This window comes from Salvelinus namaycush, chromosome 9 (genome assembly GCF_016432855.1).
Source record: "Salvelinus namaycush isolate Seneca chromosome 9, SaNama_1.0, whole genome shotgun sequence".
NCBI lineage: Eukaryota > Metazoa > Chordata > Actinopteri > Salmoniformes > Salmonidae > Salvelinus > Salvelinus namaycush.
In genome coordinates this window covers 52352770-52424858 of record NC_052315.1, presented here as the reverse complement: position 1 = coordinate 52424858, position 72089 = coordinate 52352770, and the positions used below count along the sequence as shown (strand labels likewise).

The 72089-nt window shown below is 42.9% G+C and overlaps 1 protein-coding gene and 1 pseudogene across 2 annotated transcripts; both read right to left on the bottom strand.

Annotated features, from left to right (window-relative positions):
• Positions 1 to 17684: 17684 nt before the first annotated feature.
• LOC120054173 (CCR4-NOT transcription complex subunit 4-like) lies at positions 17685 to 34022 on the bottom strand. 2 transcript variants are annotated; one of them, XM_039001614.1, is made up of 13 exons: positions 33810 to 34022; positions 32350 to 32568; positions 26914 to 27111; positions 25698 to 25784; positions 24399 to 24500; positions 23936 to 24061; positions 23358 to 23485; positions 22541 to 22765; positions 21904 to 21961; positions 20916 to 21177; positions 20110 to 20667; positions 19526 to 19771; positions 17685 to 19385 (listed from the first exon to the last, which is right to left on the bottom strand). In XM_039001614.1, the coding sequence occupies exons 2-13, from the start codon at positions 32521 to 32523 to the stop codon at positions 19003 to 19005; spliced, it is 2547 nt and encodes an 848-aa protein (XP_038857542.1). In that variant the 5' UTR covers positions 32524 to 32568; positions 33810 to 34022; the 3' UTR covers positions 17685 to 19002. The 2 variants fall into 2 exon arrangements, with proteins under 2 accessions (XP_038857542.1, XP_038857543.1); XM_039001615.1 differs by having other exon boundaries at positions 19003 to 19385; positions 19529 to 19771.
• A 5288-nt stretch (positions 34023 to 39310) lies between these two features.
• LOC120053317 lies at positions 39311 to 69101 on the bottom strand (annotated as a pseudogene).
• Positions 69102 to 72089: the final 2988 nt, after the last annotated feature.

Sequence of the window (72089 nt, the reverse complement as noted above, 5' to 3'; positions counted from 1 at the left end):
CAAAAAAGTACTACTTTAAAGTATTTTTGCACAAGTACTTTTCACCACAGCCAGCCACACATACACACAAAACAACTGTCTCACACCATGTAGCTGTGTGAGAGAGGGCTGTGTCATCCCTGTGTTGTGTTTGTGTGTGTGTTTAGTGTACAGTTTGTCCAAACCGGAGGTTGTAAAGAGACACTAATTCCATGGAGATACTGTACCTGGTATTTGGGATCACTGTTATCCGCAGTATCCATGCGAGCCTGCGAGGGGAACATTTAATTGAAACTGTGGTGGAAATCACTGTCTTGTCTCCATCTCTGTCTGTCTGCTGCAGCAATTGAGGAACTATCGGTCAAGTCAGTGGTACAACAATCAAACCTCCCCCAGTGTCCATCTCATCCCTCCCTCATGTTAATATCTTTAATGGTATGATATGAACAGTTGTCTGAAAACTGACTGTTGGTAATACACTAAATGGGAAATTAGTCCTGGCTCGCAGTCGGTGTTCCAATTGATCCCAAAGGGGTAGATGGGGTTGAGGTCAGGGCTCTGTGCAGGCAAGTCAAGTTCTTTCACACTGATCTCCACAAACCATTTCTGTATGGACCTCGCTTTGTGCACGGGGGCATTGTCTGCTGAAACAGGAAAGGGCCTTCCCCAAACTGTTGCCACAAAGTGTTGCTGGCGGAAAAGAGGCACTCGGAGCTGACTTTTAGTCCGACTCAGGAGGCGCGCACACCACCCACCGCTTCCGAGTATATTACTCACTAATGTACAGTTTCTGGACAATAAAGTTGACGAGCTCAGGGCAAGGATTTCCTTCCAGAGAGACATCAGGGATTGTAACATACTCTGTTTCACGGAAACATAGCTCTCTCGGGATATACTGTCTGAGTTCTTTCAGCCAGCTGGGTTCTCAGTTCATCGTGCAGACAGGAATAAATATCTCTCTGAGAAGAAGAAGGCTGGGGGTGTATGTTTCATGACTAACTACTCATGGTGTGATTGTGATAACATACAGGAACTCAAGTCCTTTTGTTCACCCGACCTAGAATACCTCACAATCAAATGCAGACTGTATTACCTCCCTCTCTTCGGTTATAGTCACAGCCGTGTATATTCCCCCTCAAGCCTATACCACAACGCCCCTCAAAGAACTTCACTGGACTTTATGCAAACAGGAAACCACCATATCCATATTTATTGTAGCTAGACATTTTAACAAAGCAAATTTGAGGAAAACGTTACCGAAGTTTTATCAACACATTGACTGTAGTACTCACTCTGCTAAAACACTAGACTACTGCTACTCCAACTTCCGGGATGCCTACAAGGCCCTCCCCAGCTCTCCCTTTGGCAAATCTGATCACGACACAATTTTGCTCCTCCCTTCCTATAGTCAGAAACTCAAAAAGGAAGTACCCGTGCTAAGGACTATTGAAGCTGGTCTGACCAATCGGAATCTGCGCTTCAAGATCGTTTTGATCACGTGGACAGGGATATGTTCCGGGTAGCCTCCAAGAACAACATAGACAAATATACTGATACGGTGACTGAGTTTATCAGGAAGTGTATAGGAGATGTTGTACCCACTGTGACTATTAAAACCTACCCTAACCAGAAACCGTGGATAGATGGCAGCATTTGCACAAAACTGAAACAGTAACCATGGCAAGTGACTGGGAATATGGCCAAATACAAACAGTGTAGTTATTCCCTCCGTAAGGCAATCAAACAGGCAAAACGTCAGTATAGAGACAAAGTGGAGTTGCAATTCAACAGCTCAGACACGAGACGTATGTGGCAGGGTCTACAGACAATCAAGGACTACAAAGAGAAAACCAGCCACGTCGCGGACACCGATGGCTTGCTTCCGGACAAGCCGATGCGGCCTGCTACAAAGGACTGTGGGCTATCCTTCTCTGTGGCCAACGTGAGTAAGACATTTATGTCAGGACCCGGTTACGAACTCGGGTCTCCGGTGTGAGAAACAGTCACTTAGTAAACTGAGCCACTAATAGTCGGCAGAACCCAGAAGATGAGGCAGACACAGCAGTACTTGAGACGGTGATTTAATCAAGTAAAAAGGAAAAGATCTCCAGGCAAAAATATAAATCCACAACGTCAAAAGTAATTCCAAGAGAAAACATGTATATCCTCCAAGACACAAGGAAAATCCACAAAGTGGTAAGAACAGCAGGGAAAAACAAACCTCAAAAGAATAATCAAAAATAAACAAGAACAAAACCAGAGTACCTCAAGAAAATCCAACTGGAGAAACAAATGTTCACAGCATGGCTGGGGCTGGGTGCTAACATACAAACACAGAGCAAAGAACTGAGGAACACTAAGGGTTTAAATACACTCAAGGGAAATGAGGCACAGGTGCAAATAATAACTGGAACAAGGGAAAAAACAAAAGGGTCAAAAAAGCACAATGGGGGCATCTAGTGACCAAAACCTGAACAATCCTGGCCAAATCCTGACAATTTAAGCGTGTTAACCCTCGCAAGGCTGCCGGCCCAGACAGCATCCCTAGCTGCGTCCTCAGAGCATGCGCAGTCCAGCTGGCTGGAGTGTTTACGGACATATTCAATCTCTCCCTATCCCAGTCTGTTGTCCCCACATGCTTCAAGATGTCCACCATTGTTCCTGTTCCATCAGGAGGCTGATGACATTTGGCTTGGCACCTAAAACCCTCCCAGATGCACAATTGAGAGCATCCTGTCGGGCTGTATCACTGCCTGGTACAGCAACTGCACCACCCACAACCGCACCACCCACAAATGCAGGGCTCTCTAGAGGGTGGTGCGGTCTACCCAACGCACAACCACTATCATCCAGAAGGCGTGGTCGGTACAGGTGCATCAAAACTGGGACCGAGAGACTGAAAAACAGCTTCTATCTCAAGGCCATCAGAATGTTAAAGAGGCATCACTAGCACATTAGAGGCTGCTGCCCTATACATAGACATTAATAACTGGAACACTAGTCAATTTAATAATGTTTACATATTTTGCATTACTCATCTCAAATGTATATACTGTATTCAGTCCTACTCTACTGTATCTAAGTCTATGTTGCTCTGACATTGCTTGTCCAAATATTTATGCATTTTTAATTCCATTCCTTTACTTTAGATTGTGTGTATTGTTAGATATTACTTGTTAGATATTACTGCACTGTTGGAGCTAGAAACACAAGCATTTCGCTACACCTGCAATAACATCTGCTAAACACGTGTATGTGACAAATAAAATTTGATTTGAAGTTGAAAGCACAGAATCGTCTAGAATGTCATTGTATGCTGTAGAGTTAATATTTCCCTTCACTGGAACTTTACACTGCTCCAGAGTCCAATGGCGGCGAGCTTTACACCACTCCAGCCGACACTTGGCATTGCGCATGGTGATCTTAGGCTTGTGTGCGGCTGCTCGGCCATGGAAACCCATTTCAAGAAGCTCCCGACGAACAGTTCTTGTGCTGACGTTGCTTACAGAGGCAGTTTGGAACTCGGTAGTGAGTGTTGCAACTGAGGATAGACAATTTTACTCGATACGCTCTTCAGCACTCAGCAGTCCCGTTCTGTGAACTTGTGTGGTCTACCACTTTGTGGCTGAGCTGTTTTAGCTCCTAGATGTTTCCCCTTCACACTAACAGCACTTACAGTTGACCGGGGCAGCTCTAGCAGGGCAGACATTTGACAGACTGACTTGTTGGAAAGGTGGCATCACTGAGCTCTTCAGTACAGGCCATTCTACTGCCAATGTTTGTCTATGGAGATTGTATGGCTGTGCGCTCAATTTTATACACCTGTCAGCAACGGGTGTGGCTGAAATAGCCGAATCCACTAATTTGAAGGGGTGTCCACATACTTTTAGCCATGTAGTAGTGTATCTGTTTTTAACACGCAGACACACACGCAGACACACACACACACACACTCACGCACGCACGCACGTACACACACACACACACACACACACACACACACACACACACACACACACACACACACACACACACACACACACACACACACACACACACACACACACACACACAGGCCTGCTGTTTTTCCTGAGTCAGGCTTCTGGCTTACTTGCTATTCCAGATCGATTTCAGTAAAGACAGGCACTCACCCCATGTTATTCCCACTTACATAATCTCTAAAGTTTCTGAAGCTGCATTTTGTGGTGGCCAGTATTTATGAAACCACAGAAATATTTGTGAGGTTTATAGAAATTCATAGACACAGACAGACTTCGCTAGCTTGATTTGTTTTCTGCATTCAAAAATGTTTATATTATATATAATTAGTGCACGTAACCCCTCTTGCATATCTCTAACAGTCCAATCAAGAGTTTACATGTACAAAATCTGCTTTGACAGCGATACTGTAGTACCTCCACTTCCTGTAGAATAGTGTATGGCCCTAATCCCACCCCGCTCACTCTTAGGCCTTTACCCCACCCAACCCCGAAGGAAGGATGTGTGTGTCTGTGTGTGTGAGTGTCTTTGTGTGTATGCGTGTGTGTGTGTATGTGTGTGTGCATGTGTACATACTTTTGTTTATGTGTATGTAACACCCCCACCCCTCCCCCCACATTCATTTCTACTGTGGCCCACTTCCTCGCTGCATTACCTCCATCAAAGAGAGAGGAGAGGCAGCCTGCAGTTGCTGTGCTGCTGACACACTTGCTTAATTATTAAGGACATATTTCCCCTACTTTGTCCTTGTGGAAATCGACGGGCCTGTCCCAAATGGCACCATATTCCCTATATAGTGCACTACTTTGTAGAGCTGTCAGGCTGGCACATTTGGGCCAATGAGCCGTGGTCAAAAGTAGTGCACTATATAATGAATAGGGTGGCATTTGAGACGCAGCAGTCCAAAATGGTTTTTGTTGGAAGTCAGGCAGGACGGTTAAATGTGCCTGCTCTTTACCTCACGCCACTGACAGCTCTACATCCCGGCAGTAATACAGCAAAGAAATAAATGAGAAATAGATGGGAGATTCAGGACAGACCAGGGAGAAAAGGAAAGCAAGATGAGGGATAGATTACTAGGCGCGGAGTGGCCTAGAACCACATCTTCATTGATTCATCCGTTCATCTGTTCATCAATTCATTCATCAATTCATTCATCCATATGTGACGACATACGTAAAAGGTCAAACGCTGCTAAAGTAAACAAACCATCTGTAACAGCGGCCATCTACGATTCAGCACCATTGAAGCAAACAGTGACTGAATCATAATTCTAAGGTTCAGCACGACATGACAGTGGACAGTGGCCATCTAAGGTGTAAATCTTCCACTCACCTACAGTAAAAGTCCTTCTGTTCCTCTGCATTATCTTGCCGGTTCTTAAAGCTAGATCCAGTCCAGTCTAGTCCAGTCTGTTCTTGTTGGGTCAGCAAACCAGTCTAGAATGTGTTCTTGTCGATACCAACCCAGGAGGAAGATCTCATCTTACAGTCCCTCTATACATCATGCAGTGTCAGCAGGCCTGTCTGGGGGAGAAAAGCTGAAAGTTAGCATCATCCAACCCAGGCATTTATATGAATTAACCGATTGGATTACAGCATCGCTGCACATAACACACTGCACCACAGCAGCACATAAGGGGTTAGCCAATAGAAACCACAGAGGAAAAGACAGTTTGAGTGCACAAATGAATGCTGATGTAGGCTGTACAATGTGTGCAGCCATACCATAGATGTACAGTACAGCAGAAAGCTTTGCAAACCCATTACAATCCCTCTAATTGGTCAAGGCACATCTAGACAAGGCCCACAGTTCTTGATTGTATGGCTAAGTCTAGTGCTTTGGATAAATCACTGGAGAAAAGGCTCATTATCCACAAGACCTTCTCACTCCCCTCCTTACCCCATCTCCGTCTCCGCCCCTTCCACCCTCTGCTCCTCCTCCCACCACTCATCCTCTCACCCTCCTCAACCCCTCCCCATACCCCCCCCCCCCCCCCTTCTCACTCCTCACCCATAGATCACATAGCAGGCAGTCCCATCAGCGCGGCTTGCTCTCTATCTGTCTGGACCGCAGTGTGAAAGTCATTCATCTAAGGTCTCCTCTCCCCCTCTATTGATTGTGTATCGCTTCACATACTTCTGTGGAAAACCTCCGCATTGGGCGACTTTTTCCCAGAGTCCTTGGTCTTGACCTCTGAGAGGGATAGCCACAGAATTAAATATAACACATTATCTTGTATCTCGATGGGAATATTCTCTCTGGGAATATCTTTGTTGTTATACCACAACTCTGGTGTTATGGGAGATAAATAGAGATGAATGGTAGTTGTAATCGGCCAAACGTGATGTGAGGGTCGAATGTTGTGATGTCCAAGATTGGCAATACAGTATGACTCACCTTATACAGGAAAACCCAGGAGAAAATAGCAAATTCAGGGAAACCGGATATGATTCCCTCTCTGTTACCAGGAACTGTAGGACAGGGCACTGAGTAAAGTGCGGTTAAACATAAACAACTTCCCATCGTGAGTCACAAACAGACCTATAGACTCATTATTACACAATGGATATATGCTGCCAGTGGGGCTGTGGGCCAACGGGAGCTGCATGACTGCAACGCACATTTACAGTAAACCCCTTCCACAGGATTATGAGTTGTGAGTTTGCAGCAACAGAGGACTAATCGCTCTCTTTCGCTGCTTTAGAGAGCCTGGACCTGGTCAAAAGTCATGCACTAAGTGAATAGGGTACTATTTGGGAAATAGTCTGTCAGGGCTGAGAAATGGGAAGAGTGCTTTCTTTTGCTGAGAGGCTGAGAGAGAGAGCTGTCTGTCCCAACAGGTTTTGCCACCTAGCACCCTGCACCAGGTAATTGTAATCTGGCCGTCATCATATGATCCTGAGATGGATTGTGTGTTAGCGATGCGCGGGTCAGCTGTTTGTTCACCTGCACCCGCCAGCAATTGAAATAATCCATCTGCAACCGCCTGACTGTATGTGATAAAGTGGAAAATCTGAGGCCTGCACCCGACTCTGCACCAAATATAGAATGTGCGCTGTAGTGTCAGAGATGGTGATTTTTTCTTTTCTTTCAAAACCCTATGTGTCTGCCTATAATGTCTGACATTTTGCTATGCTATTTGTTAGTCAGCTTGTCTATAATTAGACTAAATACATCCTTGCTTACCAGAATAATAGCATACATCGATAGAACGAATGCTTCAATCTAGTTGACATCGGTAAAGTCTGTTTTCCTCTTTCCTCTTTCATCTCTGCTTTTCTCGTGCAGCGAAGACGTTTAGGGACCGGGGAGAAAATGCTACAAATCTAAAAGAACGGGAAAGTTTTAGACCGTTTTAAGACAATTTAAAACTGTTAAAAACGACCCAACATGTTTTTGATTTCATTTTGGCTTGGATGTTTATTTGATCCTAGGTCTTTTTTCCACTATCAGCTTTTATGACGCTGATGAAGATAGCACCTTTACAGACTATCCCTAACCGAGCATTCGTTCTCTCATGATGCTGAAAGAAAGAAATCCTATTTCTCCACTCCTGTTCCCGGGTCAAAATGTAGCCTACATTTTGTGTATCATTTTATTGCAAGAAATGCTTAATTCTGCAGGAGTTAATATTATATTAGGCTATGAGAGAAGTTATAGACCTACAGCCAGTGTCTAGATTTCAGTTCCGACCACAGTGGTCCTCTGTAGCTCAGTTGGTAGAGCATGGTGCTTGCAACACCAAGATAGTGGGTTTGATTCCACCCATACATAAAACGTATGCATGACTGTAAGTTGCTTAGGGGAAAAGCAACTGCTAAATGGCATATACTGTACAGTATTGGGACAGTGACAAGCTTTTGTTGTTGTTTTGGCTCTATACTCCAGCACTTTGGATTTGAAATGATACAATGACTGACTATGAGGTCAAAGTGCAGACTGTCGGTTTTAATTTGAGAGTATTTTCATCCATATCGGGTGAAACAGCACTTTTTGTACATAGTCCCCTTATTTTAGGGGACCAAAAGTATTGGGACAAATTCATTTATAATGTGTATTCAAGTAGAAAGAAAAAAAATATTTGGTCCCATATTCATAGCAAGCAATGACTACTTCAAAATGGTGACTACAAATTTGTTGGATGCATTTGCTGTTTGTGTTGGTGGATTTTGTGCCCAATAGAAATAAATGGTAAATCATGTATTGTGTCATTTTGGAGTCACTTTTATTATAATAATAGAATATGTTTCTAAACACTTCTACATTAATGTCAATGCTACCATGATGCCGGATGATCCTGAATGAATCGTGAAAATAATGAGTGAGAAAGTGACAGAGGCACAAATATCATATCCCCCAAAAATGCTGACCTTCCCTGTTCTCGTAATGGTGAGAGGTGAGCATGTCTTGGGGCTATGATATTTATGAGAGTCTCACCTTTCCACAGAAGCGTCATATTAGTGTGCAGCCCAAACTGTTCGGATGCTACAGACAGAAGTTGGCAGCTGTATCTACTTCAGACGAGTCCCAAGACGCTTGTGAGGGTCGTAGAGCAAAGCGGAGCACACCATCGTGTAGGTATATACAGTAATATATGGTCGTTTGTAGGCCAAAACGTTCGGACGCTACAGACGATTTTGTGAGAAGACCGATTTTCTGGAATGTCTCATGGTCTGACAAACACCGCTCTAGCTCTGTCACCATTCCCCGCAGATGCGGAAGTGTGACATCGGCGGATGTGGTGGATTGAGACGCATCCATTGCAGATATCTCTAGCTTAAATTGACAGATTGTTATGGGGATTTTTGTATTATGCTAATTGGATTTCCGCAAGGGGCGGACATCGACTCTAGGGGTTAACCTGTGGGTGTGGGATTCTGAGATGGATTGTGTGTATGTACTGTATGCGTGTGTGTTGGTGTGCGTGCAATGTTCTGTCGGTGTGTTCCTGTGATGGATTATGGTACCCTCCCCCAGGTACAGAGGAGCATTCAAGGACAGCACAGACATAAGGCACAGCAGCTAGAGAGAATACCCTACACATTTTGCAGCAAGCAGTCCCTCTAGGAGGCAGGAAAACCTGGATGTCAGACCTGTAAGTGACTGCTCTGTGGTTGTGTGTGTGTGTGTGTGTGTGTGTGTGTGTGTGTGTGTGTGTGTGTGTGTGTGTGTGTGTGTGTGTGTGTGTGTGTGTGTGTGTGTGTGTGTGTGTGTGTGTTGTGGTGTGGTGTGGTGTGTGTGTGTGTGGTGTGTGTGTGTGTGTGTGTGACTGCTACTCAACTCCCAGAGCAGAAGCTGCAGCAAAAACAGTACAAATGAGCGCATTACTACAGAGTATGACTCATCACCATGTCCATTACTGTCTCCCTGTTCTCACATAGCAATAAGCACTACAGTAACTAGCATGAATACACCATTGCAGCAAAAATAAGGCAATCAATAAGTTAATCAATCATTTTTTTATTTGTTTGAGATTTCTTTCCTGGCCCTGCCAAAGACAGAGCTAACCAGAGGAATCTGACTGGCCAACCAGCCCACTCACGCACACAAGCTATTAAAAAACAGTATTGGATTTCCTACAGTGACTTTCCCAGTCATGTAGCCCACAGCCTATATGTTCTCTTTTCCACTACAGATTCCAAACTTCAGGCAATACTTGATCTCTACAAAGAATTTCTTACAAAAAATTATATATATAAAACTATTTATTATTCCAAAATACATATCAGGCCTCAATTGTGCAAAATCACTTCAGCTGTGAATGTGTGAGGTGCTTGTTGTGTGAAAGCACTCTGCTCTCCTGTGTGTGTGTGTGTGTGTGTGTGTGTGTGTGTGTGTGTGTGTGTGTGTGTGTGTGTGTGTGTGTGTGTGTGTGTGTGTGTCCCCGACCAGGAACACTGAGCAGAGAGAGAGAGAGAGAGAGCAGTGCCTCCCCCTCTACTGCCTCTGTGTTGCTGACTCATTGTCACTGCCCCAGAATATGCTGGCTGACTGCATTATTCACATCCTCTGTTAGCTGTTAGTGCCTCCTCAGCACCTGGACGGCCATGGGGCTGCTTGGCCGTGGGGGCTGTGCTGGCCCAGGGGGACTGGGGCCTGGGCTGGGATGAACTCAAAAGGCAATGCTGGAGCGACCGGACTCAGAGGGCTGGGTCACGTCTCTGATAAAACGTCAGATTATGTTTAAATTATGGATCTACAATAAACATCATTTTTATATTGTAGAGTGTCCCGCCTCACGCTGGGCCAGCTGTAGGGCAGTGGGGGCAAGTCTCAGAGGTCGGCTTCAGCCTCCAGTCACCCCAACCTTTTTGGACGACGAGGGTTCTTTGTACGGCAAATTCTACCTAAAACCCTTTTCATCATAAGAAAAGTTTTTGGAAGAAAGGGTTCTTTGATGACTTTGGAAGGCAAGAAGGATTCTTTGGAAGGCAAGGTAAAGCCTCACCTTCTTTGCTAGGTAAAGCCACACCTTATCTCAGCTCACTGGTCACCATAGCAGCACCCCCCCGTAGCACGCGCTCCAGCAGGTATATTTCACTGGTCACACCCAAAGCCTATTCCCACTTTGGCCGCCTTTCCTTCCAGTTCTCTGATACCAATGACTGGAACAAATTGCAAAAATCACTGAAGCTGGAGACTCATATCTCCCTCACTAACTTTAAGCATCTGCTGTCAGAGCAGCTCACAGATCATTGCACATGTACATAGCCCATCTGTAAATAGCCCATCCAACTACCTCATCCCCATGTTATTCTTTTTTGCTCCTTTGCACCCCAGTATCTCTACTTGCACATTCATCTTCTGAACATCTATCACTCCAGTGTTTAATTGTTCAATTGTAATTACTTCGCCACTATGGCCTATTTATTACCGTACCTCCCTAATCTTAACTCATTTGCACACACTGCATATAGATTTTTTCTATTGTGTTATTGACTGTACGTTTGTTTATTCCATGTGTAACTCTATGTTGTTGTTTATGTTGCACTGCTTTGCTTTATCTTGGTCAGGTCGCAGTTGTAAATGAGAACTTGTCCTCAACTGGCCTACCTGGATAAATAAAGGTGAAATAAAATGTAAAAAAAGAATGGTTCTATATAGAACCTTTCTAAATCGGAATAAACTTTATATTTTTTCCCTTTCTTTTAAATAGTGCGTTGAGCATGAGTGTTTACCTCAGTGTTTAAACTTGAACCCTCGAGAGTTTAAAAAGATAGGTTGCAAGAATGTTTTAAACTGTACCTATATGAGAATATTTCTGCCCAGCAAATTGGCCAGTGATACCAAGTGTTGGTTTTTCAGTGTAACAAAGAGGTACATTAACACTCAGTGGTGTAAAAAAAAACTATGTTGGTGAACTATGACACATTCACCAACACTGTTTTTTTTACACCACTGAGTGTTAATTTACCTCTTTGTTACACTGAAAAACCAACACTTGGTATCACTGGCCAATTTACTCTATGTAAGGTAAAACACTCAAAACCACACACATTGTCACATTTCCCAGCATGCTCTATAGCAGGTTGATTTTTAAAATTGTTTATAATACATTTCCCAAACGAATCTAATCTGTTAGTAGACGGACTTATTGCACTCGTTACTGAGATGGCTAATCCATTTTATTTTATCCATTTTATTTGTATTTCACCTTTATTTAACCAGGTAGGCCAGTTGAGAAAAAGTTCTCATTTACAACTGCGACCTGGCCAAGATGAAGCAAAGCAGTGCGACAAAAAACAACACAGTTACACAAACAAACGTACGGTCAATAACACGATAGAAAGATCTACAGTAATCTCGATTATAAACCTTTCCTACCATGGCAGTCATTCTGAACGCAGGTTGAAGGCGAGTAAAAATTCAAATTGTTAATCCTCTGGCTGGATTGCAATAGGAATTAAGCATCACTTTGCACACCAGCATAATGTGACCTGTAAACCAGGTGTTTCTTAGGGTATGACTATGCCCTCAAAAAGGCTTTATGATATACACAGAGTCTACAAAACATGTTTTTTCAATGACATATACTATCAAATCAAACATTATTTGTCACGTGCCGAATACAACAAGTGTAGACTTTACTGTGAAATGCTTACTTACAAGTCCTTAACAGAGCACTTCAAGAAGAGTTAGCATATCTAGTTGATAACTATGATCCTTATTGATGTCACATGTTAAATCCACTTCACATACACAATTCAGTGTAGATCAAGGGGAGGAGACGGACATGGATTGTGTGTGTGTGCCATTCAGAGGATGAAAAAATATATATACACTGCTCAAAAAAATAAAGGGAACACTTAAACAACACAATGTAACTCCAAGTCAATCACACTTCTGTGAAATCAAACTGTCCACTTAGGAAGCAACACTGATTGACAATAAATTTCACATGCTGTTGTGCAAATAGAATAGACAAAAGGTGGAAATTATAGGCAATTAGCAAGACACCCCCAAAAAAGGAGTGATTCTGCAGGTGGTGATCACAGACCACTTCTCAGTTCCTATGCTTCCTGGCTGATGTTTTGGTCACTTTTGAATGCTGGCGGTGCTCTCACTCTAGTGGTAGCATGAGACGGAGTCTACAACCCACACAAGTGGCTCAGGTAGTGCAGTTCATCCAGGATGGCACATCAATGCGAGCTGTGGCAAAAAGGTTTGCTGTGTCTGTCAGCGTAGTGTCCAGAGCATGGAGGCGCTACCAGGAGACAGGCCAGTACATCAGGAGACGTGGAGGAGGCCGTAGGAGGGCAACAACCCAGCAGCAGGACCGCTACCTCCGCCTTTGTGCAAGGAGGTGCACTGCCAGCGCCCTGCAAAATGACCTCCAGCAGGCCACAAATGTGCATGTGTCTGCTCAAACGGTCAGAAACAGACTCCATGAGGGTGGTATGAGGGCCCGACGTCCACAGGTGGGGGTTGTGCTTACAGCCCAACACCGTGCAGGACGTTTGGCATTTGCCAGAGAACACCAAGATTGGCAAATTCGCCACTGGCGCCCTGTGCTCTTCACAGATGAAAGCAGGTTCACACTGAGCACATGAGCACGTGACAGACGTGACAGAGTCTGGAGACGCCGTGGAGAACGTTCTGCTGCCTGCAACATCCTCCAGCATGACCGGTTTGGCGATGGGTCAGTCATGGTGTGGGGTGGCATTTCTTTGTGGGGCCGCACAGCCCTCCATGTGCTCGCCAGAGGTAGCCTGACTGCCAATAGGTACCGAGATGAGATCCTCAGACCCCTTGTGAGACCATATGCTGACACATGCACATTTGTGGCCTGCTGGAGGTCATTTTGCAGGGCTCTGGCAGTGCACCTCCTTGCACAAAGGCGGAGGTAGCGGTCCTGCTGCTGGGTTGTTGCCCTCCTACGGCCTCCTCCACGTCTCCTGATGTACTGGCCTGTCTCCTGGTAGCGCATCCATGCTCTGGACACTACGCTGACAGACACAGCAAACCTTTTTGCCACAGCTCGCATTGATGTGCCATCCTGGATGAACTGCACTACCTGAGCCACTTGTGTGGGTTGTAGACTCCGTCTCATGCTACCACTAGAGTGAGAGCACCGCCAGCATTCAAAAGTGACCAAAACATCAGCCAGGAAGCATAGGAACTGAGAAGTGGTCTGTGATCACCACCTGCAGAATCACTCCTTTTTTGGGGGTGTCTTGCTAATTGCCTATAATTTCCACCCTTTGTCTATTCCATTTGCACAACAGCATGTGAAATTTATTGTCAATCAGTGTTGCTTCCTAAGTGGACAGTTTGATTTCACAGAAGTGTGATTGACTTGGAGTTACATTGTGTTGTTTAAGTGTTCCCTTTATTTTTTTGAGCAGTGTATTTAAGTCCCTTTGAACGGGGTATGGTAGTAGGTACCAGGCGCACCGGTTTGAGTGTGTCAAGAACTGCAACACTGCTGGGTTTTTCACGCTCAACAATTTCCCATGTATCAAGAATAGTCCACCACCTAAAGGACATCCAGCCAACTTGACACAACTTTGGGAAGTATTGGAGTCAACACAGGCCAGAATCCCTGTGGAACGCCTTCGACGCCTTGTAGTCCATGCTCCAACGAATTGAGGCTGTTCTGAGGGCAAAACTCAATATTAGGAAGGTATTCCTTATGTTTTGTACACTCAGTGTATGTAATGTGTTGTCATAAAGAGTTTAATTTGAGTAACTAATTAAAGGCTGGTGGAACCTCTCAGAGGATTCTAGGAAGATCCTTTAGATGATAAAAGGGTTCTTGTAGGAACCATTTACAGAGGGTTCTAGATAGAACCCTCTAGTCTAAATGGTTCTATGACGAACCCTAATTAGAAGGTTCTAGGTAGAACCCTCAGAAAAGTGTTCTACCTAGCAACCAAAAAGCAATCCCCTATGGGGACAAACCAAATAACTCTACATGGATCTACTTAGCACATTTATTTCTAAGAGTGTAACAGTCACACTGACCAGGCAGACCAGGGGTAAATAGAAGAGAACAATGAGCGCTTTGCCTCAGTGAAAATGATAAATATAGGTAACAGCTCAACTCTGGCAGGTGGGGTGTTGAAGTCCCAGTGGGAAGACCAGAGGTAACATTATGGACGACGTTGGATTCATAGCATAACCTTGTCTCAGGATGAAACCTCGTATTTAAAATAGGACGTTCATTTACCGCTCTAGGGAAGAGGGTAATCATTCTGGCAACATGGGGTGAGGCAAGTAAGTCACAGACTGGGAAGAACAAAAGTAACATATGAACATGGTCGAGTTCCCATACGGTCATGATGCAATATAATAACCTTGCTTTAGATTGAACTAATTCGGTCAAATGGAAAGACATTCATTCAACTCCTATACAGGCAAGAAGATAAACAGAACATCCTAGCTGCGCGGGATGTGTAAGTCACACAGGGAACACCAGCGGTAACAGTATGGACAAGGACGGGTGGATTCATACCGTCATGATGCATTAGCGTAACCTTTTTTCAGATGTAAATAGGAAGACATTCACTAACAGTAAGGTTAACATTGTTCTCCCAGGGTGAGGTGTTGAAATCACAACGGGATTCTGTCACCACAGTACAAGACTGACAATAGTGATGTCACAGAATTAGTGTCCCCGTCGTTACCTTTAATCTCTCAGAGGTCCTAGAGGACACAGAGCCCACTACTATTCTGCTGCAGGTAGCTACAGTATACAACATAGGCGGTCTGGCTGCACCGCACAGGGGGAGGTTGAGGACTGCATATGGAATACCTAATACACAAACTACATCCCCCTCTCTCTCACACACACCACACATATATATATATATACATACACAAACAAAAAAGGCAGATATCTTCTTAGCTACATACTCCTGCCATCTTTCTCAAAGTCAATAAATCAATTTAGGACAATGTCAATATTATCAGTTGGGACAGAATGAAACAATTCGTTTTACAGGGGAGAATCAATGAAGACAACATTCAGCGTCAACATCCCAAGCTCTCTGTAACCTTGTCTGGGTAGACAGAGGTATCATCCCAAATGGCACCCTATTCCCTATTTAGTGTACTACTTTTGTCCAGGGCCCTAGTAAAAAAGTAGTGCACTAAATAGGGAGCCATTTGGGACGTCCAGTGTTTGGACTGCAGAGCCGGAGCACTGAGTAAAGACAGACTGGCCCCTAGTGGAGAGAAAGCCAGAAGAAATTATTTATTGACTTAGTTTGTGGTGTCAACATTTGTTAAGGTCATTCACATGTTCTACTGGTCTTAAAACGCTGGTCTTCATGCTGTGGAGATCAAGCATATGTTACGTCAGAAACGGGAGTCGGTTTCCCGGGTGCAGATCAAGTCTAATCCTGGACTAGAAAGATTCCTCAATGGAAATTCTCCATTGACATACATTTTTTAGTCCAAGACTAGGCTTAATCTGTGTCCAGAAAACTAACAAGACCCTGGGAGTTGTTGATATAGCCAGTGTTACAAGTTATGACAGTTTAGAACAGCCTGTGTAATACTTGAGCTCGAATGAAAAAAAAACATTGAAAACGTGAGATAGGGTGAATCTCTGAAACAACAAAAAAGAGCCAACTCGAGCACTGGGTTTTTCATTTTATTTAATGTTTGTTTTTCCAGATGGGCAGTGGACAGTTCAATTTCTTTAAGCTCCTCAATGTGTTTTATATCTCAGCATCATGTTAAAAAAACCACAGTAGTATGACTGATTGTTGGTTTCATCCTGGATCAGTTCATGTTTATCGTGAATACTGTTTTAATAGGGGATAGCAGGAGAGAGAAAGAGAGCGAGTCAGAAAGAGAGAGATAAAGATGTAGATATTATGGAGTTAAGACTTAAAAATAAAGGCCGTGAAGGGAGGTTACTCATTCTCAAGGCCCAGAGAAAGGCAGAGCACTCCTTGGATTAAATTGCTAGCCGTCGTTTGTCGTCGTCTTCTAGCACCTTCCTTTCACACTATCTCCGATATCGCATTACATTATTTAAATTCTCACTCTTTTTCTACAGCTGCACGTCAGGACATCGTGACATGTAGGAAGCCTTTCATCATTTACCTGTTGGGTCTTCTTGTGACTTTCCCGATAAGGGTTTAGCTACTGTAGTTGCCACACAGTGGCACTGTGCGTATCAGACCAAACCTTACATCTTAGGACGTCCCATTATTAGCCTACATCTTCCCTACAACAGTCTTTAAAGTAAAATCCCACCCCAAAACATTCAGTCCACAGCTGATACAGTCCCAAACTTTCAAAATACAGAAAAACAGCCGGTATGATGCATTTTGCTTCATCTTATGATAATAAAAAAAGCATCATAACAGCTGTATGTATGTATTTTGAAAGGTAATCTTAAAAACGTGATTGCTGCCATGCAAAACATTTTTGGGACTTCAACAATCGACTAATGAAATGATATCAAAATATCATTTTGGGGTCTTTTCCTTTAAATATGGTTCTTCATTTTTTTGGCCTCCACTCCAGCCATTCTTAGTTTCCCCAGAACTAGCATGTAACGTGCTGAGGTCTGGTATCTTGACACTAGCTAGGCCTATTCGTCTTCCAATCTGAGAGTAGTCGTGAGACTAATTATTATTCTTCCGACCCCGGCGGTCAGTCCCCCAGTTAGGCAGTGCTCCATCCTCTGATACAGAGGTCGAACTGAATCTTGCCTCTACTACAGGATGGGGCACCATGACCCCTGACCCCAAAGGGAATGTGGGTTTTAATTGTAACACAACCCATTTGTAATGGGGATCTTGAATAATACTTGGACCTTTAATTATGTTGTTGATGTTTTATTTGTCTTTAAAGAAAAGGGGGAGATTGTTAAGTTCATGTTTTAAGTATCCCTATACTCCTGTTATTACGGGGCTATCACGGAGTCAAGAGTGCGCATGCGCTGGAAGTCTGTTCGTTGTTGGACCTAGCCTGGAGTGTAATGGCTACCTTGTAGTGTGTTCATATAGTAGAGTAAACTTTGTTAAACTGGAACCTTGTCGTTGTGTCATTTCGAGTTAACATTGGTTAGAAGCCATCGTCTGCTACCAATGTTAACTCGAAATGACACAACGACAAGGTTCCAGTTTAACAAAGTTTACTCTACTATATGAACACACTACAAGGTAGCCATTACACTCCAGGCTAGGTCCAACAACGAACAGACTTCCAGCGCATGCGCACTCTTGACTCCGTGATAGCCCCGTAATAACAGGAGTATAGGGATACTTAAAACATGAACTTAACATTAATGACCTGTACAAGACAGGCCATTGGGGTGCATTCCAGGCAGACTACATTGCAGTTGCCTGCCAGATCTCACAATGCCTGTATCTCACAAGGTGTTGTATCAGCTAACTAGTTAATCAGGTATAGCTAATCAGTTATACCAGTTAACCGCATATGATATAGCAGACTGACACCGGTCAGCAAAGTCGATGACCATTGGTTGCTGCGTGAGTGCAGCGTGACTGCAATATTGTCAGCCTGGAACGTGACCATTGTGACCCTGCCTAACAGAGAACCCGAAGCAGATTTGAGGGCACAGCCAAGCCACTCTCACATCCTAACATTATATCCATCTGTGACCATCTCTGTCTGCATCATTTTCTGTCATCTGAACCAATTAAAACAAGCCTGAAGTAATTTTTTACCCATGCTTTTCTCTAAAGATTCTCAATCCCACCTCCTCTTAATCAGACTAAGGCATTTGGTATCATTTTTGCCTTAAAGTTAAAGTTCGCCTTAAAGCTTCTCTGCATCGAGTGAGTGTTAACCGTTTCATTCAGTCTCCTGTTTTAATCAAAGTGGGGAGGATGAGTGCCCTTGGGGCAAAGCTTTAAGAGCAGATTCACTATTCAGTTTGTTGCTTCATTCTCAAAGAGTAATCGTGACTTCACTTTTTTTTCACGCCGATTTACCTACAGGTTTCATATTTAATCATAAATGTACTTCTTAAAAATGACTCCCGTTAAGCTAATCTTGATTCCTGTACATTTGGAGTTATCGTCTTGGGTGTCACAAAATGTATCACTGCTCCTATTCTCTGTGCTCGTCTAGATCATACAGACAGACTCCACGTGAAGCTCAGAGTAGTCAGCACCGGTCTGATCCCAAACAATTCACCTGGGTCGTGTTCATTATGCACCAAACAAAAGAAAACCGCGAGGGACTTACATGGACTTATCTGCCCAATAAGAAACGCTCCTTTCCGTTTGAAAACGTTTGACTACGGTGCATCCTACTGAAGACGAGCCGGACTACTGGAGCTCAGTGGGGTCGGTCAGTAGCAGACAAAAAGGGTTAACAGGTCATTCATGTCATGTGCCACGAAAACCAAAACAAACAAATAGGCCTTTAGAATAGAAAAAAAGGAGGGAGAAAGAAAAAAAAAGCCTTGTTATTTTGTTAATCATTTTCATAATCTGATAATCTGCAGATTAGTGTGTGTACTGTATCTGTATTGCATTGGGGATCGGGATTACGACATGGGTCGGGGGTAGTCTGCTGTAATCTGTCTTTAGTTTAGTGGCGGTCCCCGGCGGCGGCGCTCTGTAGCAACTCTGTGGCGCTTTGGCCTGGGGGTCTGAAGGCTGTCTGGAAGCCTGGGGGAGGGCTGTGGAATTGGCTGGGGTTGGTGTGTGTGGGCTGGGTCAGGCCGGGCAGGTAGGGGGCCCAACCAGAGCCTGCTCTGTGGTGGAGGTGTGGGTGTGAGGAGGCCTGGTCTAGGAGGCCATGGTGGTGGCTGTGGTGGAGGGACTGGTGCTGCTGGTTCTGGGGCTGCTGGGGGAGTGATGGCAGTGTAGGGCCGTCCATCTCGGTCAGGGCCTGGAGGGATTTGAGCCAGTGGGGAGGGTTCTGGTCCTCCTGGAGACAGTCTAAACTGCTGCCTGCTGAGGCTGGGATGCCTGAGGAGAGAAAGAGGTGAATGGAGAGAGTAGATGATCTCACTTCCAACCAGAATCTACAGACAATTTGAATCAGCTGTGTAGTGCTAGGGCAAAATACAAAACGTTTATTTATAATGAACAAATGTAAAGTTACTCACTACCTGTGATGATAGCTGGGTCCATCCAGCTGGCCGTACCGTCCCAGCTGAGACTGTGTGAGAGTCCCCCTGGCCTGTTTAGCCCCCCAGGACCCCCCATGTGGTTCATACTGGAGGAAGAGGAGGAAGAGGAAGAGGAGGAGGAGTTGGGGAGACCCCCGAAGTTGATGTTGATGTTGGGGAGGAGAGCTCTCAAACCGTCCTGCCATTCTTTCACATTGAGGCCGTCTATAGAACTGCTGTTTTCTGCAGAGAGAAAAAAAAAATACATTTCATTAGAGATAAGTGAGAACATAAGGAGTGCGGCTTTGCTTCTGTAAAAAGATATCAACGGCAGAAAAGACGTTTAATATAGATTTGTCTTCACAGGCCAAACAGAAATGCATCTGCATGTAATATGTTTCTCGCAAGGTCAACATGACATGATCAAAACGATTACATATGTTTTGACATTCAATGCTTGTACGTTCATACTGAACAGATTGTGCTAAACCCGACTCAACCAGGGTTAGGGTCAATTCCATTTGACACAGGACATAACTGACCCCAACACTCCCAGAAAACAGACCCCCAGGGTATCCTACCTGACATGGGGATCCCTCCCAGCCCTGTATTGTGACTGTGGTGCTGAGGAGGCATGCTCAAGTCCAGGAAGTTGCTATGTCCTCCTCCAGCATTGGCCGAGTGGTTCAAGTGTGAGAGGAGGTGGTTATTGCTGCGTGTCGAGGGAGGCATGCCCATCCAGGTATGCCGAGCTGCAGCGGCCTGGGCAGCCTGACTTTCACCATGATGACTGCTCTGACTCTGGGAACCAGGGAAACTAAAGGAGCTAGAAATGTGCCTGTGGTGAAGCTGAGAGAGGCGGGGTGGAGGTCCAATGCTGCTGGGGAAATGGTTGGGGTTGGAGAGGGGCATGTGGAGGCCGTGGTGGGACCCGGGGTGGTGGAGGCCGAAGGGGCTGGGGGACCCCAGGGGACTGTGCTGGTCCTGGACTGACAGCTCCTTCTCAATGAGGTCAGCCAGGGCCTTCCGTGTCACGTCAAAGGGGTCGAAGCCCAGGTCGTCGTCCTGCTGCTGTTTAGTAGAGGAGCCGAAGCCGAAAGCTGCCTGCCAGTCTGTGGAGGAGGAGACCGGTATTGTGTCTGAGGAGAGCAGGATGGAAGAGTTAGCAAAGTGGTTACTGGTTTGAAACCTGATGAAGGCTCTTTAGCTGAAACGTTAGTCAAATGAATCCACAGCAAGGAGAGACAAGTGTGTAACTATTGTTTTCATTGGCACAAGGTTCAAACAGTGGAGCAGAAACTGCATTGTTAAATGGAAGCATTGTTTCTTAACCGTGACGGAGTGTGTGAGCTCGTGCATCTGCGAGATTCTGCCCCACACAACCCACCTGATGCGAAGAGGCTCTGTGGTTCGGGGGTCATGGGCCAGTCGGATCCCCCTCTAGGTGAGCTGGCGAAGGGGGGCAGGCCGGACGGGATGGGGTTGGGGTGTCTGAAGTTACTGTTGTCTGAGAACAGGGACTGGGACTCTGCAGCAGCCCCCTCGAAGGGCGAGCGGGCGGTGAGGTCTGCTACAGTGATGGGAACCACCAAACTGCTGGTGGGCTTAGTCAGCCCCGGGGGAGGGGAAGGGGACTCGCGGTTAGGCATCTGGAAGGGGAAATAGGAATAAGGGGACGAAATTAGTGTGGGGATACCGTTAATGTCTAACATTTGTAACCAATAATAATTCATAATGAAATCAAATCTTTTAAAGGCCCAACCAATGCAGCCGTTTTTTTATGTCAATATCAAATAATTTCTTGGTAACAATTAAGAACCTTACTGTGATTGTTTTCAATTAAAATGGTCCAAAATAAATGTAAAAAATGCTTCTTAGCAAAGAGCAATTTCCCAATCAAGAATTTTGCTAGGACTGATTGAGGAGCGGAAAACAAGCTGTTATTGGCAGAGTTATTGGAACTCTTATTGGTCTATAACTAATTTACCGCCTGGTGACGTCACCAGGCAGGCCAAAACTCCATCCAACCAAAACATGTTGAAATTTCAGCCGGTGTTTTCAAACAGCTCTTACACTAAAAAAGCATTATCATAATTGTCACTGTATTATTCCAACCTCAGTGTGGAAATATATATAAAAAGCAGGAAAATCCCATTTTGGACTGCACTGGGCCTTTAAAAATGGCTCAGGGACGAAACAGTCTAGTCTGGATAGATATGACAATAATTTCTCTAATACCATCCCTATGTACTACATGTAATAAAGTAATGACCTACACATTTATAAGAATCTTGAAAAGACATTCAAATGATTAAAACATACTTTACTTCGACATGTTAAAATACCTAAAAAAAAGGTAGCAAAAGTCTTCTTACCTGTTGTAAAGTCTCTCCATTCACCATACCTATTGATTCCGGAGGTTTGTCGCTGGGACTAGAGGGAAAGAGAAACAGACCAGCATCAGACTACGCAGCTGTGTGGTTCATGGCCTAACAAAAGGGACCAAAAAAGGTGGCCAGTTTGGCCCGTGAGTTATACCCTTTTCAGTTCACTCCATTGTTCACATTGCCCTTTTCAGCAACTATAGTGAATGTGTAACCTTGTCTTCTCGGTACAGCTTTGTTCAGCTCGACTCCAAGCCGGCCTGTATGTCTGTCACGGTAATAACGGGATCACTGTCACAATTGGAGTAGAAGGGGGACAGAGCCCATCCCTGTGTCCAGCCCCAAGCCCAGCCTCACTAATATAAGACTAATAGCCTGGAGGGTAGGAGCGATGGGTCAGTAACCGAAAGGTTGCTAGATCCAATCCCCGAGCTGACAAGGTACAAATCTGTAGTTCTGCCCCTGAGCAAGGCAGTTAACCCACTGAAGACGTGGACGTCGATTAGGGCAACCCTCCGCACCTCTCTGATTCAGAGGGGTTGGGTTAAATGCGGAAGACATTTCAGGTGTACAACTGACTAGGTATCCCCATTTCCCACTAATGTACTACTATATTACTATAGATTACCCGTTGCTGTCACAATTAGAAGAGAAGGGGGACAGGGCAGCCCCCTGGCCAGACCCCATCCCTGTGTCCAGCCCCAGGCCAAGTCCTAACCCGTCTGAGGTCATAACCTCTGGGTCCAGACAGCAGTCTAGCAACGGAGGAGATTTCCTGTCCTCTGACAGCCCATTGGCCAGTTTGCCACCATACCCTGATAGTGTTGGCCACCCGTCCTTGCCGTTGCTGGGTCTGTGTTGAGAAATTGACAAAAACAAGAGGTCAGCATGGAAGAGAGAGATGTCGTGTGGAAGACTTGGAGAGAGAACTGTGGCCTGCGGTGTTCTAGCTGTAGGTGCCACAGCCTTCAGCGCAAATATTTGCTCTTTGGGTTTGCGGCGAGAAGTTTCACATATCAAGTTTATTTGCCATTCAAATAATGTATTCATTACATGCATCAATGGATCTTACTCACCCAAGGTCTCACAATACAAACTGCAAGAAAGAAATATGCAAATACATGGTGTAGACCAGGGTTTCCCAACCTCGGTCCTGCCCCCCCGGGTGCATGTTTTGTTATTTGCCCTAGCACTTCACAGCTGATTCAGATCATCGACGCTTGATGAGTCGTTTTATTGAATCAGCTGTGTAGTGTGGTAGGTCAAAAACCAAAACGTGCACCCCGGGGGGCGGGACAGAGGTCGGGAAACCCTGGTCTACACAACAACCGCCAATTAAATCAGAAACCTAATTTACCGGACAAATAAGGTCAATGTCATCAAATCAAGGGATGCTGTGTGGAAGAAAAAGATAGAAGGGGAGAACCAAAATACTAAAAATGTACCTTTGTGTAGAATTTGAAGATTTGCTTTTGGACTTTTCCCCTGAACACGTTGGTGTTTGTAGAAAGCTGGGGTTCATTTTGTAGAGGTCCTGGAGTAGTTTCTGCTCGTATTCTTGGTGTTTCCCAGCCTAAGGACACAAACATTACATTAAGTCATTGTAGCAGTGAACAATGACACAATGCTCCCACTGTGCACCCAACTCAATTCAACTGTATGGCAGCGACTATAGGAGTTGGCTACACAACAAACAGATCTGGGACCCGGGTTAGATTCAAGAAACACTCATGCGGAGGTCTGAAGTAATTTGAAGTAAGAATACGATACAAAATTGTGGCAGACACAAAAAAAATCTCTAAAGGGAAGAATATATAAAAAACAGCCAAGCCTATCCCCTTACATCTGAATGAATTAACTTTATTGATCCAAGAGAAGAAACTGGATTGGTCACCATCATAGGACACATATGCCCTGGCCTACTGACACCCAGGCAAGTACAATTACATGACGTCAAGTTATCTACCATCTCTATACGCCCACCAACAAAACACACAGACAGGAAGAATACATGTTTGTTCACCTGCATCTCCTCTTTCGTAAAGCTAGCCGCCTCGTCCCCCAGCTCATGTAGATACATACAGTCTGGTTTGGGACACTGCATGCTTTTCAGGAAGTAACTGCAGTATTTTGTTGTGCCTAAAGAAGCCTGCAATACAAAAAAACCACACAGAAAGCTCAGTGAAAATGTACTTGTGATGACATTCTGTTGAATGTTCTCTTCAGCTGAGGTTCCCTCTAATCTATTGCATAATACTCTCTTATCGAAGTCAGAAGTCATATAGTATTTGATAGCATTCCTTACAAAAAGTCAACAAATACTTCTAGGACCAGTTTCCCCAGACACAGATTTCGCCTAGTCCTGGACTAAAATGCGCCTTCAATGGAATTTCTCCAATTGAGATTTTTTAAATCCAGGATTTGGTTTAATCCGTGTCTGGGGAAAGTGGCCCCGAATGTCTGTTCCTGTGTGTTAAGTCTCACACCTTGAGTGTTCTACCGTCCACCACCACATTGTTCACACATTGTATTGCTCTGAGGGCGTCTTCAGAGCGGATGTAAGTGACGTAGGCACTGGCACTGGGACCCTGTGGATCAGAAAACAGTGAAAATGTTAAAAAAATAGGTAGTTCATGTCCCCTTCTCCATATTTACATTTGAGAGGAAATCACCTGCTGTTGAATTCAATCCCACGTATATTAGCCAAAGTCACAGGATGGCATTTGAACCAGACAGATGTTTCGAGTTCAATATCATTAGAAATGTGGTGGATTTTTCAGAGACAGCCATGTGTGCATTAACGAATCAATTACACAATCAATTTGACTTTGGTAACAACAAACTACATAACATAATGCTAATAAATTGATTTGAATGGTAAATCTCTATTGATAAACTGGGCAAATAAAAATAGGCCAATGCCTAGGCCTATTCACAATACAGGTGAATACATATTCAATAGGAGTGTGTGTGTGTTGTATTGAATTATTGCGCATGTTTTGGATGATATCATGGGGCTAACGATTCCCTTCCATTTGGGAATGATTTTATTGTACTGATCAACATTTGCATAGAAGAAACAACCTCTTCTATAAAAGCTCGTACTAAGACCTAATGACGTCATTCACACACAGTGAGAGAGACTGGAGAAATGTGACGCCGAGGAAACGAGGAGTTTTTGGCAACGACTATGGTTTTAGGTGAGAATTAGCTTTGAAATCAGCATATTTTTTCGCATTATGTTTGTATAATATCGCAAACAAAGTACTAGGGCAGTGAACTGATGTTAACTTCAGCTGTAAGCTAGTAAGGAAAGCTAGACTACAAAGTTGGAAGCTACCGGTATCTTCGTGTATTGTAAAGTGTTCTAGCCTGTAATGGACCATGTTTTGTGAACAGTTATTTGCAGTTGCAACATTTCTACATGCCGTGTTACATTATTCAAATGTGTTAACTTCTGTGCAGCATGAGAGACGAGCTAGCATGTTGCAGCCCGGCATCGTGTTAGCTCCCCTCTCCCAATCAGTAGACGACGTGAGACGTTTGACAGAAATATCAGAAGTAACAAATTCTAACGCCGAACCGGTTTTCATGTTCTGGTACCGAAAGAGTACCAACGTTTCAATAATCCCACATCTTATGATGTGCCACTTAGCAGGCGCTTTTATCCAAAGTGATTTACAGTACAGTCAGTGTAAATATTTTTTGTATGGCATCATTGCGGGAATTGAACCCACGACCGTCCGTGCCTTTTACCAACTGAGCCACATGGAACCCGCTCTTACCTGTGAACCTGCATATGATGTGCTGTTGTTGATGACCACCTTGTGTATTTTCCCAAACTTCCCAAAATACTCTGGCCTCTTTAGAACCTGTGGAGAAACAGAGACAAATAGAGGGATGATTGTGCTATGCTCTAGCATTATGGGAAATTGTTCACAAACAGAATTGTATAAAATACAGTTGGGAGGGAAGACAAATATACCTTGGTCAGTAGACCAGAAATATGATCGAGTAAGAGAATAGTGAGATGAAATGCTATATCGCTCACACTAACTAGGTTATGGCTGAAGCACAGCTGGGGACTTAGATTTAGCATGTGTGTGTGTTAGAACAATGTTCTAAATTATTTTGATCTTCACCCACATCTGTGGACGTCAAGTAATCTACGATAAAACTATGTACTCTATGTGCAACAGCTCATTTAAGCAGCAAAACACATTGCCCAGGCAAACAAGCATGCATGGGTTAACTGTAAAGGGAATGGGATAGTAGATCACATGGAATGTACTTCATATAGAACAAGAAACCTATGGCATTTAGCTTAAAACGGATGTGGGAAAATAACACACAAGTTTCCCAGAAATCCTAGGTGGAGGCTGACCAATTTCTGGAAAACCTGAGAATTTTGGAAAATGTTCTTGGAATTTTGCCACCTTAACTATTAAAAAAAATAAAAAAATAATAATACATGCCATTTGAGATGCTTTTATCCAAAGAGACTTAAAGTCATGCCATGCATTCACTTCACGTACAGGTGGTCCCGGGAATCTAAACCACTATCCTGGCGTTACAAGTGCCATGCTCTACCAAATGAGCTTACAGAGGACCACATATTTACCCCTAGGCAAAGAGCCGTGTTTCTCATATCCAGCCGTGGGATAGCCACAGTCAGCCCATAGCATAGACATGAAATGTATGCCTATGTAAGTGGCAGCAGTCTTGACATTTTAGGTAGGAAATTCACTAAATATCTTCATTTTCGGTATGCCAGCGTTTCCTTTGGGCGTGAGGGGGCCTCAAGATTTGCATAAAAGAAAAACTAGAAACCGGTTAGTCATTTTATAAAAGAGAGGGTTAAAAAAAAACGATTCAACCCCCGATTCACTCACACACACACGTGTCTATATTTATGTAGTAGGCTTATATTGTAGAATCAAACACCAGGTTTCTCTGCACCACCCTGACCCTGTGTGTGTGCGTGTACGTGTCCTGTCTCACCTCTGGGTCTGCGAGCCTTTGAGAGAGCCCGACAACAAACACCAGGTTTCTCTGCACCACCCTGACGCTGGCCAGGTGTTTCCGATTCTCTGTCACCTTCTGTTTCTTCTCGTTCTGCTTCTGCTTCTTCTCGTTCTTTATCTTCTGAATCTCCTCCTGTGACAGAGGCTTGTACACCGCAGGGTCCTCCGGGTACGGCTGGATAGTAGGGGGCAGAGATAGAAAGACAGGTAAGCTCACCTGTCCGTAGGTACAGTGTATTCATAAAGTATTCTGACCCATTTAATTTTTTCCCACATTGTTGTTACAGCCTTATTCTAAAATGTATTCAATTGCCCCCCACCCCATCAATCTACACACAACACCCCATAATGACAAAGCAAAAACATGTTTAGACATTTTTACAAATGTATTAAATAAGTAAGTAGTATTCAGACCCTTCACTCAGTACTTTCTTGAAGCACATTTTGCAGCGATTACAGCCAAGAGTCTCCTTGGGTATGACACTGCAAGCTTGTCACACCTGTATTTTGGGAGTTTCTCACATTCTTCTCTGCAGATCCTCTCAAGCTCTGTCAGGGTGGATGGGGAGAGTCGCTACACAGCCATTTTCAGGTCTCTCCAGAGATGTTAAATCAGGTTCAAGTCCGAGCTCTGGCTGAGCCACTCACGGACATTCAGAGACTTGTGCTGAAGCCACTCCTGCGTTGTCTTGGCTGTGTGCTTAGGGTCGTTGTCCTGTTGGAAGTTGAACCGTCGCCCCAGTCTGTGGTCCTGAACACTCTGGAGCAGGTTTTCATCAAGGATCTCTCTATACTTTGCTCTGTTCATCTTTCCCTCGATCCTGACTTGTTTCCCAGTCCCTGCCACGGAAAAACATCCACACCATATGATGCTTCCACCACCCTGCTTCACCATAGGGATGGTGCCAGCATTCCTCCAGACGTGACACTTGGCATTCAGGTCAAATAGTTCCATCTTGGTTTCATCAGACCAGAAAATCTTGTTTCTCATGGTCTGAGAGTCATTTAGGTGCCTTTTGGCAAACTCCAAGCGAGATGTCACGTGCCATTTATGGAGGAGTGGCTTCCGCCTGGCCACTCTACCGTAAAGGCCTGATTGGTGGAGGTCTAGGACAATTCCTTTGACTTCATGTCTTGGTTTTTTCTCTGACATGCACTGTCAACTGTGGGACCTTACATAGACAGGTGTGTGCCATTCCAAATCATACCCAATCAATTGAATTTACCATAGATGGACTCCAATCAAGTTGTAGAAACATCTCAAGGATGACCAATGGAAACAAGATGCACCTGAGCTCAATTTTGAGTCTCATAGCAAAGGGTCTGAATTAGAGGTCGACCAATTATGATTTCTCAACGCCGATACCGATACAGATTATTGGAGGACCAAAATAAAGCCGGCACCGATTAATCGGCCGATTTATTTATCTATTTGTAATAATGACAATTACAACAATACTGAATGAACACTTATTTTAACTTAATACACTGCTCAAAAAAGTAAGAGAACACTTAAACAACACAATGTAACTCCAAGTCAATCACACTTCTGTGAAATCAAACTGTCCACTTAGGAAGCAACACTGATTGACAATAAATTTCACATGCTGTTGTGCAAATGGAATAGACAACAGGTGGAAATTATAGGCAATTAGCAAGACACCCCCAATAAAGGAGTGGTTCTGCAGGTGGTGACCACAGACCATTCCTGGCTGATGTTTGGGCCACTTTTGAATGCTGGCGGTGCTTTCACTCTAGTGGTAGCATGAGACGGAGTCTACAACCCACACAAGTGGCTCAGGTAGTGCAGCTCATCCAGGATGGCACATCAATGCGAGCTGTGGCAAGAAGGTTTGCTGTGTCTGTCAGCGTAGTGTCCAGAGCATGGAGGCGCTACCAGGAGACAGGCCAGTACATCAGGAGACGTGGAGGAGGCCGTAGGAGGGCAACAACCCAGCAGCAGGACCGCTACCTCCACCTTTGTGCAAGGAGGAGCAGGAGGAGCACTGCTAGAGCCCTGCAAAATGACCTCCAGCAGGCCACAAATGTGCATGTGTCTGCTCAAACGGTCAGAAACAGACTCCATGAGGGTGGTATGAGGGCCCGACGTCCACAGGTGGGGGTTGTGCTTACAGCCCAACACCGTGCAGGACGTTTGGCATTTGCCAGAGAACACCAAGATTGGCAAATTCACCACTGGCACCCTGTGCTCTTCACAGATGAAAGCAGGTTCACACTGAGCACATGTGACAGACGTGAGAGTCTGGAGACGCCGTGGAGAACGTTCTGCTGCCTGCAACATCCTCCAGCATGACCGGTTTGGCGGTGGGTCAGTCATGGTGTGGGGTGGCATTTCTTTGGGGGGGCCGCACAGCCCTCCATGTGCTCGCCAGAGGTTGCCTGACTGCCATTAGGTACCGAGATGAGATCCTCAGACCCCTTGTGAGACCATATGCTGGTGCGGTTGGCCCTGGGTTCCTCCTAATGCAAGACAATGCTAGACCTCATGTGGCTGGAGTGTGTCAGCAGTTCCTGCAAGAGGAAGGCATTGATGCTATGGACTGGCCCGCCCGTTCCCCAGACCTGAATCCAATTGAGCACATCTGGGACATCATGTCTCGCTCCATCCACCAACGCCACGTTGCACCACAGACTGTCCAGGAGTTGGCGGATGCTTTAGTCCAGGTCTGGGAGGAGATCCCTCAGGAGACCATCCGCCACCTCATCAGGAGCATGCCCAGGCGTTGTAGGGAGGTCATACAGGCACGTGGAGGCCACACACGCTACTGAGCCTCATTTTGACTTGTTTTAAGGACATTACATCAAAGTTGGATCAGCCTGTAGTGTGGTTTTCCACTTTAATTTTGAGTGTGACTCCAAATCCAGACCTCCATGGGTTGATAAATTTGATTTCCATTGATAATTTTTGTGTGATTTTGTTGTCAGCACATTCAACTATGTAAAGAAAAAAGTATTTAAGAATATTTAATTCATTCAGATCTAGGATGTGTTATTTTAGTGTTCCCTTTATTTTTTTGAGCAGTGTATAATACATCAATAAAATCAATTTAGCCTCAAATAAATAATGAAACATGTTCAATTTGGTTTAAATAATGCAAAAACAAAGTGTTGGAGAAGAACGTAAAAGTTTAATATGTGCTATGTAAAAAAGCTAACGTAAAGTTCCTTGCTCAGAACATGAGAACATATGAAAGCTGGTGGTTTCTTTTAACATGAGTCTTCAATATTCCCAGGTAAGAAGTCTTAGGTTGTAGTTATTATTGGACTATTTCTCTCTATACCATTTTTATTTCATATACCTTTGACTATTGGATGCTCTTATAGGCACTTTAGTATTGTCAGTGTAACAGTATAGCTTCCGTCCCTCTCCTCGCCCCTTCCTGGGCTCGAACCAGAAACACATCGACAACAGCCACCCTCGAAGCATTGTTACCCATCGCTCCACAAAAGCCACGGCCCTTGCAGAGCAAGGGGAACAACTACTTCAAGGTCTCAGAGCGAGTTTTGTCACCGATTGAAACGCTATTAGAGCGCAGCCCGCTAACTAGCTAGCCATTTCACATCGGTTACAACAGCCTAATCTCGGTTGTTGATAGGCTTGAAGTCATAAACAGCTCAATGCTTGAAGCACAGGGAAGAGCTGCTGGCAAACACACGAAAGTGCTGTTTGAATAAATACTTACGAGCCAGTCAGACTGCTCTATCAAATAATAGACTTAATTATAACATAATAACACACAGAAATATGAGCCTTATGTCATTAATATGGTCAAATCCGGAAACTATCATTTCGAAAACAAAATGGTTATTCTTTCAGTGAAAAACGGAACTGTTCCGTATTTTATCTAACGGGTGGCATGCATAAGTCTAAATATTCCTGTTACATTGCACAACCTTCAATGTTATGTCATAATTACTTAAAATTTTGGCAAATTAGTTCGGAACGAGCCAGGCGGCCCAAACTGTTGCATATACCCTGACTCTGCATGCAATTAACGCAAGAGAAGTGACACAATTTCCCTGGTTTAATATTGCCTGCTAACCTGGATTTCTTTTACCTAAATATGCAGGTTTAATAAAATATACCTATGTGTATTGATTTTAAGAAAGGCATTGATGTTTATGGTTAGGTACATTCGTGCAACGATTGTGCTTTTTTCGCAAATGCGCTTTTGTTAAGTCATCCCCGGTTTGGCGAAGTTGGTCTTCACACAGTTCGCAACGAGCCAGGCGGCCCAAACTGCTGCATATAGCCTGAAACTGTTGCACAGAACGCAAGAGAAGCGACACAATTTCCATAGTTAAAAGAAAGTCATGTTAGCAGGCAATATTAACTAAATATGCAGGTTTAAAAATATATACTTGTGTATCGATTTTAAGAAAGGCGTTGATGTTTATGGTTACATTTACATTACATTTAAGTCATTTAGCAGACGCTCTTATCCAGAGCGACTTACAAGTACATACATTCATACTTTTTTTGTACTGGCCCCCCGTGGGGATCGAACCCACAACCCTGGCGTTGCAAGCGCCATGCTCTACCAGCTGAGCCACACGGGGCTCAGTTGGTGGTATGGTTAGGTACACATTGGTGCAACGACAGTGCTTTTTTTGCAAATGCGCTTGTTAAATAACTGTTTGGCGAAGTAGGCTATGATTCAATGATAAATTAACAGGCACTGCATCGATTATATGCAACGCAGGACAAGCTAGATAAACTAGTAATATCATCAACCATGTGTAGTTAACTAGTGATTAAGTTCAGCTTGATTGTTTTTTATAAGATACTTTTAATGCTAGCTAGCACCTTACCTTGGCTCCTTGCTGCACTCGGCATAACAGGTAGTCAGCCTGCCACGCAGTCTCCTCGTGGAGTGCAATATGGTCGGTGTCCAAAAATGCAGATTACCGATTGTTATGAAAACTTGAAATCGGTCCTAATTAATTGGCCATTCCGATTAATCGGCCAACCTCTAGTCTGAATACTTATGTAAATAAGGTATCCGTTGTTCATTTTGAATACATTTGTAAACAATTTTTAAAAAGAGCGTTGCTTTTTCACAATGGGGTATTTTGTGTGTAGATTGATGAGGGGAAAAACATATTTGATCAATTTTAGAATAAGGCTGTAACGTAACAAAATGTGGAAAAAGTTAAGGGGTCTGAATACTTTCCAAATGCACTGTATATCCTTCTGAGGAGAATTGGGAGCAGAACAGAATAATATTCTACTAGATTGTATGTCACATTTGCATAACACCTATGTTTATTGACAGCACCACCAGCCTCACTTTTCTGCAGGATGGGCAGAGGCTGTTCTTGTCTGTGTGGAGGCAGTGCCAGCGGAAGGGTAAGGTAAGGGCCAGGGTTAGGGGTAAGATAGGTTATGTACCTTTCTGCAGGCAGGGCAGAGGCCGTTCTCATCTGTGCGGATGCGGTGCCAACAGAAGCGGCAGATCTGGTAGCCGCAGGTGCAGGGAAAGAAGTTCACGTCGTCAATCTCCAGCGGCTCCATGCACAGAGGGCACTCCATGGAGTCGTCCTTTATCTCGGGGCTGTGGGACATCCTATGGCACGGCGAGGGGGAGCAGATGTCACGGCTGGTCAAGGGCTGGGAGGGAGGAGCGTAGAAAGGGATGAGAGGATCGAAAGTTGAGATGGACACAATTGCTACTCAGAAACTCTATTTGGAGTATTCCTGAAGTATATAAATTGTGAATAATGGAGAACATGAAAAGTACACACTGCCGTCAATGCAAAATGTAGGCCTAAACCGGACCTGTTCACTTAGTTAGTAGTACTGGTAAAGCGGGATGTCCTATTATCATGTAGCCTAAGCTAAATGGTATGAGGCTCATCAATATCTTCTGCCTGTGTTAGCAGTTGTTACAAAGTAGTGGCTTGTGGAAGTCACAAACAAATGAGGTGGTGTTTTGACAGTAGGAGGGCGTTCTATCGTGTAGCTGTCAACTGTATTACATCACAGGTTGATCAAATAAACAGGCCTATCGAATCTTGGGGTTTGTTGAGGTTGCGCTTGTCTGGGATGTAAATTGCAAATGGGATGTTACTGAAACAGAGCTAGTTATTGATTGCAAGTAGGCTAAATCTATCGTCAAACTAGCTAGCTACATGCCAGCTAACGTTAGCTACAAGGGTAACACTAGTTGGTTGAATTGCAATTCAAAATCCGTTGCTAAACTACAGCCTAAATACGAAGGGCTTCGCACCCCTATCCTCTCTCTGATGCAGCTGTACAAGCAAGCAGCAAACGTCAGCTGACTGATAGTTACTAGTTATGCCAACCAGCTTGATAGCTAACTAACGTTAGCATGTTGCTAATGGTTTGCAATGATTCTCTAATGTTAGTTCACGGCATGACATTATGTATTAGCTAGTCAAAGCCGTTCAGGTGCTAATATAAAATAAAAGACTCAAGTCGACGAGTAAAAGGACAAGCACTTAATGTTGGGTTGAATAAATAGTTAACCAAAGTTCACAAGACATGGAGTCTTGTGAATACAAAGTGACAGCTTGCTAACCAACGAAAGTGCTAATAGGCTAACATTAGCCTACAAGCTAACTTCAGAATCTAGGCTGGCATTCGCAGTTAGCTAACTTGGCTAGCTAGCGGCTGCGGCCTACTAACGTTAGTTTACTGGCTAACAGACGCCGACACAGTAAGCCATTGACAGTTCATTAAATCCACAAATAGACAACGATGCAAAGGATGGCATTGACACAGAAAATGTATCAATTCGTTTATGCAACCATGGAGCTAATGCTATTTTGCCACGAAATCAGTAGCAGACAGTTGCAATAATAGTTTGGGCTAGCTTGCTAGCCACTTACCCTGTCCGTATTACAGGGATTCCACTCCAAATGGACAGTCACACCAAATTGGGCGGGGATTGCTAATGTCTCTGAACTGTCCAGATTTGTATAGATAGACACTTTAGATTATGTTAGGTTTATTATTTCGCTATAATTCAAAAGGCTTGATAGATGTGTTGCCCTTTTCTTTCTTATCTGTAGAGACACTTTACGCTCTAACCACCATCTTAACTAGCGTTAAAATAGGGAGGAGGGAATGGGGCAAGCGCTCAGTACGCACTGAGGCTGCGTGGGAGGCTATCAACAATGCATTGTGTGAAATGTAGTTAATTATACTTTCAGTCTGGATACTTATGACGGGCAAATTTCAAATTGGGTGGTTGGTAAACAAAATCCCGGCTCTTCTGGGAATGGGCCTGGTAGTGTGTTTGAATTAGAGGGGGTGCTTTATTTATAATTTTATTTAACCCTTATTTTACCAGGTAATTTGACTGAGAACACTCATTTACAGAAACAACCTGGCGAATAGTTACAAGGGAGAGGAAGGGGGATGAATGAGCAGGGATGAATGAGCCAATTGTAATCTGGGGATGTTTAGGTGGCCATGATGGTATGAGGGCCAGATTGGGAATTTAGCCAGGACATGGGGTTAACACCCCTACTCCTAGTGACCCGTCTGCAAGACAGGGCTTAGCATGTCTCTCGAGGAAGCCAAAAATAGATTTTGGCTTGGAAAAGTTGAATATTTTCAGAAGGAGTCGGGTAATTGGTTAAGGGAGGAGGATTGGAGGGAAAGAGAGAGGAGGTTGAAAAAACAGAGGGAGGCAGAGGGTGGGTTTGAATCTGTTAAAGAGGGTATGTCGAGGAAGATTGGTGTCAAGTTGCATTGATGGACATAGTTATGATAAAGATACATTCGGTCCAGTGGGAGTGAGATTCTTTGAAGAGGGTGGAACCAGGGCTTTTTGCTGATCCCATGGATGGTTTCAGGTTGGGTGGAAAAGATGGTGGGTGCTGTTGAGTCAAGGAACTTAACCCGAAGTGGACTTTCTTCAAATCAGAGGGAGCAGGCGCTCCGTGCGGCGCAACTTGGGTGAAGATCAGTTTCTTGCTTTGCTCTTAGGAACAGGGCACCATTGAAAGGAGTGCTTTCTGGGGTAACGTTAAGTGTGAAGGGGAAGCAATTGAAGTTGAAGATTCACAGTGTTTGTGACGCCCACTGTTTAGTGCGACGCAGACCCGGTAGTGAGCGTGGTGAAACAGAAGAGTCACTGTCAGTCCTTTTGAGTTTTCAGCCAACAAGGTCATGTTATGATATATCAGTTATCTTGTTAGAGCGTTTGTGGCGAATGCACTGCACTGTTTCAGGTGCAACGTTTATGGTCATGTCACAGCAGTGTGTAGGAGGGAGATTCCAAGATGTGGGAAGTGTGCAGGAGGGCATGGGGTAGAGGATTGTGTAGTTTCGGTGGATAAAGTTTTGTGTGTCAGCTGTAGGGGTGCCCATGTTGGTGGGGATCGGAAGTGTTGGGTGCGAGAGAGGCAGGTTGAGGTGGCTAGAGTCAAAGTAGTGCAGAAGGTATGCTGAGGCAGTGAAGAAAGTAGAGGAGTATGGGGCGAGGGTGAGGGATTCTGAGAGTAACCCTGTGAATAGTAGAGTGGTGCCAGCACAGAGGGATAGGCCAATGAGTGATTTATGCTTCAGTAAGGTTGGCTTCTTAGCGTTCATAGCAATGGTTATCAACTGTACTGCAGAAATGGAATGGAAATCACAGAAAATAGATGTTGTGGTGAAAGCGGCAGAGAAGTACTTTGGGGTACGTGATTTGACTTCAGTAGAGTTACAGGGTATGCTGAGTTGTAGTGTCCCGTCTTCTCAGGTCATTGGCCTAGGGTAGGATCAGACAGGGTCAAAGTAGTGGAATAAGGTGATGGGATTTAATGAGTATAGGGTTAGTTGGTAGGGTAATTATTATAATATTTACATTTCTTATATAAAAAATATATGTATACAGTTGAAGTCGGAAGTTTACATACACCTTAGCCAAATACATTTAAACTCAGTTTTTCACAATTCCTGACATTTAATCCTAGTAAAAATTCCCTGTCTTTGGTCAGTTAGGATTACCACTTTATTTTAAGAATGTGAAATGTCCGAATAATAGTAGAGAGAATGATTTATTTCAGATTTTATTTATTTCATCACATTCCCAGTGGGTCAGAAGTTTGCATAGACTCAATTAGTATTTGGTAGCTTTGCCTTTAAATCTTTTAACTTGGGTCAAACGTTTTGGGTAGCCTTCCACAAGCTTCCCACAATAAGTTGGGTGAATTTTGGCCCATTCCTCCTGACAGAGTTGGTGAAACTGAGTCAGGTTTGTAAGGCCTCCTTGCTCGCACACGCTTTTTCAGTTCTGCCCACATATTTTCTATGGGATTGAGGTCAGGGATTTGGGATGGCCACTCCAATACCTGAACTTTGTTGTCCTTAAGCCATTTTGCCACAACTTTGGAAGTATGCTTGGGGTCATTGTCCATTTGGAATACCCATTTGCGACCAAGCTTTAACTTCCTGACTGATGTCTTGAGATGCTGCTTCAATATAACCTCATAATTTTCCTCCCTCATGATGCCATCTATTTTGTGAAGTGCAGCAGTCCCTCCTGCAGCAAAGCACCCCCACAACAGGATGCTGCCACCCCCATCACGATTGGGATGGTGTTCTTCGGGTTGCAAGCCTCCTCCCTTTTCCTCCAAACATAACGATGTTCATTATGGCCAAACAGTTCTATTTTTGTTTCATCAGACCAGAGGACATTTCTCCAAAAAGTACGATCTTTGTCTCCATGTGCAGTTGCAAACCGTAGTCTGGCTTTTTTATGGCAGTTTTGGAGCAGTGGCTTCTTCCTTGCTGAGCGGCCTTTCAGGTTATGTCGATATAGGACTCGTTTTACTGTAGATACAGATACTTTTGAACCTGTTTCCTCCAGCATATTCACAAGGTCCTTTGCTGTTGTTCTGGGATTGATTAGCACTTTTCGCACCAAATTACGTTCATCTCTAGGAGACAGAACGCGTCTCCTTCCTGAGCGGTATGACGGCTGCGTGGGTCCATTGTGTTTATACTTGCATACTATTGTTTGTACAAATTAATGTGGTACCTTCAGGCATTTGGAAATTGCTCCCAAGGATTAACCAGACTTGTGGAGGTCTACAATTTTTTTTCTGAGGTCTTATTTCTTTTGATTTTCCCATGATGTCAAGCAAAGAGGCACTGAGTTTCAAGGTAGGCCTTGAAATACATCTACAGGTACACCTCCAACTGACTCAAAGGATGTCAATAAGCCTATCAGAAGCTTCTAAAACCATGGCATCATTTTATGGAATTTTCCAAACTGTTTAAAGGCACAGTCAACTTAGTGTATGTAAACCTCTGACCACTGGAATTGTGATACAGTTAATTATAAGTGAAATAATCAGTCTGTAAACAATTGATGGAAAAATTACTTGTGTCATGCAGAAAGTAGATGTCCTAACCGACTTGCCAAAACTATAGTTTGTTAGTAAGTCATTTGTGGAGTGGTTGAAAAACAAGTTTTAATGACTCCAACTTAAGTGTATGTAAACTTCCGACTTCAACTGTATATACAGTACAAGTCAAAAGTTTGGACACACTTACTTATTCTAGGGTTATTCTTTTTTTAAACTATTTTCCACATTGTAGAATAATAGTGAAGACATCAAAACTATGAAATTACACATATGGAATCATTTAGTAACCAAAAAAGTGTTAAACAAATTTTAGATTCTTCAAAGTAGCCACCATTTGCCTTGATGACAGCTTTGCACACTCTTGACATTTTCTCAACCAGCTTCACCTGGAATGCTTTTCCAAAAGTCTTGAAGGAGTTCCCACATATGCTGAGCACTTGTTGACTGCTTTTCCTTCACTCTGCAGTCCAACTCATCCCAAAACATCTCAATTGGGTTGAGGTCGGGTGATTGTGGAGGCCAGGTATTTGGTATTTTATTATGATCCCCATTAGCTGTTGCAAAAGCAGCAGCAAGTCATCTGATGCAACACTCCATCACTCTTCTTCTCGGTCAATTAGCCCTTTCACAGCCTGGAGGTGTGTTGGGTCATTGTTCTGTTGAAAAACAAATGATAGTCCCACTAAGTGCAAATCAGATGGGATGGCATATCGCTGCAGAATGCTGTGGTAGCCATGCTGGTTAAGTGTGCCTTGAATTCTAAATTAATCACTGACAATGCCACCAGCAAAGCACCCCCACACCATCATACCTCCTCCTCCATGCTTCACGGTGGGAATCACACATGTGGAGATCATCCGTTCACCTACTCTGCGTCTCACAAAGACACGGTGGTTGGAACCAAAAATCGCACATTTGGATCATCAGACCAAAAGACAGATTTCTACCGGTCTAATGTCCATTGCTCGTGTTTCTTGGCCCAAGCAAGTCTCTTCTTATTATTGCTGTCCTTTAGTAGTGGTTTCTTAGCAGCAATTCGACCATGAAGGTCTGATTCACGCAGTCTCATCTGAACAGTTGATGTTGAGATGTGTCTGTTACTTGAACTCTGTGAAGCATTTATTTGGGCTGCAATTTCTGAGGCTGGGTAACTCTAATGAACTTATCCTCTGCAGCAGAGGTAACTCTGGGTCTTCCTTTCCTGTGGCGTTCCTCATGAGAGCCAGTTTCATCATAGCGCTTGATTGTTTTTGCGACTGCACTTGAAGAAACTTTCAAAGTTCTTGACATTTTCCAGATTGACTGACCTTCATGTCTTATAGTAATGATGGACTGTCATTTCTCTTTTCTTATTTGAGCTGTTCTTAACTTTGTCTTTGACCAAATAGGGCTATCTTCTGTAGACTACCCCTAGCTATTCACAACACAACTGATTGGCTCAAACGCATTAAGAAGGAAAGAAATTCCACAAATTAACTTTTAACAAGGCACACCTGTTAATTGAAATGCATTCCAGGTGACTACCTCATGAAGCTGGTTGAGAGAATGCCAAGAGTATGCAGCGCTGTCATCAAGGCGAAAGGTGGCTACTTTGAAGAATCCAAAATATATATTTTGATTTGTTTAACACTTTTTTTGGTTGCTACATGATTCCATATGTGTTATTTCATAGTTTTGATGTGTTCACTATTATTCTACTAGAAAATAAAGAAAAACCCTGGAATGAGTAGGTGTGTCCAAACTTTTGACTGGTACTGTATATAATTGTTTTTCGGTTCCCCTTTCCCATTTTGTATCACAAAGTGTAATGGACCTATACAATAGTTCAGTTGGGGGTGCTAATGCAACATATTGGATGCCAACCACCATTAAACCTCACAGAAGAAGAACAACACTTATGGCAGGTCAAGGCTATGGCTAGGTCACTGTAAACATGCATGTTATATTTGCCTAGGCATTTGAAATAATGTAGTAAATAGAAGAATTGAAAAGTATTTTATTTAAAATGTATGCAAATTATCACCAGTCTGTCACTGTGGTAGATGAGGCATTTTAACTAATCATTGAAAAGTTATTTTGATGGTCAAACAACATAATAAAGATAGTTTGTTCCTCATTTCTCCATCCACATAAGGGTGGGTTAAGGTTGGGGTTGGGGTGGTTGGACCTTGTTTGGTTCAACATAGTCTGTGGTCAGAGTTGGGCAGGTGGGGTGTGGGGAGGGCAGTGACAGGCGTGTTGCCAGGAGCCCCATCTTAACACAGCTTTGAGCGTCTCTGCCCGGGAACATCCCAGCCGTTATCCCACCTGCAAGACTAAGGAGGGGAAAGAGGGGTGAGTGGGAAACCTAATTTCACCTATGAAGTCAACTAAGTATTTTTTCATTTCATGTGTTTATTCCCTGTCCCTACATATCTTCATACCAATCTCCTACTCCTGAGACATTCACTGTTTCCTCTGTGGTCTGAGCCAAAGCAGGGTAGTGGATGGCGCATAGCTGACCCTTCTGACAAACAAAAACCATCATCATCATGGTATTCCCATCATGGTATGCTATAGGTATTCCCAACCCTTACCCTTGTTCCTCTCCTAGGCGGCAGGTCTCTCCACACAGTAGCACTCCCATGGCCCCCAGGATTACCACCACACAGCAGCACTGACATGGCCCCCAGGGTCACCACCACACAGCAGCACTGCCATGGCCCCCAGGGTCACCACCACACAGTGTGGGTGGTCCAATAGGGGGCATGTGGAACCATGGCACAACTCAGAACCTCCTCCACAGAGCTAGTCAGCACTGCCGCCATAAGACAAGACCACATTCTCATTCATCATATGCTTATCACATACACACACTCTTAAATAATCTGTATTTCTCAACCCAATCCATGGGTACCCCCAGCCTTTCCACATCTTTGTTAAATTCCAACACTAGAAGACCTGATTCAAATGATCAAGGGCTTGATGATTAGTTGACTGGTTAATAAATCAGATAGTGTTGGAACAGTTCAAATATGTGAAGTGGTTGGTGGTCCCCGAGGATGTTGATGAAAAACATACAGGCATTAGAAATGATCCAAGTACAGCATTTGCTGAAGTATTGCAGCTACCTGAAGGTTTTGGAAGGCCTAATGTCTTATTCATGGTACACAGCTCAGCCAGGTTGGGGGAGGTGTAGGCCAGGGCCTTCCAGCTGTGTGACAGGAGATGATTGTATGCCTTGTCAGAATTAGTTGGCTCATACCCCACTGCAACACAAGTTTATCAGATCAGGGTTCGTATGTATAAAGCATCTCAGAGATGGAGTGCTGTTGATACAGGATCAGTTTAGCCTTTTAAATCATAGTGAATAAGATAATATGGAGAGAGGGAGGGGATCTGATCCTAGTCATCACAGCACAACAAGTTGCGGTCCTCTGCTCTTGAAGCCTGGCGACGCCACTGGTGCACATAGGTAAAACAAAAAGAAGCAGCAATTTAATGTCATGCTGGAATACTATGGGAGAGGGATTCATTCTGCTTTGCATTTGGTCATAACAAACAGTTGTTACCACTAATTAAGGGCCCGCTTTAGAGTTGAAATAAGAGCACACAACACCACTCTTAAACTTCTTTGCATACGTACCATGTGCTGAGAGTAGTTCAGTACAGCATCACTGTGAGAGTCAGTTCCAATGGCTGAGATGAACAGAGGTCTTTGTCCCATTCTGTTCAGAGAGTCTGTTGGGGAAAAACATCCCAAAAGAACTCAACATTAAAACTTCCTTAACTCAATGTAATATTTGTACACCATATCCTCATAAACAGTTGAAGTTTTGCAGATCGTGAAATTAGAACGAACCAGCAAGGTTCCTTCCTACTCCACCAAAGGCCAACAATTCCAGTATTCGTCTGTCCAAATGTGAAATATAAAAGTAGTTATGTCTCAATCAAATAAACCCGTTATATTAACATAATCTGAATGTTATAGACATAAGCCTACAGTATACAGTACAGTGTGTTTGATGTAAGCCTATGTGAAGCTTGTGTGAGTTTCTGTGAACATACCACACAAGCTATTCTGTTTTCCCCATTGCAATAAAATCCACGTTCACACCACCTATGATTTTTTTTTAAACAAGCCACAGTGGTATTGTACAGCAAGCATGTCACACACTGTCCATCATGCTAAATCTAAAGTGAGAAAAAATGGTGCACTCTATAAGACAAGATAAGAGGGGTTCACCTGCATTTGATGAGGAACATATGACTAGTACTCAACATTTTTGACAGTCAGAATCTTTCTCTTCCTCTTTTACGTGAAGACCAGGAACAGTCCTTCCCTCCATTCGTTCAGACAGTGCACAGGCTATCTGCCTGCCCAACCTGGCGCTATTATGCATGAGAGCGATATCTTTGGGAATATGAGGTTAAGGGACCTCAATGTAATGATGACACAAAAGTTCAGACGTATAGTTATATGTAGTATAAGTTATAAGTATAAGTTATATGTAGAAATATACTGTATATATATTTTTTAAGAACAACAATATGTCAGATCATTACCTTTTTTCACAATTTCTAACCTTACACTGAGATTGCCTCTTTGATATGATCTCTCTGTCTCTCTGTCTCTCTGTCTCTCTCTCTCTAAAATACTGAAACTTCCATTTTTTTCTCATGTTAGTGCAACCACAAAGAGACTCTGATAAGGAGACTTCCTGTGATGTCAGCCATGCAAGCAGCTATCTAGAGATCAGGAAATAACCGTTCAGAAAAACAACATGAGCACAGACAGACCATGAGAACCAAAAGACTAAGTGCTCAGTGAATGGGGCTCTATAGCGATACTGACAAAACACAATATCACTATCAAATACCTAAGTAAGCAAAATACATATCCAAAAAACATGGGGATTCAGCTACAGGCAACATGAAAAATCATATTATGTTCTATTTTGAGTGGAACATCCCTTTTAGCCTAATGCATTCCTTACTTGGCCTCTGCCAGTGCAGCCTGTATAGCGTCCTCAATCGGTTGGCCGGCTGCTGCATGCTCCTCAGGGACGGGCACAGCTTATAGCAGGTCGCTCTGTAGACCCAAGGACAGAGTACCCGCTATAGGTCAGGAGAAAGAGACAGGTATGATACATTATGAAGCAGTTGTAATACATTGTACAACTGATGACAATGTAAGATTTAAGACTCCTCATAGTGTCTTATTATCCTGACTAAATAACAGCCATTTTGAGTCAGTTGACAAAGACAGGGATGCCAACTCTGTATGCTGCTATCATGGTTCCTGATACAGTGGTGCCACCACAGAGACCTTGGGGAACACACACACATGCACACACACACACCAGTGCGGCAAGCAAGGTATTCAAACTGAAAAAGACTAAATTGACTGACTTTTCAGTTGTTTGTCCAAACCTTGACAGGTGGACAGGTGTATAACCTTACTGATGGCATAGGGCAGGTCTCGTCGGGACACTTTCAGCGACGTCTTACTCTGGGCTAGGCAGTCAAGTTCTTCTGAGGACAACCCTACATGTACGCTCCCCCCTTACTATGGCCTCCAACTCTTTGGCTGTGCTGAATGAGGCAAAACTGTGATACTTAGCAACTGCCAATACTAACTATGAATAAACAAAGGATACCAGTAGAAATAACCTCAATGAAATAGTACATAAAATACTGAAGGTGCATTTCTTTTTGTGACATAAACAACATGCACAACACCTTTACATCAGAACTTTGTTAAACAAAATGGTTCTCTTTTGGACATGTTTGTTTGTGTGGCCTCTTGTACTACCTCACGCTGTGTGGGTAGGGAATGCCTTGGGTAATAATGGTGCTCTCTAGCGCCGCCACCGGCCTGTATTCTGCCAACGCCTGGAATACTGACGGGTGGACTCTGAAGAGACCATCTAGGGAAAATAATAAGCATGTATTTTTCAGAAATCTAGAGAATATAAACGTACAACAACAAATTACGATAATTAAAACAAATTCAACATTTAATTGCAACATGATGCATTAGATGCATAATCTACTATGAAATGTTGAGATGCCATGTTTCAGGAGTTGAGCAGAAACTCTCCTCAGCAATCTCAACTCAGAATCTATTAGGGAAACACTGACAGCGGAATAAAGAAATCCGAATCCAGAATCGGAAAGTATTCAGACCCCTTGACTTTTTTCAAATTTTGTTACGTTACAGCCTCATTCTAAAATGTATTAAATATGACAGCCCGCTTTGAGTTTGCTAAAAGGCACCTAAAGGACTCTCAGACCATGAGAAACAAGATTCTCTGGTCTGATGAAATCAAGATTGAACTCTTTGGCCTGAATGCCAAGCGTCACATCTGGAAGAAACTTGGCACCATCCCTACGATGAAGCATGTTTGTAGCAGCATCATGCTGTGGGGATGTTTTTCAATGGCAGGGACTGGGAGACTAGTCAGGATCGAGGGAAAGATGAATGGAGCAAAGTACAGAGAAAAGCTTGATGAAAATCTGCTGCTCCAGAGCTCTCAGGACCTCAGACTGAGGCAAAGGTTCACCTTCCAACATGACAACAACCCTAAACACACAGACAAGACAATGCAGGAGTGGCTTCGGGACAAGTCTCTGAATGTCCTTGAGTGGCCCAGCCAGAACCCGGACTTGAACCCGATCGAACATCTCTGGAGAGACCTGAAAATAGCTCTGCAGCGACGCTCCCCATCCAACCTGACAGAGCTTGAGAGGATCTGCAGAGAAGAATGGGATAAACTCCCCAAATAAAGGTGTGCCAAGCTTGTAGCGTCATACCCAAGAAGAATCAAGGCTGTAATCGCTGCCAAAGCTGCTTCAACAAACCACAGAGTAAAGGGTATGAATACGTATGTAAGTACAGTCGTGGCCAAAAGTTTTGAGAATGACAAATATTAATTTCCACAAAGTTTGCTGCTTCAGTGTCTTTAGATATTTTTGTCAGATGTTACTATGGAATATTGAAGTATAATTACAAGCATTTCATAAGTGTCAAAGGCTTTTATTGACAATTACATGAAGTTGATGCAAAGAGTTAATATTTGCAGTGTTGACCCTTCTTTTTCAAGACCTCTGCAATCCGCCCTGGCATGCTGTCAATTAACTTCTGGCCCACATCCTGACTGATGGCAGCCCATTCTTGCATAATCAATGCTTGGAGTTTGTCAGAATTTGTGGGTTTTTGTTTGTCCACCCGCCTCTTGAGGATTGACCACAAGTTCTCAATGGGATTAAGGTCTCGGGAGTTTCCTGGCCTTGGACCCAAAAGATCGATGTTTTGTTCCCTGAGCCACTTAGTTATCACTTTTGCCTTATGGCATTATTTGTCACCAAACTGTTCGTGAATGGTTGGGAGAAGTTGCTCTCTGAGGATGTGTTGGTACCATTCTTTATTCATGGCTGTGTTAGGCAAAATTGTGAGTAAGCCCACTCCCTTGGCTGAGAAGCAACCCCACACATGAATGGTCTCAGGATGCTTTACTGTTGGCATGACACAGGACTGATGGTAGCACTCACCTTGTCTTCTCTGGACAAGCTTTTTTCCGGATGCCCCAAACAATCGAAAAGGGGATTCGTCAGAGAAAATGACTTTACCCCAGTCCTCAGCAGTCCAAACCCTGTACCTTGCTTGCTTGTACCTTGCTTGCTTACCTCGCTTGCTGGACTTTTTTGGGCGCCCTGAAGCCTTCTTCACAACAATTGAACCGCTCTCCTTGAAGTTCTTGATGATCCGATAAATGGTTGATTTAGGTGCAATCTTACTGGCAGCAATATCCTTTCCTGTGAAGCCCTTTTTGTGCAAAGCAATGATGACGGCACGTGTTTCCTTGCAGATAACCATGGTTGACAGAGGAAGCACAATGATTCCAAGCACCACCCTCCTTTTGAAGCTTCCAGTCTGTTATTCAAACTCAATCAGCATGACAGAGTGATCTCCAGCCTTGTCCTCGTCAACACTCACATCTGTGTTAACGAGAGAATCCCTAACATGATTTCAGCTGGTCCTTTTGTGGCAGGGCTGAAATGCAATGGAAATGTTTTTTGGGGATTCAGTTCATTTGCATGGCAAAGAGGAACTTTGCAATTAATTGCAGTTCATCTGATCCCTCTTCATAACATTCTGGAGTATGTGCAAATTGCCATCATACAAACTGAGGCAGCAGACTGTTAAAATTAATATTTGTGTCATTCTCAAAAAATTTGGCCACGACTGTACAGGCATACTTGTAAAGTACAGGAAGTTGCCTTCATTTCATGTTGCAGAAAACAGATTTCTCAGTCTTGGATTTCCAGCATCAAAAGCAGCAGTGAGTAGCCTACCCTGTTACTGCAAGGCAAACATCCAGTTCAACCATTCAGGAGATTTCCCATGCTCCTGTTAGTTGGAACAAATTAACTCCCACCTATTGGGGCACACTCAGCAAGCAACCTACACCCCAATATCAGTTCTGTTTGCAACATTGTGAAATCTGTGGAGTGATCTATGTTCTTATCGCTTTTTTATCCCACTCTATACAATAACTGATCAAAGACCCTTCTCAATAAGCTATATGTAAAGTTAATTATTGAATTGTTCATACTTATCGATATAAAGTCATAATGGTAGAGCAAAACACAGTCAACCGTGTAACTTAATGGAACAACTCCTTGAAAAGAAGTGAGGAATGGGCTCTGTCAAAGATATGGTCACATACTGTATAAAGTTCACACAAAAAAAGGCCTTAGACAATAACAATAACAACAGCAATGATTCAATACCAAAGTAACTCACAATCCCAACATACTGCTATGTAACAGATATGAGAATGTCTTTTAGGAATGTCTTTCAGGATCTGAGTCAATAGTTGACATTACAATTCCTTAAGATTTAAGGCATACTCGTTCATTCATCACTAACATATGATAAAAATGACACCAGGCATTCCATTTCCCATAATTCACATCAGCTCATTATGAAATAAACCTTGTCTCCAACAATGCTGAAGAAATCGTTACCTTCCCCAGCATGTGAGAAATTAGAAACTGAGGAATGACAGCCGTTTTGCCCAGAAGAGTGAGTGAACTTTGACCCAGCCATGCTTTTTGTTGACACAGCTTGCCTGACTTTACCATAGAACTCTCTGGCCTCGATCTTTGATGGATTCACCCAGTCTCACTGAGTTTGCGCAAGTGGGAATTAACATTTTCATATAAGAATAAGACCAGAAAACTGTACTGTATGTAGAAATTTAGATCCATCATTATCAATGCAAAGAGTTGTACAATTCAACTAAGGGCAGAACTTTTCATACCATAAAATTCAATATATGATGACATGGACAGATGATTAATGAAATAAAAAAATAGGAAAAAAGGGTCATGTAATCAAAGTTGAATATGTCTTACATACAGTATAGTTTAGTTCAGGGGTCACCAACCTTTTCTGAGTCAAGTCAAAAAGCAAGCCGAGATCTGCCGCTCAGATTCTTTTTAAACATAACTTTAAAAATGTAACATTAACCTAAAAAAAAAAAGTTATGTAAGATTGAGCTTTGTGCAGTAGGCCAAATACATGATCACAGCATATTGGCTATATGCCTGGCCTGCCAATATTGTTCTTCTCAGACAATATTATATTTCAGAACTCGAGCTTTGATTACAAAATAGATCAGTTGGTGTAGCATTTTCAAGGCACAACTGAACTTAAATTAAACTTTATATAACTAGACAAGTCAGTTAAGAACAAATTCTTATTTACAATGACGGCCTAGCCCCCTGGCCAGACCCTTCCCTAACCCGCACGACGCTATCTGGAAACAAACCAGGGTCTGTAGTGACGCAGAAGCACCAGTCACTCAGAAGTTTCATAAATTGAAATAATTTTCTAATAATTTGTTTATTTTTATTTTATTGGACTGATGGTACCTGCATCTGGTCATGCTGGTTTCAAGACAACTGGGAACTCAGAAAAAAACGAGATCAAATCATGATGTCAGTGATCTTCAGGTCGGAAAGTCGGAGGTCTAGAAAGATGCCAGAGTTTCCGACTTGGAATTCCGAATTGGGTGACTCTTCAAAATCATTTTTCCCAGTCGGATTTCGTTTTGTTCCAGAGTTCCCAGTTGTCGTGAACGCACTGAAGTCGGGAAGTCTGAGATTTCCGAGTTCACAGTTGTTTAGAACCCAGCATTAGTCTCAGAGGAGGGAGGGAAAGAAATGCAGAGGGTCCGCCTCTCACAGCTCTCTTTCTTTCCTCCTTGTGGGCTGCCTTGTGAGACTGACTAGAGAGAGGGGACACGTCTTTCACCTGATTGCGAAACTCTAGTAGCACCGCATCTGCCTCATGCACAAATTCATGTTGTTCCTATGACCAGTGAAAGTGAAATATTCCTCGATATTAAAATAGACACGACGAACTGCTAATAATAATACAAACGCTAGGATATCAATACACTTGGCTACTCATTCATTGCAGCTGCAGCGCGAGTGGAAGAGTGGAAGTAGTAGAGAAGCGCATTTTATATTTTGTAACAGTGCTGAATATTTTTTCATAAAAACAGCAGCTCTTTGCTGTATAATTTGACTGTCTCTCTGTGGTCATGGTTTTAAAAGTTATTACATGTTACGTAGGCTAGTAACAAATGTTGATGTGGCCGGGGTCGTGGAAGCTCTATAAGTACGGTGATTTGAGCTATCCGATTGGCCAGCGAAGTATAGAGGCACTCGATTTAACCACAGATCTCCCTGTCCGCCTGGTATGGTATGGACGGATTTTGTATTTTCTCACAAATTAAATGGTTCAAAATGGGAACACTTTGCTTACCTGGTGCACAGGGTATCTCAAACAAGTGCACTTACGGCCAATAGTGCAGCACGAAAACAAAAAAAGGGTTAGGGTTAGCAGATACAACACCACCTGAAAGAGTCAATTAATGAACTTTATTTGACAAATTGAAAATACATTTTCTTCTCTCTTTCACTTAAATGCCCTCCAGTTCACCTTTGGGAGTGGGTGAGAGGTTGTGTGATGGCTCTAGGAGTTAAACACAAAAAATAAAATAAACAAATATGCCATTTAGCAGATGCTTTTATGCAAAGTGTCTGCTAAATGCATACATTTTATGTATGGGTGGTCCCGGGAATCGAACCCACTAGAGGAAGGAGGAAGGCCCTAAAAATTGTCCAAGACTCCAGCCATCCTAGTCATAGACTGTTCTCTCTGCTACCAAACGGCAAGCGGTACCGGAGCGCCAAGTCTAGGTCCAAGAGGCTTCTAAACAGCTTCTACCCCCAAGCCATAAGAGTCCTGAACATCTAATCAAATGGCTACTCAGACTATTTGCATTGCCCCCCCCCCCCCCCCCCCCCCCCCTACACTGCTGCTACTCTTTGTTATTATCTATGCATCGTCACTTTAATAATTCTACCTACACAACTTGTAGACTTGTTTACGTGCTGCTGTGCGGTTTGTTGATAACCTTATTTTGCTACCTGCCAACTTTACGGCTTTTACTTTTTAATTACCGTTTAATATTTGTATTTTTTCCCTCACTCTACTTTTTTCATTAAACTTTTTCACCCCGGATGCTTTATCTGGACGTGGTTCGTCAGGACCTCCACCAGCCGAAGCTAAGTAGTAATATTAACATTATGCCTTCTAATTGCAGTCGCTGTACTCATAATATACAGGAGAACGATCGCCTTATGGCAAGGATAGCTGTGCTGCAAGCCCAGCTTCAGACGCAATCATTAGGCAAGGGTAATTTAAGTGTAGGAAAGGATGAAACAGCGTCTGTGCCACCAATAAGTACAGATAGTAGTATATATCCCCTCGCACGGTCCCCGCAGCCGGACAACTTTCTCATGGCTTCTGGAGGGAAATGCTGTAGGAATACTCAACCGGTGTCGCTCATTCAGCCGACAGAAACTTTCGACCGGTTCTCATCATTAAGCAACGGGTTGGAGTCAGAGGCCGAGCATTCTCTGTTCTCTCCTCCTCCGGTTACGAGGTCTGAGATGCGGAAGACTTCCACCATTAGATCTGACAAATTGAAAACCCTAGTCATTGGTGACTCCATTGCCCGCAGTATTAGACTTAAAACGAATCATCCAGCGATCATACACTGTTTACCAGGGCGCAGGGCTACCGACGTTAAGGCTAATCTGAAGATGGTGCTGGCTAAGGCTAAAACTGGCGAGTGTAGAGAGTATAGGGATATTGTTATCCAAGTTTGCACCAACGATGTTAGGATGAAACAGTCAGAGGTAACCAAGCGCAACATAGCTTCAGCGTGAAAATCAGCGAGAAAGATTGTCGGCATCGACATTTACATTTAAGTCATTTAGCAGACGCTCTTATCCAGAGCGACTTACAAATTGGTGCATTCACCTTATGACATCCAGTGGAACAGCCACTTTACAATAGTGCATCTAAATCTTTTAAGGGGGGGGGGGGGGGTCAGAAGGATTGCTTTATCCTATCCTAGGTATTCCTTAAAGAGGTGGGGTTTCAGGTGTCTCCGGAAGGTGGTGATTGACTCCGCTGTCCTGGCGTCGTGAGGGAGTTTGTTCCACCATTGGGGTGCCAGAGCAGCGAACAGTTTTGACTGGGCTGAGCGGGAACTGTACTTCCTCAGTGGTAGGGAGGCGAGCAGGCCAGAGGTGGATGAACGCAGTGCCCTTGTTTGGGTGTAGGGCCTGATCAGAGCCTGAAGGTACTGAGGTGCCGTTCCCCTCACAGCTCCGTAGGCAAGCACCATGGTCTTGTAGCGGATGCGAGCTTCAACTGGAAGCCAGTGGAGAGAGCGGAGGAGCGGGGTGACGTGAGAGAACTTGGGAAGGTTGAACACCAGACGGGCTGCGGCGTTCTGGATGAGTTGTAGGGGTTTAATGGCACAGGCAGGGAGCCCAGCCAACAGCGAGTTGCAGTAATCCAGACGGGAGATGACAAGTGCCTGGATTAGGACCTGCGCCGCTTCCTGTGTGAGGCAGGGTCGTACTCTGCGGATGTTGTAGAGCATGAACCTACAGGAACGGGCCACCGCCTTGATGTTAGTTGAGAACGACAGGGTGTTGTCCAGGATCACGCCAAGGTTCTTAGCGCTCTGGGAGGAGGACACAATGGAGTTGTCAACCGTGATGGCGAGATCATGGAACGGGCAGTCCTTCCCCGGGAGGAAGAGCAGCTCCGTCTTGCCGAGGTTCAGCTTGAGGTGGTGATCCGTCATCCACACTGATATGTCTGCCAGACATGCAGAGATGCGATTCGCCACCTGGTCATCAGAAGGGGGAAAGGAGAAGATTAATTGTGTGTCGTCTGCATAGCAATGATAGGAGAGACCATGTGAGGTTATGACAGAGCCAAGTGACTTGGTGTATAGCGAGAATAGGAGAGGGCCTAGAACAGAGCCCTGGGGGACACCAGTGGTGAGAGCACGTGGTGAGGAGACAGATTCTCGCCACGCCACCTGGTAGGAGCGACCTGTCAGGTAGGACGCAATCCAAGCGTGGGCCGCGCCGGAGATGCCCAACTCGGAGAGGGTGGAGAGGAGGATCTGATGGTTCACAGTATCGAAGGCAGCCGATAGGTCTAGAAGGATGAGAGCAGAGGAGAGAGAGTTAGCTTTAGCAGTGCGGAGCGCCTCCGTGATACAGAGAAGAGCAGTCTCAGTTGAATGACTAGTCTTGAAACCTGACTGATTTGGATCAAGAAGGTCATTCTGAGAGAGATAGCAGGAGAGCTGGCCAAGGACGGCACGTTCAAGAGTTTTGGAGAGAAAAGAAAGAAGGGATACTGGTCTGTAGTTGTTGACATCGGAGGGATCGAGTGTAGGTTTTTTCAGAAGGGGTGCAACTCTCGCTCTCTTGAAGACGGAAGGGACGTAGCCAGCGGTCAAGGATGAGTTGATGAGCGAGGTGAGGTAAGGGAGAAGGTCTCCGGAGATGGTCTGGAGAAGAGAGGAGGGGATAGGGTCAAGCGGGCAGGTTGTTGGGCGGCCGGCCGTCACAAGACGCAAGATTTCATCTGGAGAGAGAGGGGAGAAAGAGGTCAGAGCACAGGGTAGGGCAGTGTGAGCAGAACCAGCGGTGTCATTTGACTTAGCAAACGAGGATCGGATGTCGTCGACCTTCTTTTCAAAATGGTTGACGAAGTCATCTGCAGAGAGGGAGGAGGGGGGGGGGGGGGGGGGGGAGGGGGAGGAGGATTCAGGAGGGAGGAGAAGGTGGCAAAGAGCTTCCTAGGGTTAGAGGCAGATGCTTGGAATTTAGAGTGGTAGAAAGTGGCTTTAGCAGCAGAGACAGAAGAGGAAAATGTAGAGAGGAGGGAGTGAAAGGATGCCAGGTCCGCAGGGAGGCGAGTTTTCCTCCATTTCCGCTCGGCTGCCCGGAGCCCTGTTCTGTGAGCTCGCAATGAGTCGTCGAGCCACGGAGCGGGAGGGGAGGACCGAGCCGACCTGGAGGATAGGGGACATAGAGAGTCAAAGGATGCAGAAAGGGAGGAGAGGAGGGTTGAGGAGGCAGAATCAGGAGATAGGTTGGAGAAGGTTTGAGCAGAGGGAAGAGATGATAGGATGGAAGAGGAGAGAGTAGCGGGGGAGAGAGAGCGGAGGTTGGGACGGCGCGATACCATCCGAGTAGGGGCAGTGTGGGAAGTGTTGGATGAGAGCGAGAGGGAAAAGGATACAAGGTAGTGGTCGGAGACTTGGAGGGGAGTTGCAATGAGGTTAGTGGAAGAACAGCATCTAGTAAAGATGAGGTCAAGCGTATTGCCTGCCTTGTGAGTAGGGGGGGAAGGTGAGAGGGTGAGGTCAAAAGAGGAGAGGAGTGGAAAGAAGGAGGCAGAGAGGAATGAGTCAAAGGTAGACGTGGGGAGGTTAAAGTCACCCAGAACTGTGAGAGGTGAGCCGTCCTCAGGAAAGGAGCTTATCAAGGCATCAAGCTCATTGATGAACTCTCCGAGGGAACCTGGAGGGCGATAAATGATAAGGATGTTAAGCTTGAAAGGGCTGGTAACTGTGACAGCATGGAATTCAAAGGAGGCGATAGACAGATGGGTAAGGGGAGAAAGAGAGAATGACCACTTGGGAGAGATGAGGATCCCGGTGCCACCACCCCGCTGACCAGAAGCTCTCGGGGTGTGCGAGAACACGTGGGCAGACGAAGAGAGAGCAGTAGGAGTAGCAGTGTTATCTGTGGTGATCCATGTTTCCGTCAGTGCCAAGAAGTCGAGGGACTGGAGGGAAGCATAGGCTGAGATGAACTCTGCCTTGTTGGCCGCAGATCGGCAGTTCCAGAGGCTACCGGAGACCTGGAACTCCACGTGGGTCGTACGCGCTGGGACCACCAGGTTAGGGTGGCCGCGGCCACGCGGTGTGAAGCGTTTGTATGGTCTGTGCAGAGAGGAGAGAACAGGGATAGACAGACACATAGTTGACAGGCTACAGAAGAGGCTACGCTAATGCAAAGGAGATTGGAATGACAAGTGGACTACACGTCTCGAATGTTCAGAAAGTTAAGCTTACGTTGCAAAAATCTTATTGACTAAAATGATTAAAATGATACAGTACTGCTGAAGTAGGCTGGCTAGCAGTGGCTGCGTTGTTGACTTTGTTTGAAAGTGTAGCTGGCTAGGTAACCTCGATAGCTGGCTAGGTAACCTCGGTAACTGGCCAGATAATTAGTCTAAACTACACAAATGTCTTAGATACAAGGACAGCAAAGACAACTATGTAGCTAGCTAACACTAGCTAGCTAACACTACACTAATCAAATCGTTCCGTTGTAATGTAATAGTTTCTACAGTGCTGCTATTCGGTAGAAGTTGGCTAGCTAGCAGTGTTAGCAGTGTTGACTAGCAGTATTGACTAGGTAGGAGAACGGCAGCGCGGCGGACGAAAATAGCTGGCTAGCTAACCGAAAATTACTCTAGACTCCACAGTTATCTTAGATACAAGGACAGCAAAGACAACTATGTAGCTAGCTAACACTACACTAATCAAGTCGTTCCGTAGTTCCGTTGAATGTAATAGTTTCTACAGTGCTGCTATTCGGTGGCTAGCTGGCTAGCTAGCAGTGTTGATTACGTTACGTTACGTTAAAAGGACGAAAATAGCTGGCTAGCTAACCTAGAAAATCGCTCTAAACTACACAATTATCTTTGATACAAAGACGGCTATGTAGCTAGCTAAGATCAAACAAATCAAACCGTTGTACTGTAATGAAATGAAATGAAATGTTAAAATTATTTACCAAGCTGATCCCACTGCAGAAGTGTGGTAAATGTGTGTGATTGTCTCTGGCCCCCTCCCAGTTAGGGGGAGTGATGAGCTCTACAGCAGTCTCACAACTCAATCGCTGGTTGAAAACTGTTTTCTGCCTCTTAGAAAAGATAGAATTTGTAGATAATTGGCCCTCTTTCTGGGACTCACCCACAAACAGGACCAAGCCTGGCCTGCTGAGGAGTGACGGACTCCATCCTAGCTGGATGGGTGCTCTCATCTTATCTACGAACATAGACAGGGCTCTAACTCCCCTACCTCCACAATGAGATAGGGTGCAGGCCAGGCAGCAGGCTGTTAGCCAGCCTGCCAGCTTAGTGGAGTCTGCCACTAGCAGTCAGTGTAGTCAGCTTAGCTATCTCCATTGAGACCGTGTCTGTGCCTCGATCTAGGTTCGGCAAAACTAAACATGGCGGTGTTCTTCTTAGCAATCTCACTGGAATAAAGACCTCCATTCCAGTCATTATTGAAAGAGATTGTGATACCTCACATCTCAAAATAGGGCTACTTAATGTTAGATCCCTCACTTCCAAGGAAGTTATAGTCAATGAATTAATCACTGATCATAATCTTGATGTGATTGGCCTGACTGAAATATAGCTTAAGCCTGATGAATTTACTGTGTTAAATGAGGCCTCTCCTCCTGGTTACACTAGTGACCATATCCCCCGCGCATCCTGTAGGAGTAAGTGACATATGTAGGTAGATATCACACTATTAAACAATAGACAGGAGTATACTAGAAAATAGTATAAGAAGGCAGATGTGAGTGCATTTGCCATTCTGGTAAATACAGGAAACCAAAGATTAGCAGATGGTGTAGTAATGTAGTAGTAACGAACCACATGTTAACATAGATCATGAGACCGTGGTAATGGAAATCTACTAAGGGACGTTCTGACCCTTGTATATTCTCCATTGTGCTGACAGACTGACCAGACAGAGTGGCGCCTAAAGGCAATTGGACACTAGACATATGGTCTGACCATTCCATTACAAACATACATGTCAGACAGAGTGGCGCCTAAAGGCAATTGGACACACTGGGATAGAGGGTCCGGCCACTATTATAAACAAATGGAAAGCAGATGGTGGTGAATGACTTCATAGGGGACGGACAATACTATGTGTGGATAAATAGAGTAGCTGGAGTTCTGAGAAAGGGTGTGTTCAGTGGGACATTCGAGATGGTTATACTATTGTAAATAAAAGCATGTTTTGATTTCACAAGTTCTGATAAAGCGTTATATTTCTGAGATGATTTTCCACGACATATTTGGCGAGCTGAGCCAGGAGGGACAGGGACTGAGGAATGGCGTCCAGGGCTGGAGATAGTTTCTTTGGACAATCTTGCAAACACTATGGCCACAACTATAAAAAGGTAAGCTTGTTCTTACATAGTTGAAATGTTTGTATGGATTGCTTCAGAGATCCTGTCTCAGCGAGAGGGGCGCCATGTAAGTCTCTCTTTCAAATTTCCTAAAAAGAAACCAGTAAAAACGAAAGAACTTTTGAATTCAAATAAATTTGCATGTATGTGTAATTTGGGGAATTGTATTAAATATAAATGCATGCGCATGTATAGAGAATGAGTGAATAGGCGATGTGAACTTTGTTTGTGTTAGGTGTTTAGTGGAGCATGCGCTCGTTCTGATTAGACCGTTCGAATGTGTAGCTTAAATGATGTGCTTGTTTGCGCCATCTGGCTGAGAAGGCTGGCTATAATGTGGGACAGCCCATACGGTAAAAACAGATAATGTAGGTAGAAAATCCTGTGATACCTCTTCAATAAAATTAGTAGAAGGAATGCTTGGACAGGTTACTTATGAATAATGGCTCTAAAGATAACAGAGAACTGCATAAATAAGTAGTTAGAAAGCCACCGCTCTTTAAAAAAGGAACATTTTTAAAGAGGTCTGATTGGGTGGATATTTAGTAAATAAATACTTCATGGCTACCGCCCCAGAACGGGGGACTGAACGGATGAATATTTAGAAGGCAGGAAAAACGTTTGCCCGATTGTGCGGCGTTCAACTGCAAAAGTAGCTTATAAATATTAGGTTGTAGGAAAAACGTTTGCCCGATTGTGCGGCGTTCAACTGCAAAAGTAGTTAATAGGTCAAAACATAAATCAGTAGTTAAATAAATATTTCATGGTTAACGCTCTGAAAGGAGGACTGTACGGGTGAAATATTAGGTTGCAGGAAAACGTTGGCCCGATTGTGCGGCGTTCAACTGCAAAATTAGTTTATACGGTCAAAACATAAATCAGTAGTTAAATAAATATTCATGGTTACCGCCCCGAAAGGGGGACTGTACGGATGAATATTTAGGACGTTTGCCCGATTGTGCGGCGTTCAAATGCAAAAGAAATCCTGCGAATAAAAAACCGCTCTGTCTAGCTAACAGGGTTTTGTAATTCAGTAGGTCACGCCACAATACTACTCTAATAATAGAAGTAAAGATCAGTATTGGGGGGGTGAATAGAATATGAAGACAAGCTGATCCGATTAGACAGTAGTCTCGTCATATTGTAGAAATCCTAGAAGTCTAGGCTTATGTAGGAGGAAGTGAATTAAGTCAATAAAGAAAGACTAAGTTGTTTTGAGGTAAAAACAAAGGGATTGAATGAACAGATGAAACATAAAAGGATGAATGATAATGTTGTAAGAAATGAGTAGATCTGTGTAGAGATAGAACATTAGGAAGAAAGGAAGGATGGGTTGTGTGTGTGTGTGTCTGTGACCAACTGCTGGTAGGAAGAGGCATGCGCAAGCCTCTCTGACAGTTAACTGAGGGTAATTTGAGAAGGAGAGTGCAGTTAACTGCTATTAGGCAGATGAAATGAAATTAAGGAACATCGAAGTAAAATAAGTTATAATCAAGGATAAAAACACTGATGTGATAAAGTAATAAGCGACCATAGTAGAATACTAAAAAAGGAGTTAAAATAAATAACCATAAAGATAATAAAAGAGGTTTAAACCAAATAGTGTGTAACAAAACAGAAAGTAGAATCGTCGATAAATTGAAATTGTACTATAAAGTTAAAAACGAATCTAGGTTAGTTAAGATAAATAGTGATAAATAGTGAAATTCAGGACAGATTAAGGATTCACGAACGGTGTAACAAAGGAAGAGGAAAAAAACAGGCCGTCGATCACTCTGTACCCACAGAGACTGCGGTCTAAAAATAGCCTGAAGGACAGAGACCAGAATATGAGAGGTTTGTTTCACTAAAACCGTGAATCGGGAATTAAACAGTAAAATGGGATAAAAGACAATGAAATAATAAGAATATAGAGAATAGGTAAGAAAGTATAGACAAAATAAATTAATAAAGGTAAAAGTAAGACGTTAGATAGAGATCTTAACGGAGCGGGCAGTGGACTGGTGTGACAGTTGGTAGAGCATGGTGCTTGCAACGCCAGGGTTGAGGGTTAAATTCCCACGGGGGACCAGGATGAATATGTATGAACTTTCCAATTTGTAAGTCGCTCTGGATAAGAGCATTTGCTAAATGACTTAAATGTAATGTAAATGTAATCATAAAATTGATTAGAACTATAAAATGAATAAATAATGATATCTGTAAAGGGAAAAACACAGTGATATTTGAAGTATTGTACTAGAATAAGACATTAAGTCATCTGTAGTATTCAGAAATAATGTCTGTACTATATAGAGCATGCTTTGATAAGAGAAATTAAGTGATGGGACAAATGAATTTTTAATTGGAAAGGGGATTCGCTCTACCTTGGAAAAATAGTAAATAAAAGGTGTATAATACATGGGAGTATTTAGGAAAAATAAATAAATAATTAGTGGCATGACAACAAAATGACTGTTTCCATAGAATAGGGAGAGAAGGACACTATTACCTGATAAACAGGATAAATAGGACAAGGGAATTAAACAGTCACATGGGACCAAAATGTGAAGCTCGATTTGCAGGCGTTCTGATGTCAACATTCTATCATCAGAAAATACATTGCGATGGGGTTGTGTGTGTGGTTCCTCTAGTCCTCGCAGACGTGCGGGTGATTGGCAGAACTATTGACAAGATCTAAGAACCAATAAGAAAATAGCTCTCTGTTCTGGATATAGGTATATCGGGTATGAGAAAAATTAGTGTAATGTGACATTAGAACTTAGTGCGGTAGTAGGAAATGCCGCTATACAAGAGTTAATATCCTTGTCAAAATAACAAACAACTAATCGGTTTGAGGTTAGTGAGAATGGAATTTTTTACTTGTCGGTGTATAGTCTCTGAGCGAACAATGAGTGTTTCATAGAGATTACAGTTTATATGTGGTCAAGGAGAAGTATTAGATCACGTTTGACTTGACATCTAGTAGAGTAACGATGGAATTTTAATTGTTAGACATTCTATACCACAATTCTCTGGAACTGTTAAAGATGCTTTAGAATAAAATCTATGGATAAGTAAAATTATTGGTTTGCTGACTAAAAGGTAACATTGTGAATATTAACGATATGTACACTTTCTTTTCCAGAAAGAATAAGGAAAAAAAAAAAAAAAAAGGTTTTTTAATCTTCTCTGGTCAACAATGTCATTGGAGACTGCATTACTGTGAAAAGCAGTTAATTAAAGTCAGCCGCTTTAAAAATAAAAATATCTGGATAAGGCTAAAACATGGAGTTCTGGATGAGTGAGTCCAGTCCCTTTGCGATTATTGGCTTATGGTTCACTAGTAAGTACACCATGTACTGGGAATGAATATGCATTAGTAGATTTATTGGAAGGGTTTTTTCCAATTCAGTTTCAAATTGGGTATGCAAAAGGATGGACATGTTTTTGAAAAATGTATTTAAGTTGTACCTAAAGAAAGGGGGAGTGGAAACATATTAATGGTGTCAAAATGCCCTGAATCCTAGGAATTTCCTGTGAAAGACTGATCACCTTTTACTAGAAATTGTTGGAACAGGTGGGATTTACTTATAAAATGTTTAAGACACCAGACTCTATTCAAACTGTATAATTACTTTGAAAAATCTATTATGTCTCTGGGAAAATTATGAAGAGTTGTACCCTTAAATTGAATAAGTTATTCGAATAGGTTTATTTTAATTTTTATTTTTGATATAACATGGGTTCATAGGTAAAACTATCAGTTCCTTGGGGTTATGGTCTTTGGGTAAATACACAAATGTGTTTTGTTCATTATGCATATAAAAAGTGTTGAAAGTTATTCCAAAGGGTTTATTGGAGTGTGGGTTTGTGAGGGTTTTGTTGATAAATACATCATCTGTAATTCATCTGAGAGAACACTGGTGGAATAAGGGAGTTATCATAAGAAGGTGACGTCAGAATGCTTTAAGGCATGGGAGAGAATATCACCACAAGTGGGTGTGGAGATCAAACCCACCCTAACCGACTGAACAGTGAGGGACAACTGTGTCTGATGACCTGTGAACTGTATCTAAAAAAAGACATGCTGAAATGATATGGGCCAGGGAGAGTAATGACTTAAAGGATTGGGGTACTGATCTTTTTATTATCAGGCCACAAATGAGAGAAAAACTGAGACAACGGGGCTATTGGAAAATAGATAATACTGGTATTTAAAGTGTTTAGTATAAATGTTAATTATTAAAGGGATGTTGTGTATTGAATAGATAAGGTCAAATTTGAGTTAAAGTAAACACTAAGGACTGTTATCCTGAATATTGGGTTGGAAAATGTATTTAAGAAATAACTGTTTAGTTATTTAGATATAGAACTGTTTAAATTTAATAGGCCTAGGGAAGCTCTGGAAACTAATCCTGAGACAAGGTGGTTGACAAAACTTACAGAATATTAGATTAAAGGTTTTTTATTTTTTTATTTTTTTGTTTTATAATGTCATTGGAATTGGAATGATAAAATCTAATGTTTAATTGAATAAAAAGATAGTCTGTTGTGCGATGATACCCAAGAATGAAGAAGAAAGAGACCAATAATAACATGGGCATAGAATGAAACAGATGGACGTTTTCTCCAGGTTTAATTACATTACGAATAGTGGAAATTTATTGCAAATGTGTAATTATTATAATTTTTTTCTCTTTTTCTCGTTTGGTCAATTTATTTTTGTTTTGAGGAACATAAGGTTGTGTATATGTTCCTGAGGAGGGACTGATACTGATATAAATGATATATAAATTGACTTAAGGATGTTTTAAGTATGTATCAAACAATGGCTGTTATGGGTTAGGGGACTCATAAATGAAGGTAATGATAGTGAAGGGGTGTTATTTGGTAATGATAGTGAAGGGGTGTTATTTCTAGAAACTATGTATAATAATAGAGATAATTCACAGAAAAGGAAAGACAGCTGGCTGTGTAAAATATAGGGACAATTCTAAAGTAAATAGAACAATTCACATATCTAAAGATATGGTAAAAAGAATAAGTGGTGGCATTTTGAACACTAGAGCAAAAGTTTAAGAAACTTATTACTTAGTTTTGATAGGATTGGATATTAATCCAACTGGAAGACATTTGACTGATTACATGTTATTGTACAGCAGTTGATGTAGGGAACATCATTTGACTATTATGAATATTTCTGTGGCAGGAGGCCAGGTAATTGAGGCAGAATGGTTACATAGGGCTGTTATTAAGAATTAAGATTTAGTGATATTGCTATAACAAGAAAAGTCTGTTGTCAGGAAATAACCCATGTGTTAGTGTGTATGTCCTCAGGAAAAAACAGCCAGAAATGGAAGGGTTTGGGCTGCATTCTGGAGACTGAGTGTACATCAAGATACACCAGGCTGGTGGTATACTTCTTACAACACTGCAGTGGTAAAGTTCTTCATGTCTCTCTTTGGTGGGTGCATAAGTCTCACGAGAAGTAAGGTCCAGCTGAATAATGGGTGAGCTTGAAAACACCATGACAGAGGATGTGGAATCAGAGAGAGAAAGAGAGAGAGACTAGATTCCACTATAGACATACTGGGTTGAGTTTGGAGGCTACTTGTTTTATTTTTAATACATCATGTGAAAGAGAATGGATGATAGGATATTATACTCTAAACAAACATGTTAAAGGGATTGATATGAAAGCATATAGAGTGTTGAATTAATTCAAGAAGAGAGAATGTTAATTGTAGGTTATGCACATGATTATCAGTTGAAATGGAGTAGATGGGAAACTAAGTAAAAATGACATGATTTGGGAACACCTCTCAGAACCTGTGGCCGAAAGGGGAAGACTGGGTGGAAGCATGAGGAAGCTTTTTAGGGCTTTTATTTTTGTGGAGTCCAGCAGAAAAGTATCCTGGAGGCATAGAGTCAGGTAAAGAGAGAGTGGGAATTGTCATGGTCTCAGATTTCAGTTTGCATGAATATATTTATGCATAACACATAACATTGTCAATGGTGTTATGTTTTGTCTGTTGTTTTCCAAGTCTTATGTTTAGGAAACCAGAAGGAGAGGGGTTCGCCAGCTTCAGCTGGAATGTCTGTTTGTTGTGTGATGAGTGATGGAAGTAAGAGGATGTATGGTGCAATCATAGAACAGAGGCCATAAGTCTCTAAGTATGAATGCTTCACAGAAAGTAGGCAGAAACCTGAACCAGGATGAGAGGTTCTGTGTTTGATGATCCAAGGGGACCCGAAGGACCTCTCCCAGTGATACCAGGAGATCTAGTCCACGTTGGAGGGATCCGGAGGAAGTGGGATCAACCGAGGAGAGATGGACCCTATGAGGTGGCCAAAGCAACAAGAACGGCCGTCCAAGTGAAAAGAAGCCAGACGTGGTACCATCTGAACCACTGCAGCTGAGTCCCAACAGAGAGAAGGATACAACCACATAGAGATGAGGACACAGAGGATGCTGATTCACCAGGAGGGAGCCTGGAGGGAGCAGGAGCAGCGGAAACGATTGAGACGCCAGGGAGGAGCCAAGAAAACAGCAAATCAAGTGAAAGCCAAAATATGACACGTGCACCGACTAATGCACCCAGAAGAGGAGGGGAGGCCTCACAAGGAACAGAATAAGAACGTTTCTTGCCTAAAATTGAAAGCCTTCCAGATGGAAGCTAAGTCCGGCCTGAGGAGGGAGCCTCAGGTGAAGAAAGAGGAGGAAAAGTCCCGCAAGCTGAAGAAAATGGGGATTACCCCACAATTGACTTTTAAACTTTTGAATGGCCTCCTTTACAGACAATTGATGTTAGAACAACAAAAGAATAATGACATTGACATAACAGAAGTAACAGTAAATGCTAGTATAGAAACAACAGACTAATGCACAATCAAGATGTATGGTGGGAGCAGGAAGAGAAGAATGAAATCAGCCGAACAATCCAAAAAGACTGACAAGGTTAGAATCTATGTTCCACCTCAATTTATAACAGAAGCAGGAGAACTGAAGTCTATCTCAATCATAAGGATCAAACCCTTATCGGAGATGGCACTCTGTGGATGGACATATCACCAAACAAAGGGACAAGTCGTTTGGGATCCGAAAGGATGTGATCTGACATTAATCAAAGAAAAAGACGAGAGGGTGCTCATCATGAATCAGATTGAACCAGTTGAAGGTGAAGAATTAATAGTTGAAATAACAAGAACAACAGTGACCGAAGGGAGTAGCACCACTAGATGACATCGACTGCCCTTACCAAGCAGACCACCGTGCCAACAAAGCAACCTGAGACATCAGTCAGGAGAGTTTTTACTGATATTTGAAACTTTCTGATAAACTCTAATGATCTACCTCAAGATAAGAACATTGAAAAAGCAACAGAATTAGATATATCAGAATCAGAAGCACTCAAGGACACTACATGAGAAGAAGTAGTGAAGAAGGAGTGATACGAATGGGCTAAGTATATGGCAAACAGACACAGAATGGACAATTGTATTTTGTGAAGAAAATCACCTTTGTCTGATCTTTTAATAGTCTCTGAACCAGCATCATGTAAAAACTGTGTAAGTTGTAAAAATGCCTATTGTACCAATAGAAAGTATTCTATTCCCTTGTGTGACATAAAATGTAGGATTGTTCTGGGTAAGTACTAGGGGTAAAACTATGTTGAATGAGACCATGCTGGGAGACAATGATTGTGTTGCCTATAATATTAGATCTGAATTAAATGTACCTCAATTAGACAGAGGTACCGTGGTTAAAGGAAAATATGAATGTTTTTACAGCCATGACACCGAAGGAATTGATGTAGGAAACACCACTGTAGAATGTGATACTATTTGGGTGTTAGAGAATGTGGGAGTTCATAAAAATAATGATAAAGGGTTGATTATGAATAGAAAAGGGTTGTGTGGTCACATAACTCAGGTTGCGCCATCTCTTATTATGTTGAAAATTCAAGACAGAGGTATTGCTGATAGTTTCTGGATGTGTGGAAAAAACAAACTGTTGAATGTATTGTCTGATGGATGGATTGGTCTTTGTGCCTTGGAGCAATTAAATAGGTTACGATTATTAAATCACCCCATGATGACTATGTAAAACCTAGAGTTAAAAGGGCTTATGAGAAGGATCCTGAGGTATACCTTAATGCAATTGGACTGCTTAGAGGTCTACCTAGGGATTTCAAGGCCAGAGATGAGGTTAAATCAGGATTTGAATCTATATTTTTGTGGATAACACCAAATAAGAACTTAGAATAGATTAATTATATATGCTATAACCAACAGGGATTCATTAACTATACTTAATTGGCTCTTAGTGGAGAAGGGTGGAGTTTGTGTCATGTTTGGGGATGACTGTTTCACCTTTATTCACAATATTGCTATGGCCAAACTCAAAGGATTACGAGCAGAAGTAAAGGCTAATGCTGATGTAAATGTAATGAAAATGTTTAGACTCTCATGTATGAGTTTGGTTGGATCTAGCGTTAAGAAAGTGGGGAGCCATGTTTGCTAGGATGACCATCATGTTGGGAGGAGGGTTGTTGGCTTTGGGTATTGCATTTTGTTGTGTTATACCCCTGGTAAAGTCAATTGTGGTTCAGACAACAGTTAAATAGATGTCTGTAAGGAGAGATGACCCTCCTGTGGTGATTGATCCTGTACCGGGTAGCCCAGGCAAGTATACTAATACGTATGGAAAGCCTTGTAATGCGGTCGGTGGACCTTTGGACTGCCCCTTTGGGAATCCAAACTGTCTATATAGAGTAGTTCCTGGAGGTGGTTTTGCTTGTCATGATTTTCGTAAGGATGGTCTACCTGTATATGCTGTATTCCCAAATTCATGTCTGCAAGGAGGATCATGTTGAAATGCTTAAATTTAGAATGATGTTGTGTCAATTTTCTTTTGTAACTGCATGTAGGTCTTTGATTTTCTCATATTCAATTTCTTATTATATTCATTGTATTATTTTTATTTTTTATAATGTTTCTGATTGGATCTTTTACTCCTATTTCACATTGGAGATGTTTGGTACAAGTGTTTTGTAAGCTTTATTTTAATGATGTTTTAGTCAATTGTTGGTATTGATATCTACTCTCTATATGTCATTTTAGTATAGTTTTTGAGGTTAATTACCCTCAAGAGGAGGGATTATGTAGGAGTAAGTGACATATGTAGGTAGATATCACACTATTAAACAATAGACAGGAGTATACTAGAAAATAGTATAAGAAGGCAGATGTGAGTGCATTTGCCATTCTGGTAAATACAGGAAACCAAAGATTAGCAGATGGTGTAGTAATGTAGTAGTAACGAACCACATGTTAACATAGATCATGAGACCGTGGTAATGGAAATCTACTAAGGGACGTTCTGACCCTTGTATATTCTCCATTGTGCTGACAGACTGACCAGACAGAGTGGCGCCTAAAGGCAATTGGACACTAGACATATGGTCTGACCATTCCATTACAAACATACATGTCAGACAGAGTGGCGCCTAAAGGCAATTGGACACACTGGGATAGAGGGTCCGGCCACTATTATAAACAAATGGAAAGCAGATGGTGGTGAATGACTTCATAGGGGACGGACAATACTATGTGTGGATAAATAGAGTAGCTGGAGTTCTGAGAAAGGGTGTGTTCAGTGGGACATTCGAGATGGTTATACTATTGTAAATAAAAGCATGTTTTGATTTCACAAGTTCTGATAAAGCGTTATATTTCTGAGATGATTTTCCACGACAATCCCGCAAAGGCGGAGGTGTTGCTAACAATTCCGATAGCAAATTTCAATTTACAAAAAGAAAATGACTGCGTTTTCGTCTTTTGAGCTTCCAGTCATGAAATCTATGCATCGTACTCAATAATTTTTTATAGCTACTGTTTACAGGCCTCTTGGGCCTTATACAGTGTTCCTCACCGAGTTCCCTGAATTCCTATCGGATCTTGTAGTCATGACAGATAATATTCTAATTTTTGGTGACTTTAATATTCACATGGAAAAGTTCACAGACCCACTCCAAAAAGCTTTCGGAGCCATCATCAACTCAGTGGGTTTTGTCCAACATGTCTCCAGACCTACTCACTGCCACAGTCATACCCTGGACCTAGTTTTGTCCCGTGGAATAAATGTTGTGGATCTTAATCTCTTGTGGCTGAAGGCGCAGTATTGAGTAGCTTGGAGGAAAGGTGCACAGAGGTGCCCAGAGTAAACGGCCTGCTCCTCAGTCATAGTTGCTAATATATGCATATTATTATTAGTATTGGATAGAAAACACTCTGAAGTTTCTAAAACTGTTTGAATGATGTCTGTGAGTATAACAGAACTCATATGGCAGGCAAAAACCTGAGAAAAAATCCAACCAGGAAGTGGCAAATCTGAGGTTGGTCGATTTTCAACTCAGCTCCTATTGAAGATACAGTGGGATATTGGTAATGTTGCACTTCCTAAGGCTTCCACTAGATGTCAACAGTCTTTAGAACCTTGTCTGATGCTTCTACTGTGAAGTGGGGCCGAAGGAGAGGGGAATGAGTAAGGTCTATCATGACCTGAACATGCACGTTCACGTGAGAGCGAGCTCTGTTCCATCGCACTTCTGAAGACAAAGGAATAATCCGTTTGGAACATTATTGAAGAATTATGTTAAAAACATCCTAAAGATTGATTCAATACTTAGTTTGTCATGTTTTTACGGACTGTAATATAACTTTTTAAACTTTTCGTCCGTACTTTCCGCTGGACTTGCCCGCACGTCGTGAGTTTGGAAAGTGTACTGAACGCTAGAACAACAAGGAGGAATTTGGACATAAATGATGGACATTATCGAACAAAACAAACATTTATTGTGGAACTGGGATTCCTGCGAGTGCATTCTGATGAAGATCATCAAAGGTAAGTGAATGTTTATAATGTTATTTCTGACTTCTGTTGACTGCATAATATGACGGATATATTTGTGTCTTGATTGGGCTCTGAGCGCCGACTCAGATTATTGCATGGTTTGCTTTATCCGTAAAGCTTTTTTGAAATCTGACACAGCAGTTGCATTAAGGAGAAGTGCATCTAAAATTCCATGCATAACAGTTGTATCTTTTAGCAATATTTATTATGAGTATTCCTGTAAATTGATGTGGTTCTCTGCAAAATCAAAGGATGTTTTGGAACTTCTGAACGTAAGGCGCCAATGTAAACTCAGATTTTTGGATATAAATATGAACTTTACCGAACAAAACATACATGTATTGTGTAACATGAAGTCCTATGAGTGTCATCTGATGAAGATCATCAAAGGTTAGTGATTCATTTTATCTATATTTCTGCTTTTTGTGAATCTTCTCTTTGGCTGGAAAAATGGCTGTGTTATTCTGTGAATAGGCACTCACCTAACATAATCGTTTGGTTTGCTTTCGTCGTAAAGCGTTTTTGAAATCGGACACTGTGGCTGGATTTACAACAAGTGTATCTTTAAAATGGTGTAAAATACATGTATGTTTGAGGAGTTTTAATTATGGGATTTCTGTTGTTTTGAATTTGGCGCCCTGCAGTTTCACTGGCTGTTGAAGAGGTGGGACGCTACCGTTTCACGTACCCTAGAGAGGTGAGTCTGGAAGGAGAGTTTACAGTCTAACCAGACACCTATGTATTTGTAGTTATAACAGAACATGTATCCATGTACTATTATAATCTCCACCCGGCACAGCCAGAAGAGGACTGGCCACCCCTCATAGCCTGGTTCCTCTCTAGGTTTCCTAGGGTTCCTCTTCCTCTCTAGGTTTCTTCCTAGGTTCCGGCCTTTCGAGGGAGTTTTTCCTAGCCACCGTGCTTCTACACCTGCATTGCTTGCTGTTTGGGGTTTAAGGCTGGGTTTCTATACAGCACTTTGTGACATCAGCTGATGTAAGAAGGGCTTTATAAATCAATTTGATTGATAAATTTGATGTACATATTACCTCAATTACTTCGACTAACCGGTGCCCCTGAACATTGACTCTATACCCCTACCCCCTGTGCATTGCCTCGCTATTGTTATTGCTCTTTAATTATTTGTTACTTTTATTTGTTTACATTTTTTGGGTATTTTCTTAAAACTGCATTGTTGGTTAAGGGCTTGTAAGTAAGCATTTCACTGTAAGGTCTATAGGTTGTATTCGGCGCATGTTACAAATAAAATTTGATTTGATGAAATGGGTTTCCATGGCGGAACAGCCACTCTGGGGGAGTGGAAATGCGTTCTCTGGAGTGAAGAATAATGCTTTACCATCTGGCAGTCCGACAGACGAATCTGGGTTTGGCGGATGCCAGGAGAACGCTACCTTCCCCAATGCATAGTGGCAACTGTAAAGTTTGGTGGAGGAGGAATAATGGTCTGGGGCTTTTTTTCATGGTTCAGGCTCCTAGTTCCAGTGAAGGGAAATCTTAACGCTGCAGCATACAATAACATTCTAGACAATGCTGTGCTTCAAACTTTGTGGCAACAGTTTGGGGAAGGACCTTTCCTGTTTCAGCATTATAATCGGTGTGGAAGAACTTGACTGGCCTGCACAGAGCCCTGACCTCAACCCCATCGAATAACTTTGGGATGAATTGAAACGCCAACTGCGAGCCAGGCCTAATCGGCCAACAACAGTGCCCGACCTCACTAGTGCTCTTGTGGCTGAATGGAAGCAAGTCCCTGCAGCAATGTTCCAACATCTAGTGGAAAGCCTTTCCAGAAGAGTGGAGGCTGTTATTGCCGCAAAGGGGGGACCAACTTCATATTATTGCCCATGATTTTGGAATGAGATGTTCAACGAGCATCTGTCCATATACTTTTGGTCATGTTGTGTATACTATGAAAGAGAAACGGTGAGATTTACCTTTAAGGGTTGTATCCAGGCACATGCTTTGCGTCATGCCTAAAAACAGTCCTTAGCCGTGATATATTTAAGTAATAAGGCCAGAGGGGGTGTGGTATATGGCCAATATAGCACGGCTAAGGGCTGTTCTTAGGCACAACGCAACGCAGAGCGCCTGGATACAGCCCTTAGCCGTGGTATATTGGCCATGTACCACAAACACCTGAGGTGCCTTTTTGCTATTATAAACTGGTTACCAACGTAATTTGAGCAGTAAAAATAAAATGCTTTGTCATACTCATAGTATACGGTATGATATTGTCAGCCAATCAGCATTCTGGGCTCGAACCAGCCAGTTTATAATGGCCATTATAAACTATTGTAAACTGGGTGGTTCGAGCCCTGAATGCTTATTGTGGCAATATACCACGGCTAAGGGCTGTATCCAGGCACTCCGCGTTGCGTCGTGGGAGGAACAGCCCTTGGCCATGGTATATTGGGCATATACCACACCCCCCCGTGCCTTATTGCTTAAATATACCACACCTCCTCGGGCCTTATTGATTAATTAAGTGCGTGTAACATAGTGGACCCTAGATGGTCTTGTCAGGGGGTGCGAGCATCTAGACTGGTCTCATAGACTAGACGTAACATAGTAAATGTAAATCCGGGGACTCTCAAATTAGTATGATATATTACTTTTGGTATGATTACATAAGATAGAAGGTTACTAAGTCATAAATGAAAGGAGAGTGGGTGGGTGGATGTATAACACAAATGTCTAGCAACCCAAACGTTTTGTGTTCAAATCTGGACAACTTAAGCATTTTAGCAACTACTTACTACTTTTTAGCTACTTTGCAACTATACTGAACACAAATATAAACACAACAGGTAATGTGTTGGTCCCATGTTTCATGAGCTTAAATAAAAGATCCCAGAAATGTTCCATATGCTACAAAACCTTATTTCTCTCAAATTTTGTGCACAAATTTGATTACATCCCTGTTAGTGAGCATTTCTCTTTTGCCAAGACAATAAAAGGCCACTCTAAAATGTGCAGTTTGTCACACAACAAAGTGCCACAGATGTCTGAAGTTTTGAGGGCGCGTGCAATTGGCATGCTGATTGCAGGAATGTCCACCAGAGCTGTTGCCAGAGAATTGAATGTTATTTTCTCTAGCATAAACCAACATCGTTTTAGAGAATTTGGCAGTATGTCCAACCTGTCTCACAACCGCAGACCACGTGCCAGCCTGACTGAAGTTCGGCGTCGTAACCGACTTCAGTGGGCAAATGCTCACCTTCAATGGCCACTGGCATGCCGGAAAAGTGTGCTCTTTGTGGATGAATCCCGGTTTCAACTGTACCGGGCAGATGGCACACCACGTGTATGGGGTCATGTGGGCGAGTGGTTTGCTGATGTCAACGTTGTGAACAGAGTGCCCCATGGTGGTAGTGGGGTTATGGTATGAGCAGGTATAAACCACGGACAACAAACACAATTGTATTCTATTGATGGCAATTTGAATGCAGAGATATCGTGAAGAGATCCTGAGACCCGTTGTCGTACCATTCATCACCTCATGTTTCAGAATGATAATGCACGGCCCCATGTCGCAAGGATCTGTACACAATTCCTGGAAGCTGAAAATGTCCCAGTTCTTCCAAGGCCTGCATACTCACCAGACATGTCACCCATTGAGCGTGTACTACAGTGTGTTTCAGTTCCCACCAATATCCAGCAACTTCACACAGCCATTGAAGAGGTGTGGGACAGCATTCCACAGACCACAATCAACAGCCTGATCAACTCTATGTGAAGGAGATGCGTCGCGCTGCATGAGGCAAATGGTGGTCACACCAGATACTGACTGGTTAACTGATCCACACCCCTACATTTCTTTAAGGTATCTTAGACCAACAGATGCATATCTCTATTCCCAGTCATGTGAAATCCATTGATTAAGGCCTTATTTATTTATTTAAATTTACTGATTTCCTTACTTGAAATTGTTGCATGTTGTTTATATTTTGGTTCAGTGTACTTAGTGTGTTAGCTAACCCCATCCCTAATCTTAACCCTTTTAGCTTACTCCTAACCTTAACCCTTTTAGCTAACTCCTAACCTTAACCCCTAGAGCTAGCGCTATTCACCTAGCCACCTAGCTAGCGTTGAAATTCTTAACATATCATACAAATTGTAATTTGTAATATATCATACGAAATGGACATCCACAAGTTAACACACACCATACGAAACGTAACATATCACACTAAATGGAGTGTCTTGGGTTTACGTACATAATAATACGAAATGCTCTGAGACCACATTGGAGCATCAGGAGTCAGATGGAAACATGATGCTATTTATTTACAGAGCAGAAGGTCAGCTGTATCCATGGATACTTACAAGATGTTGACGAACACTGGCATACAAACATAGCATTTAAAAAGAACAAACAAAATGGCCAATTCACTAAAGCTACAACTGGCTTCTAAGGCAGAGTGCCTATATCTTTGACAGAGTATCACTAATTCCTCACACAGCTGAGTTTTAGAGAGAGCCCTGGGACATGTCACTCCAGTCTAAGCTCACATGAAATGAGCAACCTGAACAGGGGTGTGCTCATTAGTCGGATTCCGTTGCAAAACGTGTTGTCTGTTGCAAAACGTTTCGCAACACACCCTATGTAAAAAGCCCAACACCTACCACTGAACTTTAATGCAATTTCTCCAATTGCATTATCTTATTCTATAATCAGTACTCTCAACACATTATACATTTCAACATGTCGAGACATCATATCACAAACATTTAACGAATAAAAATATTAGGAAAACACCCTCAGCAGCTGTGAGAATAGAACATTCGAATTACTGAGCACTTGCACAGTGCTGGATAGATATGTGACATGACAGGAGCGCACTCTCCTCCTCATCAGTCCACAAACAATCTGTGGTGGAGAGTAAGCCGACACAGGACGGCTATTCAATGTAATGTATCTTTTAATATTATCTGCATTGTTAAACTTTCTTCTCGCGTGTGATATGTATTAGACAAACGTGGGACATGTCTAGCAGTAGGCATATACTTGAAAAATGAAAGCAACATGAACAAACATAGGAAACATTAGCATTGTGTTTGGAGCCAAATGAGGGAAATGTGCATTCCACAGTCGATATTATATTCAAGTTCTGTCATTAATTTCCTTGATAAATAACTGTTCTGTTAATAGCACATCGGCCTACCTGTTCTGTGCAGTTCAGGGGTAGCCATTCAAGAATCGTGAGAGTTGATGGCAGAGTAAATCCAGAGATAATCAACCAAATTAGATAAACACCATTCTTGTAAACTAAGTGCACGGTTAGGATAAAAGCCGTCGGGAAATGTGTTGAGTGGTACAGCTAAAATCACTCAGCTGAATTTGATAGAAGTTACAGGACGTGCAGAAGAATGAAGAAGGAAATGCCTTCAGGTACAAGTAAAGTCCTTTTCTGGTGAATATGTTATTATCAACATTAGCATTGGCAGGAAATGACAAATAACAGGGTTTCTATTATCAGATTTGTGATCAGGCTTGTAATTATCAGTCACTAGAGGGCAGCAGTAGCTAAACTTCTTTGCCCTAGTCTAGTGAGTATCCTGTACCCACTATTCTATTTTGGTATAGGTAAGTAGGCCTACAGTAAATTGCAATTGCTTACATTTTCTTTCAACTATTTGAAGGGTTTTGTATATTTACATTTTTATTTGGACCATTTGGATGGTAGCCAACCAATGCCATTCTGATTGTATATAGTCCAATTGCTAAACTATATAGACTGCATAAAAATACATCCATTAACTAAAATAAATAATGTTGATTACTGTACGTATATTCAACTGCAGTCTAACCCTACTACTCCTATCCAGAGAATATGCCATTACTCATCAAAGCCAGGTGAGAATGTGTTATAGGAATGTGTTGGAAAACCCCTTAGCCATAACCCTAAAGGATCTGTGTACATTCTCAACCTCATTCAAAGGCTCAGACTGATCCATCAACAAGTTGCACAGGCTTATGACCAATGTTCCGCCAAACTTCTGGGGGCACTGAGCAAATTTGAGGTCTTGTGAGCGTAAACTTGAACCTGTGCAACTTCCAGCACGCGTTTACAGTGAACGCTGAGGCTGTACCCTGACGCTGTAGCCAAAAGGCTAATGTGGCTATTTGAGCATAATGTAGGCCTACCAACAAAACCATTGGAGCAAATCCTATAACATTTTCACATGGAAATAGCTTTTGATTTCTATGAAGTAGCCTATAT

Excerpts from the sequence above, each read along its gene's own strand:
- LOC120054173 (XM_039001614.1), bottom strand. The coding sequence starts at position 32,523 with ATGTCCCACAGCCCCGAGATAAAGGACGACTCCATGGAGTGCCCTCTG. Across the intron at positions 21,962-22,540 it reads TCTAATTGTGACAGCAACGG|TCCCAGCGACAAACCTCCGG; the intron begins GTAATCTATAGT and ends CTTTCCCTCTAG. Across the intron at positions 20,668-20,915 it reads ACAGAGCCTCTTCGCATCAG|ACACAATACCGGTCTCCTCC; the intron begins GTGGGTTGTGTG and ends TGCTCTCCTCAG.